Below are 72,089 nucleotides of genomic sequence, written 5' to 3'. Positions count from 1 at the left end.
ATATATATATATATATATATATATATATATATATATTATATATGTGTGTGTGTGTGTGTGTGTGTGTGTGTGTGTATAGAGAGAGATATATGTATATTTATATATATATATATATATATATATATTATATATATTATTTATATATATATATATATATATATATATATATATATGCACCACACACACACACACACACACACACACACACACATATATATATATATATATATATATATGTTTACTATTGAAAGTTCGAATCAGCTTCGGTGGACCAATAACAAAGGTCGACTCGAAATGCTGAATATGAAATTTCGAATGTAAACCCAAAGCAAAACCGAATACATCGACCACCGTGGTCTGATGTATTCAACATAGCAGGAGATGATATCACTTACTTCCTGCTATGCACATTAACATACCATTGAACTCTACATTCAATGGTACGTTACTTCTCGTATTTTGCAGGGGGGCTACACCCTCCTGCACCCCCTCCCATATCCCCGTACATTAAATATACCAACTACGAGATCGCACTACAGTGAGGAAATGGGCTAATTCCCTGTTCCTCACTGAAGCGTGACCTCTCTGCACAATGTCGAACCAAAAATGATCGACCCACACTACCTGTTCACTGTAGTGTAACTCGATCGATTTTGGTTCAATATAATGGCTACCTGGAAAACTGGCTTTCAACCATGTGCCAGTTGACCGAGACAGTTTCAACATTGCCGTAGCAAACCATATGTGTGTGTGTGTGTGTGTGTGTGTGTGTGTGTGTGTGTGTGTGTGTGTGTGTGTTTGTGAGTGTGAATCACAGAATGAAGCTCTCAGTTTATGAGTCAGTCTATTCCCCTATCCTCCCCTGTGTTCATAAGCTTTGGGTAGGGATCCAAAGAATGAGATCATGGATACAAGTTTCCAAAATCAAGTTCCTTCTTGACAGAGTGAGGAGCACAGCAATCCATGAATACTTTAGGGTAGGAAAACTGCTCCTCTGAACTGAGAGCAGTCAGAAGAGGTAGTCTGGGCACATAGCAGACTTAAGACATGTTGGATGGATTATATCTCTCAACCTGCTTGTGAATACCTTGGGATCCCACATTATGAACTCGGGACTATTTCTTGCGATATATAATTCTGGTTTTCCCTCCTCTTGCTCTGAAAGTGACCTTCATGAGGGTAAACAGTTTAGAAAATGGATAGGTATAGCATGGAACACTTTGCCTTACAGAATTATCATCACCAAACTGCACAGGTCTACATATGAGAAGGAGAAATCCACTGATTTTCTCCAACATCTTTGACAACAGTACACAACTATGCCTAAATTGACAGACAAGCTGTTAGTTTTTTATGGGAAGTGAAGATATTTCTCTAGTATATGTACAGAAAGATATTCACACTAGTAACAGACCAAAATCCTTTAATGAATATTTCATCCCCCAAGTACATAGTACAAAATATGGTGGTAGTGCTGATGGAGTGTCATGTTTATTTATCACACAAGAAGAAAGTTAAATGTTGCTTATCTATTACAACCAGTGGCAAATTACCTTATCGAGGAATAATCAAATGTTATCCAAAATGCATGAGTATTGTAAAAGCACTAGCATTCTGCAGTTAAAAAAGGAAAAAAAGACTCTTAGGACATCAAGGAAATCTACTATGTTCTTCCATTGGAAGTTCTTTTCAAGCTACATACCATACACTATCCATAGGGGCATTTGACAAAGAGAAACTTAAACTCCTGGCCACGCCTTTTGTGTATTGTGCAGTGACAGGCAAAACAACTGAAAATTTGGAAAGAACCTGTACTGAATGGCAAACTGTCTGAGGCATATCACCACCAGCACCCATGTACCCTTAGCCATAGCCCTCAAAGGATGGTAGTAGATTCACTTGGACCTTTCAGGACCATTCAAGTGCAGCGAATTTCTAATTGTTTAAATATACATTCCAGTTGGCCAGCTATTGTTTGTATGTCTCTCATCTCAGAAGATGAATGCAGTGTTACAGACAATGTTTTCATTAACATCCAGACTGAACAGATCTGTAGTCATAATAGTCCACAATTTATGTCTTGAGTAATTTAAAACTTTTGCAAAGAAAATCATATTAAACATTTCATATCTGGTCCCCTTCATCAGGTTACATAGTGCTATCAGGAAGTTATTTAGAACTACTTCAGAAATCTATTAAAACATGAGTCCTGATCAAAGCCACTACAATACAAGGTGGATAGTTTACTTTTAGTATAGCAAATTGCAGTACATGTAGGAATTAACAGGTCAATGGCACTGCTATTTCTAATTTGGAATTTGAGGTCCCACCTTCCAGATAACATAATAAGAATGACCACAGTGCAAAGCAAAGCATGCAAAGCAGGAAGAATGAACAAAGCCATATTCAAAGAAGTACAGATAATCAGAGTCATATCCAAGGGAAGATGGATGACCTGAGCCACAGCCCAGAAAGGATGGACATCCAAAAACATACCACAAGATGAATAAGCAAAGCCATACCTTAACCATAATGCCTGGCCAAGACTGTGACTTTGGAAGGACCAATGACCAAATTTCTACACAAGTCATGATTGATCTGTCCGTAACCCCATTCTTATTTTTGCACATGGGTTTGCGATATCACTTCAACTAAATATCAATCAACGAATCTAATCATGATTGATCACCTCATGCAAACTCAAACTGGGTTCAAGCATCATACCAACACTGATTGATAATCAGTGTCTCCACTAGGATTCCCTTGACCCCCAGATGGAAGACACCTTTACATTATCAGACTTTTATGAATGCTATGGTTTCAACACAAATGGACCCCAGGGAATATTGTCTGGTTCACCTGAGGCAACTCTCATAAAGGTTGAGTTGGAGGTTCTGGCAAATAGTATTATAAACTAAACAAAGTCATGATACCTATTATTAGATGTGTATAATGGATATTATGCCCTTATACAGTGGAAATACTTTGAAAAGTAAGTAAATAAAGTGCGTTCCACAGCATGACAGATGATAACATCAATAATTCCATCAATGGCATTGATTCTGATTTAATGATAGCTAATTTGTAGTGCATGGAGCACCATGATTACACTCCAAAATAAGAAAAAGATAAACCCATTAAGTGGTACTGCAATGTGAGACCTGACTGTAATAGCACTTTCAAAGGTGTGTAAAAAATTTTTCACAGCTCCTAAGTGTTGTTACAATTTAGTAGAAGGGAAGGAACATTCCTTCACTCTCAACAGTCTCCAAATATCTTTCCTTCTATGTCCATGTAAGCAACTTATTTAAGTTTGGACAGTATTTAAAAACTGTCCCTAATTACCTTCCTCACTAGCTGTCTATGTGTCAGCCAACACTCGCTAAGTGCTTTACTGGCTTTCAAAGCGAGTAAAACATTTTGACTTTTTTTTTGCAGCAGCAGGTGGTACATGGAGTAGATAAAACTCCATTAACTGCAAAGAGTTATGGTTGGGCCTCACTGATCAGAACCAGTTATTATGCATGCTTAACATGGATGCCAAGATTCACTATCGAGATGAATTTCTTGGCATCCATGTTGAGCATATGTAATAACATGGTTGCGATTTAAGGCCTGATCATAATCCTCTGTACCGAGCACTGATATTACAACTGCAGCAATTTTGCATTATAATAACTATCATTAACACTGTAGCATTAATTCACAGTGAAAATAACACCTAAGTATTATTACCAAGGTACAGTGAGATAGGTACTCTACCCCTGGTTAACAAATTTAAAACAAAAATAAAGTAAAATAAATCTTACATTCAGTTTTTATCTGTATCTTTTTGCTGCAAGCATTATCATGTAAACACACTACATATTTGACACCCAGGTTTGTATCGAAAACAGAAAATATGTAAAGTGCTGACATGACTCTGCTTATTTCTGTTTGTATGTACAGGTCTAGCTAGGAATTGCAGTTAAAATGTTTTTATGTTAAATGTCTCCAGGCTGAGACTGAAATGGCTCCAGTGGCATAAGCATTCTACCTTGGTTAACAAATTCAAAATAAGTACAGCAGCCATTATCACTTATTATTCCTGATCGTATTTTTTAATATTGTTTGCAATGTAGATGCAATTTAGATTATGTATAACAAGTCTGGCATCTCCAGTGAAGGTGCTTACCATAAGGATCCATAGAGATACTAACAAGCTTTTAAGAACTGTCTTCAGACTGACTTTCAACATGGGTTTAGTGCAAAAATGTTATGACAAGCTTATCTGATACAAGCCTGTCTGGATTACTAATGAGATGGACAAGGGGAATCTGGTGAATGTACAGTAACTGGATTTCAGTAAGACCTTTGACATTATGTCAACTAATGTACCACTAGAAAAGCTGAATGAAATGAGTGTGTGTTAAGCATTTGTAAGATCACAGAGAATTAAATGGAGAAGAAAACAAGGCATAATGCTGAGAAGGATCCTAACCAAGGAGTAGAAGGTGATTAGTGCAGTTCCTCTTAGGCCTGTTTTTAGACTTGAATTGTTTAATGTGTCCAGGTTTAATATTACCTTAGGGAAAGAGGGTAAAACAATTCAGATATCATACTAAACTGGGTGCTATGGAGACAAATAGTGGTATTAGTTCTAAAAGATCTAGAGAGGCTGGAAGTTGGACCTGTAGATGGCAGCTAAAATGAGTATAGGAAGGATGCTGCAGATCAAATATAGCAATCAATAAGGGTTATGACTGTCAGTGTTAACATTTATATTACATACACAGAAAATGAGTTGGATGTTTTCTTGCTTGAGACACTGAGTCCTCAGGAGCAGTGTGAGAATCTGAGAGTTAAAGCAAACAAAATAATTCATTACGGGGATTAATTCTTGGAATACAGAACTAATTATACTACTGCACAGGGAAATGCTTAGACCACAGCTTTAATACTGAGTACAGTTCTGGATACTATATAAAGAGGGGGTAGTAAACTAGAGGAAGGGGGTGCAGAAAACTTTAAATATGATGTATAATGTGTTGAGCTGTAGTAAGTGTTTTGAAAAGATGAGAAGTTCAGAATTATATCTATGGAAAAGGCAGGATATGATATGAGTGGACTTTGCAGTGAGGGGACATAAGAGGCTACTGCTGAGAAAAAAAGATTAGGAATTTTAGAAACCATTTTCTTCATAAGGAAGAAATCAATTTCAGGTTGGGCATGAAGAACTCCTGTCATATTTCCTTCAGCCTGGCTTTATGACCCCTTTCACCAATTTGCCTTTTCTTTTAATCACTCATAACCTTAAAATGTTCCAAATATCTCAGTGGTCAGAAAATTCTCTCATTAAATCTCCTTGCCCACCTCTGTTAAATTCACACAAGGTAAATGCAATCAAATTACAGTCATATATCCTACCTTTAATAAGCAAACAGCCTACATTTTCCTCCAGATAGCCCTGTTTTACCTTTATTCACAAAAAATATGATTTTCTTTTTTGAATCATCCTTAACTTACTATTAAAATCAATCCATTATGTTCCAGCATTAATCATACCTCTCAACTGTCCAGATTTTCACAGAATGTCCAGATTTTTTGCCTCATATTTTGGCCTATTTCTCATAAAACTGTTGTTTTTCTGGCAAATCGCTGGAATATCATTGAGGACTGAAGTCAGAAAATAATGGCAGGCATTTGAGTTTGACTTCATATCCTTCAGAAAATTCATGCTAATACAAAACCTGTTAGTCTATCAACTTTCTAATTTTGTAAGAGCAATATTTAAAAAGTGCCCCTATTTTTTGGGCCTTTGTTCCCCCATTATTTGTGGCTTTGTCCAGATTTCTTGCCCTAAGAGGTTGAGTGGTATGGTATGCATTAAATATTTTTTCCTTTCATTATTTACAACATGTCCATAAACTACACTCAGCCTCATAAGATGGTTCTATCCAAATATCACAAATAACTGTTTTCCAAGTATTCACCACTGTCACATTTAACGTCCTAATGTTCCATAACCTTTTTTAAACATTGTAAGATCCCAGAGAATTCATCCTGGTCAGATAACATTGTTACTCATCCTCCTCCACATCTTTTCAAAATCTTTCAGTTCCATTGATGAATCATATATCCTGAAGACATATAATATATAACTGTTTGTCTCTTATCTATCCTAGTTCTGTCCATTTTTTACCTTTGCTGTGTGACGTAAGCGCCTACTGTCAGCACCTTAATGTTTTCTTTCTCATGTTTTCCATGCCTTTTCTTTTGCTTATATTTTTTTCTTTCTTTTACTCACATTCATCTCTACTGTTTTCCTTCATTTTTTCTCTAGATCCACAATCCCCTGAATTGTCCTCTTCTTTTTGAGTTATAACATCGTAGGCTTTATTAACATTGATTTCTTCCGAGTTATTGCTAACAAAACTTCCTTACATTTCACACAAGTACTGATTTCCACTTTAGTCCCTTTGTTAGTGACATTGGTGACATTTATTATTTAGTTATTTATTTATTTGCAGTTGGTTAACCAGGATAGTCCACTGGGCCAATAAGAACCTGTTTTCAATGGAGTCCTGGGGAGAAAAGCTCCAATACAAAGGTTACAAAAAGATGACAGCAGTTTACAATTTAAATCATTTGTCGGTTCAAAGACAAAAAAAAGAGCTCTGCAGAGCTGCTGCTACTGCTGCTGTTCTGCTATTACTGTAGTATCATCATCTCCTTTTGTTTTTGGAGATTCCTCTCTTGTACAGTCTATGCACAGTGACACACATTTGCTTACTATGACATCGCACTATGCATTTTTCACACTATGTTTTGGGTCACTTCTTTGATAAATGTACAAATTCCCCACAACAGTAGTATTTTTTTCACTGGACAACATGACAAAACTCCCCTTAAATCTCTGTTTGCATGAAAATTTGCTAAATGCACAGTATTCATAGTTTCAGTTTCCAGCATTAACATAACTTTCCATCTTCCTGTCCATAAACTTTCTGTGCCCGCAGTCCTTTTCATCTCAATATTTTTATCCCAGTAACTCTGTAATAGCCCTCTTATACAAACATCAGGACTTATATCACTTCTAACTTGCAGAAAGATGTTCTTCCTTTGGAAAATAGCATGTTTAACAGAGCAGATTCAGCTCATAATGTAGTTCCCGCCTTCTCTTGAACAGCCTTAACAAAACCTCCCAGCCTTCAAAAATGTTCAGATAAAATGCTATAGTAAGTTCACTCCCCAAATGTGGAAGGGAATGGACCTCTTGAGTAGTTACCCCCAATCATTGAGTGCACTCCTTCTCAGAATTCTCAAAATACGCAGAGCTCCACTTTTCAGTCACTTGTCATCAGTTTGGCTTGCTGTGCAGTACCTATGCACGCAAGTGGCTTCTCCCTAATTTAGTTAATCAGTTAGTTACTGCTATTGATAATTGGGATAGTCCACTGGGCTCCTTTTTGGTGGTGTTCTAGAGACAGAGAAAGAGAGAGAGAAAAAGAAGCTATGTCACCGATTCAGATAAAGACACAATGCAATTGTGTACTGCTTCAGGAACATTTGAGATTATATAGTTTACTAGAAATTATAATGGAGGTATACTTATTTCGTACAGTTATCACAATGCAAATATATCTGAAACTCAATCAACACATTCCCTTACTGGCATTAAGGTAATAGTGCCTTGCTATCCCTCCTCTGGCAGTATACCAAAGCTCAGAGTCCCTCCCTCTGCCTATCTCTGGCTGTGATGGTCCAATGGCTCCGCTGGAGATTGAACCCAAGGCCTTCTGTATGTGAAGGAAATGTGATAACCACTACAGTACAAAATCTGGCAGTACAGGCACACCCTTTTAGACCCACAGACAGGACTATCCCAGTTTTCAACTGTTACAGTAAGAGAAGGATCTCTTGGAAGGCTGCTTCTTAGTCTGAATCTCTTCAGCTGCTGAGTTCAGATAAAAAAACAAAATATGGGTTTATTTCTTCCCTCTGTTTTTTCTATCACTGCTTGAATAGTGTGGTTTGCTTGTTTTTTTCTGATATGGAAGTTGTATGTGGTTGGGGTTTTATTTATCTGCAGTATAAAATTTATACTGTTTATTGGTTTCTGTGAGTTTTTAATCATTGTAAAGTGTATAACTACTAGTGTTTTATGTGGAAGTTTGTGTTGAAGTGTGTATATAGTTTAGATGAGTCTGCTGCATCATTACCTGCTGAGCAAAAAGTCTTTGTCAAAGATATTATTTCCAATATTTCTCAAGTGATAAATCATGTTTTAAAGAGTGCCTCAGAGGGGTCCGATACTGTTTCTATAAATGCAGCAATGTCGGTGGTGATAAGGAGGTATGCCTGGTTGTACAGTCAAAACTTATCTAATGAGTTAAAATGATAGTATGAATGCTCCACTTGGTTCTGATTTTGTATTTGGTACAGCAGCTAATCGGATCCTTAAACTCTGGGATGGCAGTGGTAAACTGAAGGGGTGTCAAAAATGTACCATATTCCTAGGTTTCCCTCCAATAAGCAGGATAGTTTTTGATGGCCCAACAAACTGATACCCAGCTGAACAAACAAAAAAGACATGAAAAGGATATAACAGGATGAGAACTCTGCCAAACTTAACAACAGGGGTTTCTTTCCCAAAAAGGATAACCCCCTTTCCAACCTATGACTATGCCAAATTGAGGCACCCATCTTTCTCAAGTCCCCCTCTAGGTGCATTATCTAAAATGTTAGTTCTTAACAAGGCAGCCTGGCAATCAGTGGTTTCCAACAAATTGGTGCTTAACATCATTAGCAGAGTTTACAAGTGGCAATGGAAGGAACATCTGCCTCTATTCAAGAGGGCTCCCCCTCAACCACTGGTCCTGACTTTGGTATTCACTCCTATACTCCAGCAATCCAGCAAATGCTGGACTCAGGAGTCCTTGAACAAGGCCCTCTTTCAGACAGAGAATGAAAGTTTTTTAAACCAGAGTTTTCCTGATTCCCCCGCCCCAAAAAAAAGATGTCATGGAGACTCGTGTTAGATCTATCCTTTCTGAATACTTTTGTCAAGGTCCCCAAGTTCAAGATGCTCACCCCACAGGTAGTGCTTCCTCTTTTGCCAGACTGCTGCTTTATGGTGACCCTGGACTTGAAGGATGCATACCATCATATTTCCATTGCTCATTGCTTCAGGAGATAGTGTAAGCTAGGCACAACAGATCACAGGTATCAGTTTTCTGCATTGCCCTTTGGCATATCCATTGCACCTTGAGTGTTTACCAAATGCCTTTCTCCTGTAGAGACCCACTGTCAGACTCCTTGCATTCACATATTTCCTTATTTGGATGGCTTGCTGATCTGTGCAGAATCTGTTTCTAGGTGTTGGGAATTGCTTGAGAAGGTCCTGAACTTACTATCCCAGTTAGGGTTCAAGTTAAATATTCAGATGTCATGCCTTACAGCATCATAAACACTTGTCTTCTTGGGGTGCTTAATCAACACCAACAAAAGAATGTCCATTCTTCCTAAAGAAAAGGTCCTGTCTTACTAGACGGTGTTTCAGAAATTCCCCAAGAGAAACTGTCCCATTGGCAAGAGAATTCCTAAACAATTCTAGGACTGATGGTGTCCATAATACTCATGATACCACTGAGCTGTCTCCACATTAGGAAAATGCAATGGTACTTCCAAAATTGTTGGACCCAGCACCTACATTCCCTGGAATCCCAGTTGCTGGTGCTGACCATCAGACGAGAGTTACAGTAGTGAAAGGCACAGTTGAGTATCATTCCAGGGCTTTATTTCTTCACACTTGTTCTGAGGCAATTTGTCCTTCTTTGCCTGGTGAGCTGTGTCAATGGGAATGCATATTCAGGTCACTTGGGGGCCCAAGGATGCACAGGAGCACACCAATATAAAAGAAATGTTGGTAGTGATCAACGGCTTCAAGTTCTTCATGACCTATGGACTCTAGGTTCTCTTCTTGTGGTTGCAGACAACACTACAGTCATGTGGTACCTCAACAAACAAGGGGTACAAGGTCATAACCTCTATGCCAGTTGGCAATGATGGCCTGAGAGCTGACTTTATAGCATTCTCTGACTTTTCAGGCATCATACATCCTTTCAGAGCAAAATGAGTCAGACAAAATAAGCAGCTCCTGGGCAGATCCACATGAGTGGCAGCTCAAGGCAGTGGTGTTCTAGGACCTATGTGGGGAACACCTCAAAAAAGATATGTTCACATAGTTTAAAAACAGACAGCTGGAGAAATTATGTTCCAAGAAAAATTATGTTCCAAACATCCTTGAAGCCATGCTTGGATGATAGATGCATTCTCATTCCCTTGGATGGGAATGTTCCAGCATATCTTTATACCCTTTCCACTTATTCACATGGTACTTCTAAAGGTTCAGAAAATCCCCTATTGGCCCAGGCGATCTGCGTTCTCCCATCTAATGATATTGGTCAAGGCCAGTTACTACAGACTTCTTCACACTATGGATTTGCTCATATGGTCTCAGGGGTGACTGGTGCACCCCATTTTGGAGCAACTACAACTGACAGCCTGGACTATTCAGTCTTGATGGTGGTTAGATACTTGTTTCATAAGGATATGCAGCAGATACTAAAGAAGGCCAGAAAGCTATCTACTAGAGAATGAAAGGTTTTTAATCCAGAATTAAAAATTACAAATGAATGAGGTTTTCCTATGTTTACAAATGGATCAGGATTTCCAAGTGGTGCCTGAATGAGAACTGAGGGTGCCATGAGATAAAATCCCACTGGTCTTGAAATATTTGTGTGAGCTACTTCAGGATAGATTATCATATGCATCCATTAAGTTGTATTTAGTGGCCAGTTTTGCTTGTTTGCCAAAGTATCCCTCTTTTTCTTATTCTCTCTTGGTAAAACATTTCATGAAAGGAGTATAGCATATGAGATCCCCTTGTAGATAAATTCTTCTTTCATGGGATCTCCACTATGTTCTGGAACAATCAACCTTACCACCTTTCCAACCAGCTGCTCAGACTGATCTGAAGTTCTTACATTTACCAGGTGAGTCTCTGAGCTTTCAAGCTCTCATGGTGAGACAGTCTAGACATCCACATTCCTCCCCCACCCCCCATTAGGGAAACCACCGTAAAAAATTTCTCCAAAGCCAACTTTCTCGCTTCTTAAGACAGAAGTGGCAAATGTCACGACACCCATGCGGACGGACAATAGAGATACGACTGCTGAATCCTACACAAATGTACTTTATCAGCACTTACACGAGTGTATGTATCATGCTATCCCTAACAGAATCAAGGTGCTATCCTCCAAAAAAAGGAAACCAATCTGGTGGTCCCCTGCCATAAACAAACTCTACAACAGAAGAAAGAAACTGTTGCAAAAAAGAATAAAATCCCACGATTGCAGGACCTCCCTGGTCAGCCTCAGTAAGAAGCTGAGATCCCTCACAAAATCCTCCAAAGCTAGTTACAAAAACAAAATTGCCACTGATTCTAAAGACAACCACAAAGCATTCTATAGCTATGTTAAGAATCTCAATGGCAACACTCAGATCTGCTCTGAGTTACAGCACAATGGCAGTAAATATACAGAACCAACTGATATTGCCAACATTCTGGCAGGTAGGTTCAGTGCTAACTTTACCCCCCTCTCACCCCCTAAAGGGCCCATCTCTATACCGGAAGAATGCAAAGTTCCTGTAATCATGCCTGCACAGGTAAAAACCACACTCTCCAAAGCCAAGAACATAACATCCATGGGACCTGACAACATACCAGGTTGCGTTCTACATGAACTACAGAATGAACTGGCACCCCACCTAAGCACCATGTTCAATCATAGCCTCACCTCAGGGTTTGTGCCCATCCAATGGTGCACAGTGATGGTTATCCCACTCCACAAAAGGGGAGCCACCACAGACTCTGGGAACTACTGCCCCATTAGCCTAACGAGCCTGGTCTGCAAGGCTATGGAATGTATCCTCATGGAGCATATAAACAAAGACATTGGTAACCTCCAAACTCTGGACCCACCCAGTTTGGGTTTGTAAAAGTCAGATCATGTCTCCTAAACCTGACAGACTTCTTTGAAGCAGTCACCAAAGCCATAGATGAGGGTAAGGTGGCTCACACACCCTATCTAGATCTTGCAAAGGCTTTTGACACCATCCCCCACTCTGGAATTATAGATAAACTCACTAAACTAGGTATAAATCCCTTTGTCACAAGATGGGTTGCCAACTGGCTCACTGACAGAACCCACACTGTGAAAGTAGCAGACTCCAAATGCGACTTCAGACCAGTGACAAGTGGAGAACCACAGGGTTCAGTCCTGGGTCCTCTCATGTTTGGTATCTACTTTTCTGACGTACAGGCTAACACAGAAGGTCTTTGGCTAATGAAGTTTTCAGATGACTGCAAACTAGGAGCCATAATCGACACCCCTAATGATGTGAACATCCTACAAAAGGGCCTCACTGAGATAGATGCCTGGGGTCAAAGCCATGACCTCGGGCTCAATGCCAAAAAGTGCATTGTCATCCCCTTTGTTAAAAACTTTGTACCCATGAGCTACCACATAGGTCGTTGTCTACTTAACACTGAAAGTGTGATAAGAGACCTTGGGACACAGGTGGACAGTAGTCTCTCCTTTGATAATCACATCACCACAGTAGTCAGGAAATACTTCTACATGGCACACCTCATCACAAAAGGTTTCTCATCCAGGAAAAAAAGAGGTCATTGTTCCCCATCACTCATCAGCCATTAGACCCATTATAGAGTACAACGCCCCTTTTGGTATGTACCTCACAAGACATCTGCAACAACTGGAAAGGCTGCATAAATACCTCACAAAGGGGATTACCAGCCTCAAACAGATGCCCTACACAGATCGTCTCAAAAAACTCCTGTTTTACTCCGTCGCATATCGCCTACTCAGAGGTGATCTCTGCCTAATGTACAAAGCTATGTCAAACCCAGAGCTGTTAGACATGCTCCACTTAAAGAAATCCCAATCCCTCCAAGCTACATGCTCTAGGGACCTAAACCTTGTTACCACAATAAACAGAACATGCTGGAGGGATTGATTCCTGTCCCAGAGACTTCCTATACTTTGGAATAAACTACCTATCTATATCAAACAAAGCTCCTCATTAGCACTCTTCAAGAAAAATCCTGATGATTGGATGGGAAATAGGAAATTCTCCCAGGGGATCACCTCTGTGGCTCTGCTCGACAGGGGCATAGGAAAATAATTTCCTTGGGTGGTGAAAGCCAGGGTACCTTTTTGGCTAGGCTTATATAGGCCCTAGGGCCAATAGCCTAGTACCTACCTATGAATTTTCTACCGGGATAGGGTTGTGTTAAGCACTAATATCTCTTTTATGCCAAATGTGGTCTCAGATCTCACCCTCAGTCAGTCTCTTAACCTCCCTGTGTTCTTCCTAGACCCTAAGAATAAGACATAGAGGATAGTTTATACCTTGGATGTGTACTAGCAGCTAAGGTACTACCTCGATAGAACAAAAACTTCAAGAAGGTTGAAGGGCTTTTTATTTCTTACACAGAGCTAAAGAAGGGTTAATCTGTCTGCAAGTAAATATTGCTTTTGCTTGCTGATTGTCCTCTGGTATTTTTTTTATTGTTATATCCACCATGGCAAGGAGAATCCAGGGAAGGTAAAGATGCATTCCACCAGGGCCTTTTCCCATTTAAGTGTTGTATTGGAGAGCAGTGGACTCTAAAAGTATTCTAGAAGCAGCAACTTGGTCTTCTGTCCATATCTTTGTGAAGCACTGCAAGCTGGACGGTTTTCTAAATCCAGAGAAGGTTTCACTAGGACCATTCTCCAGAGGCCCGTGGACCCTCATCCTTTCTCCTACCAGGTTGGGGAAGCTTTGGGAATCTTCCTGAATACCAGTAAGGTAGTGTGTTTGTTGAGCATAGTACAGTTGCATAAGTCCTACTATTTACAACAGTAGATTTTCATAGAACACACTACCTAACTGTCAGTATCCACCCACCATCCTCCTTTTTTGGATGCACATAGTTTGGTGTTAGGGTTGCCGTTGAGTTATGCGCAATGGCCTTTATTGTTGTCTGTGTCTTTGATGTTTTGTTGGGAAAAGTAGATGTTTACAAAGCTTGCATTTTCATCTTCTCTTCTTGCTGGACCCTAGATAACTGAAAGGGTCCTGTCTGTGAATCTGAAAGACAGTCCCTGTACTGCCATTTGATTGGTCCATCACATCCACAAACAAGCAGTGGGTGGGACTCTGAGCTTTGGTAGACTACCAGAAGAGGGTAGCAGGGCACTATTACCCGAATGCCAGTAAGACAATGTTTTCTATGAATATCTGGTGTTAAAGGTAAATAAGGCTTACACAACTGTACTTTTATTTATGTGTGATTAAAGACATATAAATAATAGTCAGTGAAGCTCAGTAAAGTCTCAGTTGTGATCCACTTGCTTCCAAGAAAATATTTTTTTGATAGAAGGGCTTTCATTACTCATCTTCTCAGCTTCCTTTATAATGGATCATGTCTTTTGTCAGCAGTATACAATTCCTGAAGCAAATATTGAATTACTTTGGTAATGTTATTGATATTTGAAAGACAATAGACACAGAACACATGAAAAGGAGGATGGAAAGCTGTAATAAGTTATGAACACTGAAAACAGGAATGCCGTGTAGCTATGCAGTTTCCATCTCACCAAACACACCATCTCTATCTTCTACTGTCAATCTCCTGCAGAAAATGGCAAATGTACTTTCAAAAGAGAACAGATTTGTTTATTAAAACAAACAAAACAAACAATAAAATAAAACCAAGTTAATGCATTCAAAATGATACAATAGCCATTATCATATAAAATGCCACTATTTACAATAAATAAATCTTAGCATGACTGTAACTTCGTATTGAAGTTTTTACATATACATTTCAACTTAGATTTATATCATATAACCTATATTGTTCTTTTACTTTTAAGTAAAAAAGTTTTATACTGTGCAAAGCTATTTTTAAATCTCTTACAATACCTCATTGATCCAATTTTATTGCATAACTTTCAACCTTCAACTCACAATATCCAAGCAATAAAAACAACTATTTCATTTGTTTCTAATAACACTTTTATATATTATCTGTAGCAAATACTTTCTTTATTGATGTTGCTCACACCTTTCTCGTGTTTTTGTTTAAACTACAGCAGACTTTCTTTGTCCACTCTTACTACAAGAAGTAATGTTCTGCAGTTGTAGCCATAGAATTGTATATTTCATAATTATGTGTTCTTTATTTGTGTACTTTACATTTTATAGATATTGCAACAGGTATAATTCTTTGTGACATCTCTAGAAAAGACAATTTAATTTATTCTGATCACAGGTAATTTAACTTAAAATAATCCAATCATCTTCTATAAAGTTACTTCTGACTGTATCTCATAACATATTTTTGTATTTTCTGCTTTCCTGTCCTATGTTATGGTCCATTTATTTATTTTCTTAGTCAATTCACTTATATTAGCTGTTAATCCTCTATTCCTTATTTTTTTTTCAGTTTTCTATTTCTCCCATACTTTATATTTTTCTTTAAAATATGCCCATATTATTTTCTTCTTGTTAGAATACTTTAATGAAAAAGGCACCCATAATGCGGTATAATGTGCTACTGTCTGGACCATTTCTAAGCCTCCTTCCCTTGTCTTCTTATATAAATCCCCCTTTCCAAAAGTGCTTTGAAACGGACTTTTAATTAACTTTTCTTTAAACATTCAGGAGCTGTATAACTTCAGCAACATCTTAATTAAAATACTGTTTTAAGAAACATGCATTTATGTTTTTAAACAAATCTACTGTGCTCCTCTGTTTCTGCTGCACTTCTCTAGATATTTTAAATATTAATATTTACATTGCTCCATTATTCAATACCTAAAACCTGAATGTTATTTATATTAAAAATTAATCATAGGTATACTACTTTCTTTGCCAAACCCATTACTTTTCTGAAATTCAGATTTATCCCTGCTTTGTTACACACCTGCTTGCTCTTTGAAATAATTTCTTACTTTCTTTGCCAACCCCATAGCTTTTCTGGAATTCAGCTTAATTCCTGTTTTGTTACACACCTCACCTGCTTATTCTTTGAAATATTTTTCAGTTCCAGCTTTCCTTTTTGTCATGGAAACCATGTTATCGACATATGTTTTCTTGTTCCTTACTGCTGTATCTTTGCGGCTTGCAAATAAAAAACGGGCTTTACTGAACATTCCTTATAACTCCTTTTACCAAACAACCTTGGCTTAGCCATTCATTTCTCAACATCTTTATAAAAAATAAATTATATACCTTTCTGATGAAGTTTCTATAGACTTTCTGTATCTCCAGTTTCCTTAATGCAATAAGTAAATCATGGTGATTTATTGGAAAGCATGTTTTTCCCTAAATCCATACTTATTTCTTATCCTCTCTAAAAACAGTTATTTATCAGATAATGTTTCTTATAGCATTTTATATGTCTCTTCTTCACTGTGACACCTACTTATTCTTAAAAATATTCTACATTATTCTTAATAAACCTTTCTTGTACTACTACAGCTAGTAATTTATAATATGTATTTATCAAAGCAAAAAGTCCCCAGTTTTATTATCTCTACAGTCACCCTTTTCTTAAGTTGAAAAGACCCACATATAACTTATTCCTACTATAAAGCTCTTTGGATCAACCATTTGTTAAGTATTTCCAATACCACAACAAACTTGTATTATCTAGATTGTCATAAAAAGCATCTTCAAACCCATTGCTACTTGGCATTCTAATTTTACTTTCAGTTTAAGTTTATCTTTTCTGCCTTCTTCATCCTCTATTATTTTATCATGTCTGATGTCTCCAACCTTCATAATTAACTATCTGTCCGCAAAAGCTAACATTTTCTTTTATGCCCTATCACTTTCCTATCTTTATTTCTGGATGCCTTATATACCTGAATAAGGTCTCCTGGCGAACATCTGTATGAGACACTGTACAAGTTCACATATTTTAATCTTTCATAATAACTGAAACTATCAAATCCATGGATGTCCTTGATATAGTTTTGCTTTACTCTTTCTAAATTATTCGTCTCATTTTCTTGTAAGGTTTTAATTTTATTATTTCATACTCTAGTCTAGGGCTAACATAGCTTACAAACAATCATTTCATCCTTTCTGATTTCTCGACTTCTTTTTGTACAGCCTATAGCTTTATAACTAATTCATTGATATGATCAGGAAAACACAAAGCCTGACATACCTTTTCTACCTCTCTAACCTTATACATCCCTCTGCTTCCAGATGCTAACTGAAACTTTTCTGGCTTTCCTATCATAACTGATTGCCTTTCTGATCCCGTTTTCCTCTCAGATGTCTTCCCTTCCATATTACCCCTACATCATTCTTCACTTCCCCAGTTTTGCACCACACTTCATTTATTATGTATCCTAATTCCCAAATTTATCTTGGTGTGTTATACAATTTCTTGCATAGTCTTCAGTAATTCCACATTCTCACGTGCTTTAACGAGATCCCAGTCCCAACAATTTGTACATCCTACTGCCTGCTATCACCCCTTTACCTTCCATTCCTCACATTTTACCTTTCTTAGATTATCTGATGTAATGGTCTCTTTGTTACACCCCATGCTAACCTGAGATGGATGTTGCATATTTACATAATACTGAGTGGGGCATCCAGTCACATAGCCTTGTTCACTGCTGCCTGACCACCCCTTCAGAAAGACTGACATAGCATACAGGCACTATTTGTTCCTTTGCAAATGTATTAAAAAGCACACTGTTTGGTCTTTTGGATATCAGAGCTTAAAATGTTATGCTAGGTTTATTTGGTTTAAGAGTACAATTTGTCTTTTTGCCATAGTGCTTTTAGGAGCCGATGGCCATTTTTGATGACAGAACTTAAAAATCACTGTTTATTTGTTACTTTTGATTAGGCCATTCTCTACTAGTAGTACTACTAACTCTTCTACTGTTCCCTGAGATATCATTTCTCTTCTCTGCTATATGTGTATAGAAACATAAGATTTTAAGAGATGCTTTTTAAGAGATAATATTGTAGAGCACTGAACTGGAGCCCCAGCTTTGCCTGTGAGACTGAAAATGCCTTTAAGAGACATTGGAATAACAGGAATATGGGATGAGATTGGAATACAGCTCTTTTCAGATCATTTGGGACAGCATTTGAAGTACTACTTCACAGTGGTTGGTGCAATGGATGCATATGTCTGAATCCCATCACTTTCTGCACTGATTCTGAGTGATGCTTTCTAAGTCACATAATTTTGCTCTGTTCCCAAGTATCTCCTCTAAAAAACACTAACCCTGAGGTTCATAAAAGCTTACTGTGGGCATGAAGCCATTTTGTGATCATTTTTCCACTTTGGTAAGCCTTTCCGGTTCTTAAATTGCTGTCTGCTAGGCTCATTTGCCATAGGAGAACACTAGGCTATCATCTCTAGTGAGACATTTCAAACCTAGCCAATTTTCACCTAGCTATATTGTCCCATAGATGATTAACTAATCTTACCATAATTTCATTAAGTAATTATCAACATGTTTGGATCACACCTTCAGTGTAATTGGAATCCTACTGATGATATGGCAATTAGGACCTGCATCTGTCCAGTAGGAGAATATGGTTTAGTCCAGGTATAAATCTCCCATTTGCCATCTATTGATCTAAGTTACATTTGCATAGGGATGTGAAAAGCTTTGTTTTATGTAGATGGACAGTCTGTTCCACAGTAGTGGTACCCTCTGGGATATGTACCTGTCCAGGGATATGTACCTGTCCCTCCACACCATTCTGTTGATGTTGCAGAAGAGGTTGAGGTTCCTGGACTGGGTTTTCCTAGTGCAGTTTGACTTGCACATGTTCAGTAGTTCTATTAAGATTGGGTCAGAGGATGCCTTGTAAGCCAGGAATAAGTTAGCTCTTAGTAGTTTGTAAAGGACTTAGTATAGGTTTGGACATTGAGGTGGTTTGTGTAGGTCATGTACCCTAGGCCTACTATTCTGTTTATAAGGAACCTCTGTTGTCACTCCAGTTGCTACAAATGCCTAGACAGATACATTCCAAAGGGGGCATTGTACTCAGTGATGGTCCTAATAATGGCTGAGAAAAGTGGGACAGTGTCTTGTCTGGACTTAAATGGTATCCCCTCAATCCCCTCACTTATAAGCTACACATTATAGAAGGACTTCCTTACATGAATAGACAAATGTTGGCTGAATGCTAGGTCATTGTCTACATACATTTACAATCCGTAACTACTTGTTCTACTCTTAGGATTGTGCCATCAATGTGATAGTTTCTAGGTGCAGTCAGTTTTTCAAAGGACACAAAATTGCACTTCTTGACATTCAGATTTAGTCCATGACTCTTGACTCTTGATGCCAGTTATTAGTTTGAGATAAGCCTTTTTGGAGGATTGCTAAGTTTTGGGGGAATTCATTGACTGCTCCCAACTTGCACTCATTTGCAAGCTTGGTCAACCAAACATTCCCTGACGTTTGCTTTGAATTTTGAGAAATAATCGCCAAATAGAAGTGGCCCAGAAAAGAGCGCTGTGGAACCCCACTGTGACAGGTGTTTCTCTGGAGGTGGCTTCACCCATCTTGACTTTCTGTGACCTTTCAGTGAAACAGTTTGCAACCCATCCAGTAATATAAGAATTTATTCCTAATTTAACAAGCTTTATCAACAATGCCTGCATGGTGTACTGTGTTAAAAGCCTTGGTCAAGTGAAGGTCACCAGTGTATGTTGACTTCCCTTCATCCATAGCTTTTGGCGACTTTTTCAAAAAAGTCCACCAAGTTGAGTAAGCATGACCTGCCTTTGATAAAACCAAATTGCAATGGATCCAGTTTATGGAAGTTTCCTGTTCTTACTATGATGCTGGTCAGACTAATGGGTCAGTAGTTACCAGGGTCAATAGACATCCCTCCATTATAAAGGGGTATGACTGTTACTGTCCTCTATTCACTTGATAGAAAGCCTGTGTGGAGGCTGAGGTTGAACAGTGTTAGTGGCACAGCGATATCTTGCTTTGTGCTCTTCAAGAAGCACCCTGGGATGCTGTCAGGGCCCAGAGATGGTGTATTTTTGACCTATGAGTGTGCCTCCAGGACTTAGTTCTGTGTGGTGGTTGGGGGGTTATATAGATTTCTGGTATTTCTTTTGAAGTTTGAGCTGAATTTCTCAGCCAATAGGTTTGCTATATTCTCAGCTATGTTGCAGGTGATGCCATTTACAGTAAGCTCAGCACACTTCTCAGTACAGTTCGTGAGATTGAGATCAAGAAGAATTTGTAGTTGTCCTTGGCTTGGGTGGCTATTTTTCTTCAGATTTTGCCTTTGCAGTTTTAATTTGATTTCTAAGTTGCTTATTTAATTTTAGTGGCCAAACTCCTATGTTACTGGGAGTCGCACTTTGTATTTTGGGTATAATCTTTCTGCTTGTTTCAAGTTTACTGATGGTATGGTTCCACTTTGCAATTTGCTTTCAGGGCTTGCTTTGCACTAGCTTCTTCTGGGCACATTTGATTAATGCAGTTGTGTACATGTTGATATAAGTCAGTGGTGTACATTTTCACATAAATAGTAGAGCATTCAGGTCTGGGGGATTTAAAACTTGCCAGGTGTATCACGGAGAAGTAGGGAGTTTGCCTTGGAGACATTCCTAACAGTACCAAGGGTAGGAAAGATCTCAGGTTTTCATTTTATTTCAAAGGAGATGGTTTTGTGGTCAGACCTGACAAGCAAGGATGTTACACTGGGGTTGAAGGACAGTTTACCCATATTAAAGAGTACAAAGTCAAGGATGTTGTTTCTTCTACTGGATACTCTAACCGGTTGCTCCTGGGCATCAGTGTTGATAAAATCCAGTAATCTGTGAGCTTGCACACTACAGGGTTGATATATATTTCCCAGTCTGTAGCTATAGCTGGTTAGTTGAAGTCTTCTAGGAAAATGCTGTTGGGTTTATTTCAAAGTGAATCTAGTTCATTTAACTGGGCAAAGAGGCATTCCTCCATCCTAGAGGGAGATCTATATCTCAAAGATATGATAGGCGACCTTGCTGATGGTGAACTGGACATAAAAATGATGAAGGGCATCATGCTGCTTAATTAACCTGCCTTGATGAGTCTTTCCTGGATGCAGATTGAAACACTTCCATCTATCTTCCCTTCCTGTGTAGTAGCTAGTCTAAATGTGTGGAGAGCATTGTATCCTGGCACTGCCACAACGCACTGCACTGATTTAACCCATGTCTCAGTCACTACACAGACTTCAATGTTTTCCAGTATGAGGAGGGTTGCAGCACATTGAGTTTTTTGGTTTAAGCTCCTCACATTGATCAGTAGTACCTTTACATTTTCCTTAGTTTGTTTGGTTATGTTGGTAGGTTAGTCTGGTTGGCATTGCCTAAAAAAGGCACTACGAGGGCGAGCAATATTTTAGCCAATATGCAAATGCCTAGAGGGGACAGGTGCAGAGCATAGCCAGTAATGTAGCATGGTCTGCTGATCATACCCTCCCAGGCTAACAGATATTGTACCACACTTTGAATGACACCAGAAGCTAAGACAATTACTGAAGTGACATATTTTTGCTCGTACTGAAGTAGCATCCCTGGAAAAGGTATAATGCTGCTCAATGTCACGCTCATACTTCCTGGAGCACATAGTCAGTGATCTCCATCATAATCTGTCTTCATACAGCCCAAGCAGATAAATCTCAAGTCATTGACACCCACTTGCACTATGACAGAGTCATAGTGATACTTGTTGTTCAAAGACTTGAGTAACTGTGTAATGCAGCTTATCCTGGCACCTGTGAAGAAACTGACCATAGCTCTTTGCCTACTCAGCCTAGTGATTTTGCATCAGTATGTCTTACTACAGAGTCACCTATGATGAGAATATATGGTTAGGTGGATGGCTGCCTTACGGGCTTCACATCTGAGACCTTGTGACCCTGGTTAATATGTGAAGTGGTAGGCGTAGCCATTTTCAGGTATGGAATGTTTCTGTGGGTTCCTACTGCCCTAGCAGGGTTCAAGACATTTTTGCAGTTTGGGCAAGTTAAGCTGAAGAACCTAGGTATATGATGAACTAAGTGATTTATGTGAGTTATGAGAAGGTGCATTGTCAGGACAGGAGCTGACAATCTTGACATCAAGGGTGACTGTGTGAGAGCTTTTAGTCTCCAGTGATATTATATACATATATCTCTCACATATTGGGTTATGCTTAAGGAATGATTGTCAGACAGTATGAGACAATTCTTACATTGTCTCAAGATACCCATTTTAATCAGGCTGATGACAGAAATTTCTGGAGAAGTGCCTGTCCATAGTGTTACAGTTCAGAGTGCTAAAGTCTGTTTGATTTAGCAAGGCTTTTTAGGAAAAATGTTCTTGCAAACACTATCCACTGTTCATGCTCAGTGCAGTTTGTTGGAAATGAGATGAGACAGTCTTCTTCTTCTTTCAGCTGTTCCCATTAGGGGTCGCCACAGTGGATCATCTGTTTCCATTTCTTCCTGTCCTCTGCATCTTGATCTGTCACACCAACCACCTGCATGTCCTCTATCACCACATCCATAAACCTTATCTTAGGCCTTCCTCTTTTCCTGTTACCTGGTAGCTTCATCTTTAGCATCTTTTTCCCAATATACTAAGCATCCCTCCTCAGCACATGTCCAAACCAACGTAATCTTGCCTCTCTGGCTTTGTTTCCAAACCTTCCAACCTGGGCTGACCCTCTAATATACTTATTCTTAATCCTGTCCACCCTCGTCACTCCCAGTGCAAATCTTATCATCTTTAACTCTGCCATGTTCAGCTCTGACTCCTGCCTTTTTGTCAGTGCCACTGTCTCCAACCCATATAACATAGCTGGTCTCACTACCCTCTTGTAGACCTTCCCTTTCACTCTTACTGGTACTCGTCTGTCACAAATGACTCCTGACACTCTTTTCCACCCACTCCATCCTGCCTGTACTCTCTTCTTCACCTCTCTTCCACACTCACCATTACTCTGAACTGTTGATCCCAAGTATTTATACTCATCCACCTTCGCCACCTCTACTTCCTGCATCCTCACCATTCCTCTATCCTCCCTCTCATTCATGCACATATATTCTGTCTTAGTCCAACTAACCTTCATTCCTCTTCTCTCTAGAGCATATCTCCACCTCTCCAGGGTCCCCTCCACCTGTTCCCTATTTTCACTACAGATCACAATGTCATCTGCAAACATCATAGTTCACGGGGACTCCTGTCTGATCTCGTCTGTCAACCTGTCCATCACTATTGCAAATAAGAAAGGGCTCAGAGCTAATCCTTGATGTAATCCCACCTCCACCTTAAACGCATCATTCACTCCCACCGCAGACCTCACCACTGTCAAACTACCCTCGTACATATCCTGTACCACTCTTACATACTTCTCTGACACTCCCGACTTCCTCCTACAATACTATAACTCCTCTCTAGGCACCCTGTGATATGCTTTCTCTAAGTCCACAAAGACACAATGCATCTCCTTCTGACCTTATCTGTACTTCTCCATCAACACTCAGAGCAAACATCGCATCTGGTGTGCTCTTTCCTGGCATGACACCATACTGCTGATCACTAATCATCACCTCCCTTCTTAACCTAGTTTCCACTACTCTTTCCCAAACTTCATGCTGTGACTGATCAATTTAATCCCTCTGTAGTTACTACAGCTCTGCACATCACCCTTATTCTTAAAAATCGGTACCAAAACACTTTTTCTCCATTCCTCAGGCATCCTCTCACTTTCCAAGATTTTATTAAACAATCTGGTTAAAAACTCCACTGCCATTTCACCTAAACACCTTCATGCTTCCACAGGTATGTCATCTGGACCAACAGCCTTGACATTCTTCATCCTCTTCATAGCTATCCTTACTTCTTCCTTGCTAATCCACTGCACTTCATGATTCACTATCCGCACATAATTCAGCCTTCTCTCCCTCTCATTCACTTCATTCATCAACCCCTCAAAGTACTCTTTCCATCTGCTCAACACACTCTCCTCACTTGTGAGTATGTTTCCCTCATTATCCTTTATCACCCTTACCTGCTGCACATCTTTACTAGCTCGGTCCCTTTGTCTAGCCAAACAGTACAGGTCCTTTTCTCCCTCCTTAGTGTCCAACCTTTCATACAACTCTTCATACGCCTTATCCTTAGCTTTCACCACCTCTCTCTTTGCCATGCACCTCATCTCCTTATACTCCTGTCTACTTTCTTCATATCTCTGACAATCCCACTTCTTCTTCGCCAGCCTCTTTCTCTGTATACTCTCCTGTACTTCCTCATTCCACCACCATGTCTCCTTGTCCTCCTTCCTCTTTACAGATGTCACACCAAGCACCTTTCTAGCCATCTCCCTTACTAGATCTGCTGTAGTTACCCAGCTATTCGGTAACTCTGCACTGGCACCCATTGTTTGTCTTAACTCTTCCCTGAACTCCACCTCACAATCACCCTTTTTCAATTTCCACCATTTGAACCTTGGTGCTGCCTTCACACTCCTCTTCCTTCTCCTTTTGATCACCAACGTCATCCTACAAACCACCATCCTATGCTGCCTAACTGCACTTTCCCCTGCCACCACTTTACAGTCTCCAATCTCCTTCACACTGGCCCTTCTACATAAGATATAATCCACCTGTGTGCATCTTCCTCCACTCTTGTATGTCACCCTATGCTCTTCCATTTTCTTTAAATACATATTCAGCACAGCCATGTCCATCCTTGTTGCAAAATCCACTACCATCTGACCTTCTGCATTGTTTTGCTTAACACCATACCTACCCATCACTTCCTCATCCCCTCTGTTCCCTTCACCAATATGCCCTGTGGTGTGATCTCAGAGTTGGTATATTTAAGTAGGGGGGTGTGAGGGGTGAAGCCCCTCACTATATTTTGTGGGGGGGGGGGGTTTGTTTGTTTGTAGACCAGCGATTTTTTTCCCTAGGAAATAAATAGCTATTCTGTCTGTTCGGGATTTGGATGTTTCAACATTTAGTTGTCGATAAAGCAGCATTCGAAATTTCGAACGTTTGTTTATGTAATAGGGAAGCATAACAAATGGAAAAAGCAGAAATCAAGGTTCATGCAGTTTATGCAGATAATAAAAAGAAATAAAAGTTTCCATCTATACTTTAGATATGTAGGGTTATGCGTATCACAATTCTTCCAGTACATCACAATACTGTCAGTATTGTGAGTCAGCTACAACTCTGTGGCTCCAGACCAGGCAGGAAACACGATATACATTTAGCTGGAAGAAGACAAAAATAGCAGAAGTGCAGAATAAATAGGTGTATGGTTCAGAGAACCTGCAGTAATTCACATTGCTCTCACCATTGTAAGCTACAGCATGCTCTATGACACCAGACCAGGCAGAAATACAAGCAAATTACGTTTGGGTGAAAAATGAGCAAAATAGAACCAAAATGCAGAATAAGTATATCATTACAAAGGCGACTTTAAGTGCAGCACAAATATGCAATCAAAATAAATAAATGCTTTTTCCTTCCCTTTTTGATACAAAATGCTGTTTGGAATGCCTGGGTATGCCAAAAATCAGCGCAGCTCTATCCTCAATGCTCAGGACTTACACACTGTTCGGAGTCTTGATCGTATTTCAACTAACAGGAGCCTCAACACACAGGGTGGTCCTGCTGGCAGAGCTACATGCTAATGTGGCAATCCAGGGAAGTGGCTAATACTAATGAGCCTTGTGATCTTCCCACAAAATGCCAGGAGTTCCCAATTTACACTGATGACCAATTCAGAGAATCACTCTGCTGCATAAATTACCACTTTTGGAGGAAAAGTGAACATTATCAAAAGATGGCAATCACTCTTGTCACTATTATGAATGCAGTCACATGGGTGTGTGTGTGTGTGTGTGTGTGTGTGTGTGTGTGTGTGTGTGTGTGTGTGTGTGTGTGTGTGTGTGAACAGGTGTATACATGTTTGTAGGGGCATCAATGATGTCGGGTAAATGTGTATGTATATCTTATGCCTATAAGTGTGTGCCTGCCTGGGTTAGGCAGTGAATCAAGAGTCTGGATGTATGTGTGTTGGAGCATGTATGTGGGTGTACGGATGATTGTTTTGGTGACTATGATTGACTGTAGTGGGGCTTGCTTATTCTTGGGTGGGTGTGAGTGTGTGGATGTGTGGGAATATCTGTGAGTATGAGTGCATTTGTGTGTGTGTGTGTGTGTGTGTGTGTGTGTGTGTGTGTGTGTGTGTGTGATATATATGTATATATATATGGGTCTCCTTCTAATGACCGAAACGCCGATTCGCCGACAGTGAAATCACCGACACGAAACGACCGACAACGCAGTTGACCGACACGCTCGAATCCCGACAGACGGAAGACCGACAAGGGGAATGTGTAAGCGCGACCTGGTAAGTATGCGATAGTGAGGGATTTAGGAGTAGGGAGCGGACAGGTAAGTGTGCAATACTCAGGGATGTAGGGTTAGGGTGTGTGATAGGTGAGTGTGCGGTAGTGTCGGAGCTTGGGGTTCGGGGTGTGTAAGTGAGTTAGGGTTAGGGTGCAGGTAGGGAGAGTGTGCGGTAGTGTCGGACCTTAGGGTTAGGGTTTGGGTTAGGGCTAGTGGATATGTGTTGTAGTGTACTGTGTTGTTTACGTGTAGTGTGTCGGTGTTATGGTGTTCGGTGTTTCGCGTTGTCGGGTTTGTGTGTTGTCGGGTTTCTGGCGTCGGTGATTTCACTGTCGGCGAATCGGCGTTTCGGTCATTAGAAGTAGACCCATATATATATATATATATATATTATGGGTCTACCTGATAATATCGAAATCCCGCATGATCGAAGACGAGAACATCGAGACGAAAACAGCAAATCTTTACCTCATTGACTCTTTGTAACACAGAGAATTTACCCAGGGAAAGTAACTGGCCGACCAAAAAGCACAACAAACCTCAGGAAATCAATTCAAACCCACAGAAGTGGAGGGCTACGTCACCCACACTCCCCCAATGTGCGGGGGCTGTGCCCCCCCACCCCCCTAACTGATTATACCAACTCCAAAATCGCACTATAGTGGAGAAGAGGGCAAACTCCCATATATTGGCCAACCGGTTACTTTCACTGGGTAAATTGTTGTTGTTGAAGTGAAGATTTCTTTTTGTCTCAGTGTTGTCATCTTTAATTATGTGGGATTTTGATATTATCAGGTAGATCCATATATATATATATATATATATATATATATATATATATATATACATATTTTTTTTATGTGTGTGTGTGTGTGTGTGTGTGTGTGTGTGTGTGTGTGTGTGTGTGTGTACAGGTCTGTATGTGTCTGAATATGTTTGTGAGTGTAGGGGGGGCCTTTACCACACAATGCATGGGCTGGTAGGAAAACACTACTACCATGAACTCTGACAATAATAGTGTTAAGGGTAGTTTAGAGATATGCTAACAGGCCAATAATGTGGCCTTTCTCACTGTAGCCACAGCTGTTTATTTAATGCATTTTCTCACTACTGCATAAAATGACCTGCCTGCAGTATGCAACCTATGCAACTAGTGAGGATCTTTCTGCATTCTGTATTTTTTTTTTAATGGAACTACCTACTTATACAAATGTTAACAATTATCCTTTTCTCCCATTGTTGGCCATGGTGCTTTTTTACCTGTTATCCTTACATCTCCAGCCATACCTCTCAAACTCTTAGAGTAAGAAATCTGGACAAAGCCATAAATAATGATGGGGCAAAGGCTCAAGAATACGGTGATTTTTTAAATATTTCTCTTACAAATATAGAGAGTTGATAGAATAACAGGTTTTGCCTTGGCATGAATTTTCTGACAGGGATGAAGTCTGAAACGAATCATTGTTTTCAGACTTCAATCCTCATAAATTTGGCAATGATTTGTCAGAAATTCAGAATTTTATGAGGAACAGACCAAAACTATGAGGCAAAAATCTGGACAGTTGAGAAGTATGTCTCCAGCACATAGCAAATATATATATTTTATGAACACAAAAACTGTTTCCAACTCACCCTTTCAGATACAACTTCAAGTTCCACTTCATCAATACTTTCCAGTTGGCTTTCTTCTTCAAAGGTAAATAAACCTGTATTCTTCATGAAAAACTATTATTAAAAAGAGACATAAGGAAATATTTAATTCTTTTTAATAGTTCAGTTTACATGAAAACAGTGGTATTTCTAGGTATTCTACACAGTGAACATAGCATTTTTATTTTAATCTAATCCAGCACAAGTTTCTAATATGCACATTCTGTTTTCAGAGTGTCAGTTCCCCTTACACAAAACTGAAAAAGTACATACTCAGAAAAAAAAATAACATACAAAAAAATCTCCACCAGCCAACTCTGAGGTAACATCAAAACCAAATGTATAAGTGGCACAGACTACATTATGCATGAGTAGGGGACTTTCCATTCTTCCTGCATATGTAATGTTTGACTTCTGATGTGGCATATTGATAAATAGTTCTTATATGTGCACTTAAGGCAGATACCCTTATGTGCTACACAATGCTCAAGTAGCATGCAGTACAAACTTCCCTGCTATATTTCCACATACCAGTATGAAGGCTACTCATTAAGGTGATCATAAAGGAAAGGCTAATAACAAATAATATGTCATTTTTTTAAGTGGTCTCTCTTTTTTGGCCATGTTACAGGAAATATATTTATATTTATATTTATATGTGTATATATATATATATATATATATATATATATATATATATATATATATATATATATATATATATATATGTGTGTATATATATATATATATATACACACACACACACACACACACACACACACACACACACACACACACACACACACACACACACACACATTAGTTTTTTAAACATTTTTCAATCTGTGGCATTATTTTATACCAAATACCCTGGTAGGTACATTTGTTTTCATTGGTATGCTAATGGAAAATATTATTTATACAGAAGATGTGCAAAAATACTAAAATACAAATAGTTACAAATCTTTGAGCATACAGTCTATCAAGAGTTCATTCTAGAGTGAAAATGGTAATGCTAAAATTATTGTCTGGTTACTCAGTAAAATGATATGTTTTAAAGTGAAATACATATTGTGAGAATATTAGATATTGCTATCCATGCTAGCATGGCTGGCTGAAGTTTTATAAACAATTACAAATTACCCTGTGTTGCATATGATAGCATGTCTAGCTATAATTTTGTAAATAAGTTTATATCTTTTGATTATCACTCTGATTTATGCAAGATGTTTGAATGTCAAGCAGTGTTCTTCTGGCTGACCAAATGTACATATCTTTGTAAAGAGAATTCTGAATGTATGTTATGCCAGAGTCAGCTGACCTAGATATGATGTCATTGAGTGCCAAAGCCGAGAGAATAGAATCTTCACAACAGCTGTTTATTTACTTTTCAAAGACTGATATGAGAGAGTAAAATTCTCATAGTAGCTCCTGTTACTTTTAAAAAATCTGCTATAAAAGCAGCTTCTGTATCAGTTAATATTCAGTAGTTGTGTAGTAGTAGTTCAGTTGTTTCCAGAGTAGTTGTTCCATTCATTTGAGGGCATACAACAGCTTGGAATGTGGACATAATTCCTAATCTTGCCTTGCAGAAGTAAGAATATAACATTGCTTTGCTGAGTTATTTAGATTAGATAGGGACTGTTAATCTTCAGATGGTCAGGGAACTACAGCTAGTTAGATAGAGGTTTTCTAAAATCAATGTGAGATTTATCCTATGGTATTATTTTCATATTTCCTGTGTACGAAACTCTGCTGTTTATAGAATCAGTTATTCAGTATTTATTTATTAATAAATATCTTACTACTTCTCGTGGGTGATTATTTAGTGAATACTTTTAATAACATGAGAGTGTTTATGCCTATTGTGATAACACTAGGGCCACTGCAAAAAGCCTTACTGCTTGGGTTACATGCTGCCATTTGCATCAATATCTATTTTACCCAATTTAATTGAACACCCCTTTTGAAGGGTATTGTGGTATTTGATTGGTGGCAACCATTACCTTGTAATTTGGACAAAGGAACACAGCAGGTAAATCTGTGTCAGTCTTTCCCAAGAGTGTGTATGTGTGAATATCAGATATTTAAAAGTGACTGTATCAGATACTTAGAAATGGGACACAGTGCTCTGCAGTGGTTAGTGTGGAGACTCATTTGGTGACCTGGAGTGAAGCATATAGTCCAGTCCCAGGTTTGGAACCTGTTTCTGGTATATTCTTAGGGGAAATTGTGTATTTCTATCCCTGCTTTTAGTGACACCCCTTACCTCCCCAATGGTTAGGGTTGAAACTCCTTAGTTACTGCCCTGGGTTAAAGAGAGCTCTTCACACATATTATTGCTGTTAACTGGCTTTGCAGTATATGGGTTTTGCTCCTGTCTATGCTCAGGATGGCCTTGGTTCAACTAACAGCCTAAATGCTGGTGGGGGTGGCAGGGGAGAGTTGGGAGTGAGTGCCTAATGCTGACACCCCCATCCCTGATAGGTGGTGCCAGCTCATCCCTACCTTAGGACCACCCACTGAAGGAAGTGCCAGAAGTGCAGCTCCTGCAGTAAGGGCTCTGGACAGCATGAGTAAACTAAGCAATGCAAGCTACTACAGCTAAGCATTGCAGGAGTATGGGAACATGCACCCACACTGGCTCAGGGTAGTGCTATTGCACTGTAATGCACTGTCCAGGCAACAAATAGGGTTGTTAACAAGTATCCAAAAATATCTTAACCCTCAGCAGTACGGCAATCATGATCTCTACCACTCATAGTATCCTTGCAGCCATATGCATAACAGAATAGGCCAGCAAGGGACAGTACTTGAGGAGGCATGTACAAAACAATTACTTAGAAAATTATTTCTCGGGGGGGGGGTGCATTACATTTATGAAGATATTAAAATGCACCAAATCATTGCCACTATCCATTGCCTTAAAAAGTCAAGGACAAGGGCCTAAACCCAGGAATACATTTTCAAGATTGCTCAGACTGTGAACACTTGTTGTCTTTGTGTTAGGATGCATGCTTTTGAGTTTTAAAAGTACATTCCTCCATGGCTGATTTTAATTTGTGCCTTTAAGCTCTCACTCTTCAGTCACAGAAATATTACTTTTACAAAGGACAGCAAAATATTCAAGACACAGTTGAAGTGATTCAATTATTAATGGAAAAATGCTAGCAGCATTTCAAATAAAAAATACATTTGTAAAAAATATTACAATTCAAGCATGCCTCTCAACTGTCCATATTTTCACAGAATATATGGATTTTTAACTCATATTTTTGGTCTTTTCTTCATAAAATGTGTGGTTTTCTGGAAAATCAAGGAGAACTGAAGTGACTACATAGCGGCAGACATGTCAGACTTTGTAACATTCAGAAAATGTGCGCTAATACAAAAGTTGCTATCCTATCAACTTTCTAAGTTTATAAGGGCGATATTTAAAAATTGTCTCTATTTTTTGTGATGTTGATCCTGCAATTATGTTTTTCTTTGTCCAGAATTCTTGTGTTAACATGTTGAGAGGTACGAATCCATGCATTATAACACAGTTACACTTCTATCAGTGTTTGGTAAAGTGATTTCTTCAGAGTTGTGCTGTTTGCAAGTGGAGATTTAGAGGTTCAAACCCAACACTGCAGATAAGTTAGACTTTGCACACAAGAAAATATGCATATCAGCTTGCTGAAAGGTTTGACCAAGCTTTTATGACAGGCTTTAATGCAACTGTGCAATTCAAAGTGAAAAGTATTAAACTATTAAACAAAGTGGGTCAGTGAGGCGTGGTCTCCAGCAACATGGCATTTTACTGATGCCAGGCATGAATTCATGACTGGCAAGATGCAGGGTAAAGAAATGCCAAATTTATTTTTTAATAATAAAAAAAATTGCCAGTCATGCTGATATTTAATGCAGAAGCATTAGTCAACCACAAAGCCAAGATGCATCTCTCAACAGTGTAGTTACATGCGCACAAGTCAGAAGGTAGGCTGAATAATTTGGTATGCAATGGCAAGCTGCAGGGTTACCTGCTTATGGCTCTTGACAGATAAAATCCATATGTGAATCAGACAAGGGGGCTCCTAGCAATTTTTTAAATTACACAATGTTCACTGCACCCTACTATTAGATGCATCTACTCTTTACAAACTAACATATGGTTTTCTAAATCAGGCCCTGATTTTAGTAGAACCTTATCAAACATTTATCAAGCACCTAAATGCACACAAGTTTTTGGTATTCCTGTAAACAGATATTTCAAGTAAAAAAGGTAAATATATGTTAGTGGACTAAAAGCTGTTAAAAGGGTGCCTAGTGTTTTTAATCATAAAAGATCTTCCTCTAGAGGTAAAAAAAAAGTTGCTCTGAAAGAAAACAGTGCTCATATAACCATGATAAAAAGTATACTATATTATTCCATTTGATTATATGTACTTGGACAGAATCAAGCAATGCTTTTCAGTGAGGAGACAGCTCGACAGGAGCACATCAAAACAAAATCTGCGTGAATGGTAATATCATCAGTACACCATGGCAGGGAGTAAGTTATGCATTTTATCCAAGGTAAGGAGGGGTATTGCTTGATCATAAGAACGGAGCCCAAGTAGCCAAACAGTCCCCACTCTCACCCTGGTAAGATATGAATTACACACAATCATGCCATGGAGTATTAATTATTATGATTACTATTATTATTTAGGATTTTTTAAAGAAATGGCATACACTTTAAAATAATGTCAAGGCATAACAGGCATGGAATTCCTTCTGTGTGTCTGTGTGATGATTTAAGTCATATAACATGGCTTTTCAGGGGGCTATGCATGCATACACACAACACATCTGCAACAGTTTTTCTGACAGAAAACACATAAGTAATGAAAACGTTTGCAAAACACTGAAATGGTACTTTTATCATTCCAGGAAGCATACAGGTGCTTTAAATCATTACATACATTTAATTGGAGGCAGCTTTTAAAATTAAAATGACCTACATATATTTTGCCTCTTAACAGTGACAAAAATAATGTCTGCATTTTAAATGTTTCCTAAAGATACATTGATCTGTTATCCATAGCGGTTACCAACTGCTTAGTGGGATGCATTGTGTTTCATCTCTTGAATGGAGTACAATGTAGTTGGAAGAAAAAGTACCACTGCTTAGTGCATCAATATTCAGCTTGAGAACAATGAAAATCAGACACCAAACACACCCTGAAATTAGGGTCTGCAAAATATAGCCCTGCTAGTCTTTAAACCAGTCAGATCAGTTTTATGTTTTGAACCTGTCATCAAAAAAGTCACGGTGCAAAGGCTAATATGAATCTTTTATACACGCACAGTGAATCATCCAGTAACATTTCAGACTTTGCTTACTTTATTATTATTCTAATAGCCATGCTATAGCACTAAGGAGCAAGAATGAAATGGTTGTGTGGCTTGTTATATCAAAGCCATTTTAAGGGTTTGGCTGTTAAGAAAATGTATGGTAGTGATCTCTCAATATATTGCTTTGCATAAATCAGACTCACAAATACATGATGGATACCAGATTATCAAGGTATTAGTGACAGACTAAGATACATTTTTCTGTAACTGAAAATCAGCTGCAAAAGGAATGGGCCTAAAAACATGCACAATCATAGAAACTGTAGATGGTATTCTTTTTATTAATATTTCAGTGCAGTAATGCATAAAACACAGTGTAATAACTTAAACATTTATCATGCTAACAGCAGAAATTACAGAGGCAAGATACCAACCTTAGGACTTAGAGAGCATGTGTTTCTGCTGAAGGACTTTAGAAGGAACCATGTACTCCCAGATACTTCACTGGGAATGCCACAGCCTTGGCTGGTATGGCACTGCAAAATGGATATCTCTAATTGCCTCTAAGGTGCAGTGGCCTTAGCATATATTGCATTACTCATTGGGATGAAAGTGATACACATCTGCCCAGGGGTATGGGGACATAATTTGTCTATGGAAAAATATGGCATTTCATAAGTTAAAGCCGAAATTTGAGTGTTATACTGCTGAATCAGTACATCCATTTTGCTAGAAAGTAAAGTAAATTTTTCAATATATTTGAACCCAAGAAGGAAGAACGGGATTTGACTAAAGCACATTGAAACTTTTGAATACAATATAGCATCTCAGTAGTGTACATATTTTTTATAAAGTACTTAAATAAGTTAAAGTATTTTTAAATATTCTGATAATTTTGATAATCATCATGTTAAAGAGTGTTACACAATTCTGGGATATAGACACTTGTAGTTTAAAAATTAATTCAGAGCTTTTGTTAGAGCTATAAAATATGTGTGTGTCTTTAGCATGGTAAACAGCTATGTGTATTGATTTACCTTTTGTATTACAGTTTAATATGGTAAGAGGACCTGTCATCTATAAGTTTACAGATGCCTTTATTTCTTCAGGTCCCAACCTTTTTTACTTATTTAGAGATTTAGTTATAATAATGTTGAATAAGTAAATAATGTAGGAATATTTAATGGCTAATTTATACTATTACATACATATACAAAGATGTAAATCCACACAGAAGAACGCTGATGTACGATACAAACACCAAGTAAAAGATCAGAAAAAGTATACTTCCAGCAGCTCACGGAAGTTAAATCCAAAATAAGGCCAACGTCAAGTTAGAATCCAGTAAAACATTTTAATGTAGCAAAGAACAGGTAGAATTGGTAAGTGCTTTCACAAACATTAAGTTTGCTTCATCAGACCTTCATATTTAAAAGCACAAATAACTCTATTTCAATATACCAGTTCTTTTCAAAAAGCCCAATCACATAATTCTTTCCCATCATATGACGCTCAATCTCAATTTAACCCTATAACTGCTGTAACAAAATAAACTAGTGTAAAGTATATGTAAAAAACACACAATTCACACAAGATATATATTAATCAATAAATACTCATACATCCATAAATATATACATGTATATTCTATCAACAGCGAAAATGCATCAAAAACAATAATCATAAGAAATATATAGTAAATAATTATTTAGCAGGTCAGCTAAGTTCATCATTTCCAAAGTTTCCTGTCCTTTAATTTTAAAGTGATGTCTATATGGTCATTTAGTTTCTTACCCAGGTGTGCCATAAGTCTAATGATCCACCTAAGTTCTCTCTCTTCATTCCTATTAGATATATTACCCAATCTAACATCATCTCTCACTAATTCTAGTACACTAAATCTAAAATGATGCTCAGTGCCCCCTCAATGCCCAACTCCATAATGTGTTTTGCTATGGCACTGTATGTGTGTCCCTTTCTTAAGCAATACATGTGGTCTCTTATATGTTCCCTCAACCTCCTGTTGGTCTTTCTTATGTAAAACGAACCACAGGTAATGTATCGGGCAAGGTATATCAGGTTCTTGGAGTTACAATTAGCATTCACCTTCACATCATACCTCACACCAGTATCTGGATGATTAAAGTCTGTTCCCTCTTATATATATATATATATATATATATATATATATATATATATATATATATATATATATATATATATATTCACAAAAGTTACATTCCCTACATTTAACTGTTCCTTCACCACTTGGTGTTTGGATCAGTTGTCCAGCCATCTTTGAGTAGCATAATCTCTGTTTCAAATTTCTGGTGTTCTTATAAACCATCCATGGTCTATTCCCTACTAATTCTGCTATTCGATTATCCACCTGAAGAATGTTCCAATTCTTCCGGAATATTTCTCTTAAAGCTTTATTATCTTTTGTATAAGTGAAAGAAAAAGGAACTCTCTTCCTTTCTTTCTGTCTTTCTACATTATGTACCTCAAGTTCAGAATAGAAGGGTTTAGCTCTATCTTTCCTAAGACCTATGGATGCATGACAAATCTCTTGTACTTTGTACTTCCTGTAGCCTCTGTTCATAAAATCACATTCTAATTTACTTAATTCCTTCTCAAAGTTGATCTCTCTGTCAGCTAACCTTGAGTATCTCATTGATTGACCCTTGGCAATATTGTCAAGCATACATGGAGGGTGCATACTTGTCCTATGAAGATATGCCACACGCTGGCATTCTTTCCTATACCTATCAGAATGAATGTATCACCTATCATCTATGCTTAGCTCAAAATCTAAATATTCTATAGTATTATTGGAGTACTTCCCAGAGAAGTTCAAAAAGTCATTACTATTATTCAAATAATCAACAAACCTTTGTAAGTGTGCTACGTCTCCTCTCTATAATATGAAAAGATCATCAGCAAAACATTGATAGAATTTCATATGTGATGTAGCTAGTGTATGTGATAGCATGGTCACTAGCTCCCATTCTGCCATCACCATGCTGGCGTAGCTATTGGCACACGGAGTGCCCATAGCTATGCCGGATGTCTGAATATAGTAACACCCATCAAATACAAGGATGTTACTATCCAAGATCTACTCAATTAAATAACAGATGAAATCAACATGCGTTTCAGAATATGCTCTTTTCCTTAATAGGAAATTGACCATTGCTATTCCATCTGAACTGGGTATTACAATAAAGAGGGCTGTCACGTCAAGGGTTACCATTAACATGCCTTCATCAGAACAAATAGGTCTGCCTTTAGTGTATTTCTATAACACCTGTAAAAACTGTTTACTGTTGCGTAGTATACACTCATGACTTTGTAGAATTGGCTTTAACTATTTATCAACATAGATGGATAATGGCTCTGTGAGCCAGTCCCCACCTGCCACAATTGATCTAAAAGGGGGTGAATACAGTCACTGTGGATTTTGGGCAATCCTTCCAGAGTTGGAACTAATAGTTGGTCCACCAAAAAGTATCTAAACAACTTCTTAGGGATAATAGAGCTTTTCACAGAATCAATTAAGCCATTCAGTACTCTATCTTTAGTTATGTCTATAATGCTATTATCTGTCTTCTTGTATGTGTCATGATCTTGGAGCATTTCACTCATTCTATTAAAATAGAAAGACCTATCCATTGAACTCTAAACAACTTCTTAGGGATAATAGAGCTTTTCACAGAATCAATTAAGCCATTCAGTACTCTATCTTTAGTTATGTCTATAATGCTATTATCTGTCTTCTTGTATGTGTCATGATCTTGGAGCATTTCACTCATTCTATTAAAATAGAAAGACCTATCCATTATCATGATCAGACCCCCCTTGTCTGCTGGGCGTATAACAATGGATGTATCAGCCTCTAGTTGTCTCAGAGCTATTTTCTCATTTAAAGTAAACTTTTCAAAATTTCTCTTGCCTCTCAATCTGTTTTGTGCAAATTATGCATACACTTCCTTTTCACACAATTTGTAAAATACCTCAAGTGTCGGATGATATTGAGAGGTATAAACACTTGGTTTTCGAAAAATAAATTCACTTTCAGACACATTATCATCAATAAACATCACTTTCAGTTGCACATTATGTCAGAACAATTTACAATCAATTAGTACATCTGTTATCTCAGCAAACTGAGCAGGGATAAATGATAACCCCTTATTTAATACAAAGCATTCATTTACAGTCAGATACCTTTGTGAAATGTTCCAGATTATATCTTTCCCATTACATTCCACTTTTTTTATATTATGTTGACTTCCTGTCCATCGTTCCGCCTCTTGTTCTGCCCTCGCTGGTTTGGGGCATCCATCGACTGCTTCCTTTTTGACCTGATAGGAAATGGAAGAGAAAAAAATGGATGCTTGGTTAGTGTGGAAACATTCGGTCTAACTACCAAGTCCGAGGAGACACTCCCTTCACTCATAGGTTGATGGATCTCTCTAGTCACCTCTGTCATTGGTGTTTTATAAATCGAGGTTTCATCATTGGTTGGTGACTGTATGCTGGCTTCCATGTTCGGTAAAGATCGAATTTTAACTGTATTGTCCCATACAGTCTTATTACCAGTACTACCAGCATTTCCCAGATTTGGATGAAGCTTAGATGGTTCATGTTGTATAGTTCTGGATTTTGGCCATGTAAATACATAGCCCTTCTCAAAATCCATGGAATCATGCTGCATTTTGGATTTCTTTTGCTGCAGCAACTTCCGTTCGTATAGCCTAACATGCTCCATTAAATCACTTGTGTGTGCCTTTGCTCCTTTCAAGCCCAGTACTTGGCCAATCACATCATGCTACAGTTGCACTTCAATAATTAGTTTCTTCTCAGTGGGTCGAAAATAGTCTATGAGCAACTGCATATAGGCATGAGTAGTCTCTAGATTAATCTGTTGCCATTTGGCTAACAGATCTGGGTGTAAGTCCCCATATGTGGGCATAGTTAACACCCTTAGTCCCCAAGGCACTATCCTCATCGCACAGCATGCCTCAAAATATAACCTTTGGTATTGTAATTGTTTCAGCTGAAATAAATTATTCTCCATCGTAGATATAACCTCACGCACACGTTGCAATTAATCAGCATTCAGTTCATTTTCACTGTTGTATGTCAGTGCCGCATCACTCAAAAAAGGATTGTTATTTATTTTTAAGAGTTTATTAAGGGATTCTTTACCTACTTCATGCCCACAGATGAAATGGTCATTGTTGCAATATTGAACCGGGTAAATCCCTCTGCCATGCTTCCATAATGGAGTCAAACAATACGAAAAAGTAACGAAGATGTAAATCCATGCAGAAGAACCCTGCTGTACAATACAAACACCAAGTAAAAGATCAGAAAAAGTATACTTCCAGCAGCTCATGGCAGTTAAATCCAAAATAAAGCCAACGCCAACTTAGAATCCAGTAAAATCTTTTAATATAGCAAAGAACAGGTAGAATTGGTAAGCACTTTCACAATCATTAAGTTTGCTTCATCAGATCTTCATATTTAAAAACACACAACTCTAAATATACCAGCTCTTTTTAAAAAGCACAATCACATAATTCTTTCCAATTATATGATGCTCAAGCGAAATTTAACCCTATATCTGCTGTAACAAAATAAACTAATGTAAAGTATATGTAAAAACACACAACAATTCACACAAGATATATATTAATCAATAAATACTCAGACATCCATATATACATGTATATTCTAACAGCGACAATGCATAAAAACAATAATCACGAGAAATATATAGCAAATAATTATTTGGCAGGTCAACTAAGTCTATCATTTCCTAAGTTTCCTGTTCTTTAATTTCGAACTAATGGCTATATGGTCATGGAAGGTGAATTCTAATTGTAACTCCAAGAACCTGATATACCTTGCCTGATGCATTACCTGTGGTTTGTTTTACGTAGGAAACACCAACAGGATGTTGAGGGAATGTATAAGGGACCACATGTATTGCTTGAGAAAGGGACACACCTACAGTGCCATAGCAAAACACATTATGGAGTTGGGCACTGAGAGGGCACTGAGCATAATTTTAGATTTAGTGTACTAGAATTAGTGAGAGATGATGTTAGATTGGGTAATATATCTAACAGGACTGAAGAGAGAGAGAACTTATGTGTATCATTAGACTTAGGGCACACCTGGGTAAGGGACTCAATGACCATATAGCCATTACATCAAAATTAAAGAACAGGAAACTTAGGAAATGATAGACTTAATTGACCTGCCAAATAATTATTTGCTATATATTTCTTATGATTATTGTTTTTATGCATTTTTACTGTTGTTAGAATATACATGTATATATTTATGGATGTATGAGTATTTACTGATTAATATATATCTTATGTGAATTGTGTGTTTTTTACATATACTTTACATTAGTTTATTTTGTTACAGCAGATTTAGGGTTAAAATGAGATTGAGCATCATATGATGGGAAATAATTATGTGATTGGGCTTTCTAAAAAGAACTGATATATTTAAACAGTGTTATGTGTACTTTTAAATATGAATGGCTGATGAAGCAAACTTAATGTTTGTGAAAGCGCTTACCGATTCTACCTGTTCTTTGCTACATTAAAACTTTTTACTGGATTCTAACTTGGCATTGGCTTTATTTTGGATTTAACTCCCGTGAGCTGCTGGAAGTGTACTTTTTCTGATCTATTACATAAATATGTATACAATACACTATTTGTTGGATTATTTAGTATTTGTGATTAATGGAAGAAGATTATTAAACTTTTATGTAGTAATGAGTGGAATAGTTCTAAATGGAGAAATATATAAATAAAGTATTAGCCTCATTATTTTTGACTTATATTTAATATTACATGGATTATTTGTAAGTCACAGTAACTTTTGGCTAGTTCTTTGATTACTTTTAGGTATTGGTAGGTACAGAGATAGTATGGTAGTTTGTCTACTTGAAAGGCAAACTAGGAACTTTGATATTCATGGTAGGTTGTGTTTTATTAGCAATACATACAGTTACAGTTGTGGACTTCTCTTTGTTATTTAGTGTTGGAGGAATTAATTAGACCAGTCTTGTATATAATTAAATTAATGTGGTGGATAAATGTGCCCTATTATCTTTTAAAATAAATCTTTTCAAATACACAGTATGGATAGTTTTAATCTATTATCTATTAATGCAAATGGATTAAATAATGGCAGCAAACGAAATCATTAATGAGATATCTAAAATTAAATAGAGAAGACATATTCTTGCAAGAGACTCACTTGATAGATACAGATATACAATATTTAAATAACTTAGGTTACAAAATGTTATCATCTGCTTCCCTTAACAAAATGAAGAGAGGAACTGCTATACTTTGAAGAAAATCTACTGCAATGCGTAAGGTCATGAAATCCATTAATGATTCCAAAGGAATATGTACATTTGTAATAATTAAGTATAATATAATGGCAAACTCTGTACACTCAGTCCTGTGGGGCAACAGAAGAAATCCAACCAGGTGTAAAACATGACTGCACTTTATTTACCAAAAGTATTGAAAAAAAATAATATAGTACCAGAGTTAAACGCTTCCATCACTAAGACTCTGGTATTATATTGTATTTTTTTTGATACTTTTGATTAATAAAGTGCAGTTGTTTTTTTACACCTGGTTGGATTGCTTCTGTTGCCTACATAACTGTGTGTCTTTGCTGGTTTTCTTTGTCCCTGTTACCAGTTTGTTTTTTTGAAACTCTGTATACTAGCTAATTTTTACTTGATCCATGAAATAGGTGCAAGAGTGGCTAAAGATCACTTAAACTTACTATAAAGCCATTGGAAGGATAGCTTAATTTTAGCAGGGGATTTTAACTGCATATCTAGTATAGAAGAAAACAAGTGAACAGAAGAAAGCTAAAATACTAGCATCAGCTAAAGCACTAAACAGCTGAATTAGTAAAAATAATTTAGTTGATTTACTAGTAAAAGCAGAAGCTAGGTCATTGTTCTTCACTTATTATTCTCATGCACATGGGATGCAAACTAGAACTGAAAGGATTTACTGGGTTTAGATTTACTTAATAAAGTGAATTATTTTAAAACCATTCCTTGTCCTTTATCTGATCACAATGCATTGAGTATTAGTATATTAATGGTTATAAGGAAATTTCAGATTATTTATAGAATTCCAGTATGTATGATGAAATTAAAAGAATTTAAGAGTTACCTTAAGGCACAAATTGATAATTTTTTATCTTTGAATGATAATGGTCAGGTTAGTAAAGTCATAGTATGGGACGCCTTAAAAATGCATATTAAAGATAGAATGGGAAGATAGGTTAGTAATAAAATGAAAGAGTGAGATAAAGAGTTGTTAGAAATATATAAGATGCAATACATAAAGTGAGGTTTGAACAACAAACAAAGAAATTAGATAATGCTGAAATCATTAAAAAATGACAAAATATCAAACAATTTTAATGTATAAAGTAGTGATAGCTTTAGAAAAAATAAAATTGCACAGTTATGCAATGCTTTCAAAAAAATCTACATAGACTGGCTAATAGAAGTAACATTTTAAGCAAAAATCAATAATCCTCACACTAATACGCTTAATCAGACATATATGAAATGCTTAATATTAAAAAAATCCACAGATATGTTAATAAAGGTAAAAATAATAATCCTGATGATTACAAAATTGACAAATATTTTAAGAAAAATGCTACTAATAGACTTCATGGCCAACACATATCTCTGTTGAATAAGCCTATTACCCTGACAGAATTTAAAGAAGCCCTAATGAGAGGGGAAAATGGCACAGCTCCAGGATTAGATGGTTTAAGTATGGAATTATGTAATCTGTTTCTGTTAAATATTTTAAAATTACTGAATGATGTTTTCTGGATAATTCATTGTGACAAAATAATTCCTCCATCATAGAAATTTTCTGTAATCTCACCTATTCTTAAATGAGGATAAGATGATAATTTCGTTTCCTCATATATACCTATTTCATTATTAAACATAGACTATAAAAAATTACTTTCAATTTCACTACACTACAACATACAGTAGATAAATTAATAAAAATCAAACAGGATTTATAATCAATAGATTAAAATTTGATAATATAAAAATGAGAGTAACTATCTTTGATTTAGCAAAAAGAATGAACAGGAAAATGGCCCTAATTAGTTAGATATTGATAGAGCTTTTGATTCTGTAGACTGGAACTACTTGTTAAAAACTTTAGAAGCATTTGTATTTCCAAAAAAAGTTTATTGAAATATTAAAAAATATGTACAGAGACTCCAAAGCATACGTTTAAATTGGGTCTTACATTTCTCAAGGACTCACTTTAAACAAAGGCACAAGGCAAGTGTATCCCTTGTCCCACATACTATATGCATTAGTTATCCAACCCTTAGCTAACAGTATAAGAAGCAATGAAAAAACTGATGGATTCTCAGTTAACAGATATTGTCAATCTAAAATACAGCTTTTTGCAGATATTTTACTAAATATAGGACATTTAAATTATTCAGTCAAAGAAATGGATGAGGAAATTGAAAAGTTTCAAGAAGTATCATTGCTAAAATGTAATAATTATAAAACTGAAATTTTAGTGTTAAATCAGTGGTAAATCAATTACTAGATAGTAAGTTTAAAGATAAATATAAATATAATAGGTAAGGAAAAGAACTAAAATAGAAATAAAAACCTAACAAGATGTGAGTAAGACTATTAATTATAATTTTCAGAAAATAATTGAAGTGTTATGTCTTATTAAAAATACAATGATTTGTTTTTACTTTTGAGGCTAGGTTAGTACTTATTAAAATGATTATATTACCCAAGATTATATATATATATATATATATATATATATATATATATATATATATATATATATATATATATATATATATTGCATTCAATAGATTTAATACCTGACAACACATAAAAATGGAAAAAGTGTTAACGTCATTCTTATGGTATCCTAAAAAGCTAAGAATTACTTATAGAAATCATATAGGATTATGGGAGCATGGTGGTATTAGCTTCCCAGATGGAGAACTTATTCTATTGCTGCAGATTGTAACTCTATTATACTCTGGATAGACTCAACTTACATTAGTCAATGAAAACCACTCAGAAGCAGATTGTATTAAATTTTTGTAAGTCTATTAAATATGATAAATTAGAAATTTGTAACAATCCCTGCATCTGGTTAACAAAACTTACCTTAGAATAAAATTTCAATCTTTAGACTCTGCGTATATGAAATAAATTCTTAAAACAGTAAAGAAATATGTTTTTAAAATTCCATTAATATAAAAAAAATGGAAATTTTTGTGCTTTCCCATTGCACACACCTCTAGATTTAAGGAAACTTAGAACAATGTTAAAATTAATTTACTAAAAAGGAATTTATTAGTATTATGGTCTGATTGATTTAAAAAAAGAAAAGCTAAGACACCAGAATATGTAATGAAATAATATAAGTTGGATGAATCTGCTAACCAGTTAATATTGTCCATCAGTAAGAAATTAAATGAATGTGTAGATATGAGTGAAGAGGAACAGAACACTATTCCCCCATGATATGAACATATGAATATTATTACTGAAGGTAGACTGAACTACAAAGGAAACTTGTTCAAAAGTTATATAAGTTAATTATAAATGATAATACAATTGTTGATGCAAAATTCTGGAACTTTTTAGATAGTAGTGGAATGAGTGACTCAATTGATGGTAGGATTAAAACTTTGTTACTTAAACCAGTTAGTCAAATTTCTTCACTTTTTTACTGGAAAGTTTTTGTGTGGAAATATATATATATATATATATATATATATATATATATATATATATATATATATATATATATATATATATATATAATGTTTTTTACTCCCAATAAAATCTCTAAGTTTAGTAAAAGCTGATTGGACACACATGTTTATGGATTGTGAAAAATTAAATACATGTTGGGAAGAGATATGTATGTTTTTGAGGGGTTATGGTCTGATAATTGTTCTTTAACTTGAACAATAATATTAATGAATGTTCCACTTCCTGTAGCTGTAAAAGTCAATAAAAAATGTTTTGGGGTCTCTTAGCTGTTGCTAGAAAAGTTATTACAAAAAATGGAAATCAGACTCTGTTCTTATGTTTAAAAATGTTTAAATTTAACAGCAATACTGTGTAAAGCTGAAAAGAAGTGATCAGAATAAGATATATAAATCATGCTAAAACTTTTAGTGGTTGGGATAACTTTGAAATGTTGCTATTGAAATACAAGATTTTCAATGTGTTAATTGTATAAGATTACATTGATTCAATGTATTCCTTATCATTGTATAATAATATGTGATGTTAAAGTTCTTTCTTTCTATGTATATATTGTAAATATGTTGAATTAATAAAACATTTCTTATTAAAAATATAGTGTTTTGCCATATTTGGCTAAAATTATTTTAGATCAATATTTTCAGCTGAAATTCCACTCAACCAAATATATATCAGTAAAATATCTTAGGGCTTAGATGTATATAAATGTAGGGTTAATTAGGGCCAATAGAAAGCTAGTTAAGGGTAAAGGATAATAGGATAAGTTGATGTGGCCTCCTCAGACCAAAGCAAGGCTTGTACCTTGCTAAATGCAGAAAAATATAAACATCTCAACTCTAGGACCTCCAATCCAATCAGTCAGCCAATTATTTTCAGTACAAATTTTTTATACTTTATGGTCATAGGGAGCCAGAATCCATTCTTAAAAGCAATGAGTATAAGATAGGGAACAATACTGGATGGGACTCACAATTCAGATACTTATACACAAATATTTACAGATGAAACGATATCCCTGGAAAAGCCCACATGGACATGGCAAGAAAGGCACACTCTGCATAGAATGCATCGTATACAGAAAGTGAACCGAACAACAAAGCAATGCAAGGCAGCAGTGTTCCATTTTTCTGTTTTTTTCTAACAGTATCACATCTAAAAAAAATTCTAGATGATTAATGGTGGCACAGTGCTGCAGTGGTTAGCATTATTGCCTTACATCATGAGCTTAAAAACCTCAGCTTTGGCCGGCTAACAACTTGTTATATTCAACTGGACGTATAAGAGAATTTAAGTACCTTTATCTGCTTTTTTCAAAAATACAGTATTTAAATTGATTTTAACTGTGTGGAAAGAATATTTAGCTGAACTGGAACTTTTCACTCTGCTCTTCAGTGTGGAAGAAATATTAGCTGAACTGGTAGTTAGTCAGTGTTTGCTGAATTTTGTTATTTGCTAGTAATTACAGGTGTGGGGGTAGTCACATTCTTTGATTTCCTGTCCTTGCCTATTTAAGTGGTACAGTGTGAAATATTTTCTGCTTAAAAACCTCAGCTTTGGCCGGCTAACAACTTGTTATATTCAAATGGACGTATAAGAGAATTTAAGTACCTTTATCTGCTTTTTTTTCAAAAAAATACAATATTTAAATTGATTTTAACTGTGTGGAAAGAATATTTAGCTGAACTGGAACTTTTCACTCTGCTCTTCAGTGTGGAAGAAATATTAGCTGAACTGGTAGTTAGTCAGTGTTTGCTGAATTTTGTTATTTGCTAGTAATTACAGGTGTGGGGTAGTCACATTCTTTGATTTCCTGTCCTTGCCTATTTAAGTGGTACAGTGTGAAATATTTTCTGCTTAAAAACCTCAGCTTTGGCCGGCGAACAACTTGTTATGTTCAACTGGACGTATAAGAGAATTTAAGTACCTTTATCTGCTTTTTTTTCAAAAATACAGTATTTAAATTGATTTTAACTGTGTGGAAAGAATATTTAGCTGAACTGGAACTTTTCACTCTGCTCTTCAGTGTGGAAGAAATATTAGCTGAACTGGTAGTTAGTCAGTGTTTGCTGAATTTTGTTATTTGCTAGTAATTACAGGTGTGGGGTAGTCACATTCTTTGATTTCCTGTCCTTGCCTATTTAAGTGGTACAGTGTGAAATATTTTCTGCTTAAAACCTCAGCTTTGGCCGGCTAACAACTTGTTATATTCAACTGGACGATAAGAAATTTAAGTACCTTTATCTGCTTTTTTTTTCAAAAAAATACAGTATTTAAATTGATTTTAACTGTGTGGAAAGAATATTTAGCTGAACTGGAACTTTTCACTCTGCTCTTCAGTTTGTCCCACCCACCCTCCCTGTTTTTGTTTTGGTGTTAATCTTAGTGGCCTTGCAGCTGCCCGCCCCTCTTGTAAATTTGTGTTTGGATACTCCTTCTGGGCCCATCTCATTTGCTCACTCAACTGAGTGCAGTGAGATCATATTCTGATTTCATGTACTCCTACTGTGTACAAAGAGAGCATCTGGGAAACAGAAAAAAAAAAAAAAAAAAAATTTAAGCTTGTTTCCTGCCTTTCCTGTTAAGTGGTATAGACTATTTGTAGGCTTTTGAGCCCCCAAGCCCTTCTGTGTTGGAGGGAAGCCTTCTAGCTTAGTTTTTTTCCCTATAACTAGCCAGTTTTCTAGTTTCAACACTCAAATCTGTTTCTTTGATCTCAGCACTTGTTCAGAAAAAAAAAAAAAAAAAAAATTTAATCTGCTTTTACTGTACTTGTGTTTCTACCTACTTTTTTACTTTTGCATCATCTTAAAAGTACTCAATTGTATTTATTACTGCTTGGTGTAACTCATTCTAGGCCTTCTGGTTTAAACACTTGGGCTTCGGACCAGTTGTTTTGCATTGAGAGGGTTTGTGGTCTGCACTGTAGTGGCAGAACAGGTAGCTTACATCCTTCTAGGTTGGGAACTGCTGATTGAGGGCTCAGTGTCTGTTATTCTAAAAGTGTATTAATTCTGGTTTAAGCACTTAGGCTTTCAGGCCAGTTATTTTACATTAAGAGGGTTCGTGGTCTGCACTCTTGTGGGAGGAGAGGCTGGACTCTGCCCTTCTGAGCTGGGAATTTCTGATTGAAGGCTTATAGTGCATGCATATCTGAACTGCTTCTTACTGAAGTTGGTGCACCTTGTTTGCTGTGGCATAGACTGGATTCGGGCCTGCTGGATCTAGCTTTGTTTGTGTAACTTGAGCACTAATCCAGGCATTCTCTAAAGTATTCAATTGTATTTATTACTGCTTGGTAGTAACTTGATTAAAGTTTAGCTGTCATTCTAAGTCTTTTGGATTAAGCACTTGGGCTTCAGACCAGTTGTTTTACATTAGGAAGGTTTGTGGCATGCACTGTGGTGGCAGGACAGGTAGCTTTCATCCTTCTAAGTTGGGAACTGCTGATTGAGAGCCCAGTGTCTGTTATTCTTAAAGTGTATTAGTTCTGGTTTAGGCACTTGGGCTTCAGGCCAGTTATTTTACATTAAGAAGGTTTGTGGTCTGCACTCTTGTGGGAGAAGAGGCTGGACTCTGCCCTTCTGAGCTGGGAATTTCTGGTTAAAGGTTTATAGTGCCTGAATATTTGAACTGTATCTTAATGAAATTGGTACACCTTGTTTGCTGTAGCATAGACTAGATCCAGGCCTGCTGAATATAGCTTTGTTTATATGCTTGTTGTTTGTTTGCTTGTTATTTCCCTGGAACGCTAATTCCACCTAATACGCGGCTTCTCAGCTTCTGTGGCTCACTAGTGATATCTGCATTGCTTACTGTACTTATTTCCTTGTTTCACTTGAAAGAAAGTTACTGTTTCTCGTTTTGCATTTAAGTTACCTGTAACACATTGCACTTAAGTTACCTGGCACTTGCTCACTAAAGCAATTATATAAGTCAGCACTAAAAATTAAAAGCACTACACCCTCACTCCCCACTGGCCCTGGTTTTCAATTATTAAGGAATTCCCAATATTATTCTAGCATGTCCAAAGGTCAGTTGTCAATCTCCTCTCCGGTCCAGCTGGTGAATCTGGGAATCTTGAGGCAATGTTACAACTGCCTCATGTACACAGACAACCCTCTCCTCCTCCCAACAAATTCCAACACATGTGAGAGATGCAACCATATAGCCAAACTGGAGGCTAAGCTCTCTCAACTCAGTACTGGCATAACCAGTCAGGAGGAGAAGGAAACCATACTCACTACAATTCCAGTCTCACATAGACCTACCACGACAGCAAACCAAACACATAATCACACAAAAACATACTCGAGGCTCTAAATAAAGATCTGCGAAGCAGCAGAGACCTCCAAAGCAGACACCCAAGCAGCCGCTACCCCAAAACAAAACACGTGCAACACATATCTCACAAAGCCAGTGTGCCAAACAGTCACAGCCCTTAAGACTAAACAACACACCTGATACACTTGTAATAGGTGACTCTATCGTCAGGCACACTGGCGTCCCGCTCACCAGGCTGAACAAGGAGAGGGTCACGGTGAGCAGCCTGTTGGGTGCTAGGATCCGCCACATAACACAAGCACTCAGGTCACTCCAAGGCAAGTACAAATATGACTCAGTCATTGTCCATGCTGGTGTGAATGACCTGAGACGTACCTCCCTGGACTACATGAAAAGAGACATAAAGGAGCTCTCTGAGCATGTAGCTCAGGCCGGTATGACCCTGACCTTGAGTAGCATCTTACCCTCACCAAGAATGATGCCACAATATGAAGACAAGATGATCAATTTCAACAATTGGCTTAAGTACTGGTGTCATTCAAAGGGGATCCAATACCTGTCAGCTTGGGATGATATGCTCGACAAGCCACGATGCTTCGCTAGGGACGGCTTGCACCTGTCAACCCTGGGCTTTCGGATATTGGCAAAGGCTCTTGCTACCCCCATAGTGCCTTTTTTAGGCAAGGCTCAAAAGACAAACCCACCTCCATAGGTATCACAAGGGATAAGAAACTAAGAGTAATGCTACTCAACGCCAGAAGTCTAAACCTCAAGATGAACGCACTCGAAACTCTCCTTAGCATGGAGAACATCGATATCTGTGCAGTAACAGAAACCTGGTTCAGGGCTCCCGAGAGCACCCCAGCACTACCAGGTTATACCTCATACCATGCTTTTCAGCCCCAAAACTTGGACCAAACCACAAAAGGAGGGGGAGTATCGATATTCATCAAAGATACCCACACCTCCAGGTTGGTGGCAAAGCACGAAGCATCACAGACTATCCATGTGCAACTAACAGTGGGTAAAACTGCCTTCCAGTTTATAGCCTGCTACAGACCACCCTCCCAAAACCAGGAACCCCACTCGGCCTTCCTGAGAACACTGGAAAATATGAAGGTCTCTCCAAACACCATTATATTGGGCGACTTCAACTACCCAAACATAGACTGGGAGCATTACTCTAGCTCCAACACCCTAGCCCAAAGGTTCCTAGAATTTATAAACACAAATGCTATGGAACAACTTGTTACCACTCCCACAAGAGGGGAAACATACTGGACCTGATCATCACCAACATGGGGACTCTATGCTCCAGACCAGAAGTGTATCCCTCACTGGTAAGATCAGACCATAAACTAATCTCACTGGATATTCACATCCCGACCCCACCCCTGCCCAGAAAACCACAGTGAAAAACTTCTCTAAAGCAAATTTTACACTCCTCAAAACTGAGGTGGAATCCTTCAAAGCCCCGGCCTGTGGAAAATACAGCCCAGACCGCAGAATCCTTTATAAACGCATTCTATGAACACCTTCAGGAATGCATGGATCATCGATCCCAAATAAAACCAAGACCCAATCCTCCAAAGGCAGGCGTCCTGTCTGGTGGACCCCAGCCATAAACAAACTATACAATAGAAGGAGGAAGCTACTAAATGATAAAGCAAAATCCCAAAAGGGAAGGCATCACTGATCAGTATTAGCAAAAACTACGGGCACACATAAAATTGTCTAAGGCCAGCTTTGAGAGAAAAATTGCACAGGACACTAAGGATAATCACAAGGCTTTCTTTAGTTATGTTAGGAACCTGGGTGGTAATTCCCAGATATGCTCAAAATTAGTCCAAAATGACAAAAATACACGAACCCACAGACATTGCCAACATCCTAGCTGACAGGTTCAGCAAACTTCCCCCTCCCACCAAAAGGGCAAATATCTATCCCAGCAGAGTGCTGCCCCCCTGACATCTCAGATGCTCAGGTAAGAGCCGCCCTCTCCAAAGCAAAAAACACAGCATCAATGGGACCAGATGGTGTCCCGGCCTGCGTCCTACATGAACTCAAAGAAGAGCTAAACCCAAACATAAAACTACTGTTCAATCTCAGCCTTACTACAGGATATGTGCCCAAAGAGTGGCGTACAGCAACAGTGGTCCCTCTCCATAAAGGTGGTGCCTCAACGGATCCTGGAAACTATCGCCCCATAAGCCTGACTAGCTTGGTCTGCAAAGCTATGGAAAGGATCATCATGGACCTCATAAATAAAGATATTGGGGACCTACAAACACTGGATCCTACCCAGTTCGGCTTTGTTAAGGGCAGATCCTGCCTCTTAAACCTGGTTGATTTCTTTGAAACAGTAACCAAGGCCATTGACGAGGGGAAGGTGGTCCACACAGCCTACCTGGACCTCAAAAGCCTTCGATACAATACCCCACTCGGGCATTATAGATAAGCTCACCAGCTTAAATATAAACCCCTATGTCACTAGATGGATTGCAAACTGGCTCAAGGACAGAACCCACATGGTTAGAATTGCTGGAGCCATGTCAGACTCCAAACCAGTTACAAGTGGTGTCCCACAAGGCTCAGTCCTGGGACCTCTCTTGTTCGGTATATATTTCTCGGAGGTACAGGCCAACACGGAAGGACTGTGGCTGACCAAGTTCGCAGATGACTGCAAACTGGGTGCCATAATCGACTCTCCAGCCGACACAAGCATCCTCCAAAAGGGCCTCATAGAAACAGACAACTGGTGCCAGAGCCATGGCCTCAAGCTAAATGCCAAAAGTGTATAGTCATCCCCTTTGGCAAAAACAAAGTACCCACAAATTACCACATAGGTGGAAATCCATTAAGTACAGAAGAAGTAATTAGGGACCTGGGGACCCAAGTTGATAGCAATCTCTCATTTGACAACCACGTGGCCAAAGTGGTTAGAAAAACATTTTATATAGCCCACCTAATCATGAAGGGATTCACATCTAGATCAGGGGAGGTCATTGTGCCTCTTTACTCATCCCTCATCAGGCCCATAATTGAGTACAATGCCCCTTTTGGGATGTACCTTACCAGACACCTGCAGCAACTGGAAAGACCCCAAAAGTACCTCACCAAGAGGATCAAAGGGCTCAAACAGATGCCATATGCTGCCCGGTTAAAGAAACTCCAGCTCTACTCAGTGGCATACCCCCTGTTCAGAGGAGATCTGTGCCTGACGTATAAAGCCATGTCCAACCCGGAATTAATGGACATGCTGCACCTCAGAAAATCCAAATCCCATCGAGCTACACTCGAGAGACTTGAACCTCAGCACTGAAATAAATAGGACATGCTGGAGGGACAGATTCATAACCCAGAGGCTCCCTTCACTCTGGAATAAAATCCCAGTCCAGGTTAGGCAGAGTCCCTCATTGACTCTCTTCAAGAAGAATCTTGATGAGTGGATGGGAGATCGTAGGTTTACCCCGGGTATCACTTCTGTGTCACTGTTAGATAGAGGCATAGTATACTAACCTCGAAAAAGGGCATAACAAAATAAATTTAAAATGGGTGGCGAAAGCCAAACACATTCTGGCTAGGCTTAAAAATGCCCTAGGGCAGATAGCCTAGTATGAACCTATGAACCTATGAACCTATGAACCTATGAGGTTCTCTGGTTTGATTTGTGGTTGGGGTATCTTCTGTATGGAGTCTGCATGCCCTCCCTGCATTTACATGGGTTTCCTTCAGGTGCTCTGGTTTCCTCCCACATTCCAAAGACATGCATCTGGAGCACTTATCCCTGAGCATCCACTGAAAATGAGCTCTGTCACAGTCAGAATTTCCTGGTAAACAAATGTAAGAATAAATGAATAAATAGCTGACATTCTTCACAGTAAATTCAATAAAAAGTAGTCTACATACTTATGCTACATATTTAGAGTTCTGCCAGCTGATAAGGAGCTAACGTGTGTGTGCATGTGAGTGTGTGTGTGTGTGTGTGTGTGTGTGTGTGTGTGTGTGTGTGTGTGTGTGTGTGTGTGTGGATATATATATATATATATATATATATATATATATATATATATATATATATATATATATACATATACATACAGAAGCACAGTTAGCTCAACCAGTGTCTGGTGCCAGATCTATATCATATGAGCAAATGTTAAAAATATCGAACGCTCTAAAGAGCAAAAATGCTGGACCTCAAACTCTTTATTGTTGGAGGCTGCACCCCCCACATCCCCCGCAAAATATATATTCCAACTCTGGGATTATACTACAGTGAGGAAAGGGCAAATATTCTGACCTTCACTGTACTGCGATCCCACAAGAAGCACTTCGAGGTCCGGCATTTTCGGTCTTTAGAGTGTTCGACATTCTTAACATTCGCTCATATGATATAGACCCCTGGTGCCAGTACTATGAACCATCGCCCAACACCCTCAGCTTTTCAATTGAAGAGCAAAAGAAAAACAAATGTTCCTTCCACTGGCATACCAATCAGGGGGGCAGATGCACAGTACACCTCCCCAGCCATTCAGGGCCTGTTTCCATACCCTGCCACCTAACCTCTCCATTTTATTGCAGGATACTCATGTTTCACTAAAAAAAAAAAAAGTCTTCTAATAAACTGTAACAAACTACTTGCTACAAATGCAGAAAACAGTTGTTTCAGTTTATAACCTCCCTGCATGGAGTGCTGCACCTCTCAGGTTTTAGTTAAAAATATATATATTTTTTTACTTTTATACTGTAGGAAACTGCTTGCAATAATATAGAAATCAGTTGCTACAGTTTAGACAATACACTGAGCAATGTAGCACTTAGGCTTGATTGCATCCCAAGCACTCTGCACCCGGGGCAGTTGCCTGTCTTACCCCACCTAGCTACACTACAGTGTTTGTGTGTGTGTGTGTGTGTGTGTGTGTGTGTGTGTGTGTGTGTGTGTGTGTGTGCGCATGCGCACGCACACACACACACACATGCATGCCCTCACTCATTCACACATATTTGCATCATGCAGGCGTTTCTCTGTATAGATTTATAAGAAAAATAAATAGATACAACTATCATAGCAATTCTAATAGTCAAGTTGTTTGTTGTTGAGTGCTGTGATACCAGTCACAAATCATTGAGTCATGCTGCATCACATGCTAGTACTGGATTAGGTGAACATGCACCCTACACCCCACCACCCCAAGAACCCATGTTAAAGAAGCATTTCCAAAATGGCTGTACACTGATCAACAGCTTAACTTCAGCTCTCCCATTATGGAAAAAGAAACTGAAAGACAAGAGGCAGGAACTCTGCCACTGTTAATAAATTCAGTTACCAGCTAATAAGTAATTGTCCTGGGTGCCAACAAACAAGAAATTTAGAGATCTTGAAAGAAAATCAACTAGAAAAGGTGAAGAGAAAACACTAATGGGAAAGAATCCTGAAGCTATTCAGCAAAAAGCAGTTCAAGCTCCAGCTTTGTTGCAAGAGATAGCTTCCAGTAACCTAGAAGAAAAAATAATTCAAATGTGCTCAGAGATTATTAAAATAGACAAAACACTGAAGACATATATAAACTCAAATAACAAAGCTTTAAACAGATGTTCAGAAGAACAGATAAAAACTGCAAAAATCAGAGGCTGAAATGAAAAAAAGGCTGGCTGATTATGAGACTGCTCAAGAAAGATATTTCAACAAAATGGTAGAATTAGAGGACTGTGGTCAGTGAGAAAACCTGATATTTTCTGCTGTACCAGAGAAAATAGAAGAAACATATTGTATTAATTTTATGAAGGCATACATAGGCAATTGGACTGGTATTCCACAGCAGAATTTATTAATTGAAAGGGCAAAAAGCATGTTTGCTCTGAGCCTGGCCATAAGAAAGCAGCCAAGACCTCCATTAGTAAAGATGCAATCATACCAGCAGAAAGAGTTGATACTGACAAAACTGGCAGAAAGGCAAAGTATTAAAAGTTGGAGACAGTAGAGTGTTTAGAGAAAATGATTATTCACATGACACCAGGCTTGCAAATTTATTCCAGCAAACAGAGAATGTCAAGAGGCAGGTGTGGAATTCAAGCTGCTGTAGCCAACTGTCTTCAGAATATGTTTTTTTTTTTGTTTTGTTTTTTTGTTTAACAGGTGGATCAAATTTATTTTTTGATGCAGAACAGGCTAAGGAAGAAATACAAAGGTGTATCCAACAAAAAGAGAGCCATCAAACAGAAGGGACTCTTGCTTCTCATTCTTCTGATAATTAATCTCATTAGTGACTTTCCCAGTAAAACCTTTTCCAGTATTCCAAAGGAAAAATGCTTGAGAGACAGAGATAAACACAGGAGTTGACTACAAGAATTTAGAGTACCTTGGAATTGAAACAGAGTTTGGAGTTGGGAGATGGAGATGAACAGGAAGAACAGCAACACGGAATTAGTGAATAAATTGGGGATTACAAAACATCAATTGTATTTGTGAAATATGGCTGTAAAGAAATTGAAAGAATGGACTTCTGCTGATTTTATTAAACTTGTGAGAGACTGAAAGGCATTTGCCTAACTTCATGTCATTAATGTTTAGAAGGACACTAAGGAGAAGGGGAAAATATAACTGTAAGTAAAACAGTTTATGTTCTTAACAATATTATTGTTGTATGTGATAAAGATATTTAAGTAAAGAAATTCCTTTTCATTTTTTTGACTTCATTTCTATTTTTAGCATTAAGAAATGGAGACATTACAATACAAAAAGAGGAAAAAAGGCTGGAAAAGGCATGTTAAGCTAATAGGCTGTAATCTTTGGGTTGCTGAAGTGGGGTTGTAAATGGGGATGTAAAACTGCACAGATCATAATACATGCAGAGTGATATGTTTTCTCTTACTCTTGTATAGGTGAATGCCTGGATTAAGACCCTTGGCTTAAGCTAATAACAAGTTTTAAGTCAAAACAGGCAAATAAGAGAACATTGAATGTAATAAAAAGTTTTTCTTTAGCAACAAATGCTCTGCATGCCTTTGGGAGCCTGCAGCTGACAGCTACATTTTTTTCTTTTTCACTTTTGTTTTCATGGAAACAAACTGATTATAAGGCAAGAAAGACAGAATACTCATTTATTTAAGGCTAATTGTTAATGTCTTCTGAAAGCATGCAAGTTTTGTTTCTCACCTGGGAGGGGAATAAAGATAAAAAAGAAGCAGGCAGCAATTAGAGTAAATAGGCGCACAGGAAGTATCATGCAGCTTAACATGGATAACCTTAATTTTAAGTTAGGTTATGCCTGTGTTTGCAGCTGTCCATTTAAAACAATTGTTTTTACTGGGAGGGTTAAACTTCATTATATGAAGATGTGCGTAGTTTGTGTGTTTGTATTAAGTTAACAGATTATGGGGATGTTTTGAGAGTGTGTTTGTTTTTTATGTTTAATGGTTTTCATTAAAATAAAAAGCCTTATAAATGTGACATAGGTTCAAATGGTATGACAAGAAGCAACTGTATAAAAGATTGACCTGCCAAACATTAGTTGGTATGTGTATCACAAAAGCTGGACATAGGCATCTATAAAATCTGTTGTATATAACAGGTGAGAATACTAACTTCTTATCTTAATGGTAGCACCTTCCATATAATCATGTAATGTGAATGGTCTCACAGGTACAGACAAAAAGGAAAGAACATTTAATTAAGTTAAGATATTCAGAGTGCAAATAGCAATGTACAGAATACACATTTGGAAAGAAATGAGCATGCACATTTGTTAAAGAAAAAAATTTCAGGATGAATATAGCAGAATATCGGGGACAATGGAAAGGGGTGTACTTACATTAATTGTTGAAGAGCTTCAATAGTGATAAAATATACAAAAATAATTGTAGATTTGTAGTAGTAAGGGGCTTCTGGCAGGGAAATTTGAATTTGATTTGCAACAGTGAGGATGAATCAGAGGGGCTAGAAAAGAAAATATTAACAAAAGAGGATAGACTTCTAAAGAAATTTATGCAAATATTTGGTATGAAAAATATAAATTCAGTTGTCTGAACTTAGAGAGAATTTATGTATTATTTCCCAAGGCACAATAACTAGGCTAGACTAGACAGAAATTAAATTTCACAGAAACATGTGCATTTAATTGAAATGGCACACATCCATTAACTAGTTTAGATCATGTGCAAATAATAACTAAAATACAAATGCAGGGTAATGAAGTAAAGATGAGACACTGGCACTTCCCCTCTTACCTGCTAAAAAGACAGGAATTTCAGGAATGGGTAGTGGAAATTATTCGGAAGTTATTAGGGAAAATAGAAAATACTTCAGAAGTTACAGTTAGTGAGTAGCATAAAATGAAAGTGAAGTTTAAAAACAGGGCAGAAATAAAAAAAAAAGAAACATGGTTAAATAGTATCAAGAATTATTTAGAGGGACTGACAAAAGTTAAAGTACTGCAGAGTAATCACAGAACATGAAGGGGCACAAGTGCAGAATACTAAGGATAACATAAGGAAGAACTTGAATAATATGCACGAGTTTAGAAATATTGCTGTTAAACAACTCTTTTTGATAATAACTTCAGACCACAAAAAAATTTTACCACAATGATTTATGCAACAGAAAGTAGAAAGGATTGTTGCCAAATTTAAGAAGCCTATAATGAGAAAAAATAGTGATATTTCATAAATTTAATGAAAATTTGTATAAAGCAGAAAAATGTGGAAATCAAGAAAAAATGGAAATATTTATGAAAGACTTAAAATATGCCAAGGTAGATGTAGATGAAGTTCAAAAGTTAAGATAGGAGGAGATCAGATAAAAATGGTGATACATAACCAATCATCAGGAAAGTCTCCAGGAATAGATGCTATTCCTATAGAAGATTGGAAGCTAAGGGGAAGGAAGTCATAAAGATCTGGATGGTTTTGTTTAACAGTATTTTAAAAGGAGGGGAACAACCAACATCCTGGGAAAAAGGTGTGGTCACTGTAATAAATGAAGATAGTAAAAACCCATCAGATCCAGCATTATATAGGCTCATTTCAATTTTAAACCATGATTATAAAGTATTTATGTTTTTAATGACTAAAAGAATGGCAAAGGTGTTGCCAAAACTGATAAATCTAAATCAATGTGGTTTTGTGAAGAGGAGGTAAACATTTGATATTAATAAAACAAAGATGATCCAGAAGGAAGCAGGATGTAAGAAAGTACTTCTGTTGTTGGTGGGTCTTGTTGCAGAGAAAGCATTTGACACAGTAAGTGTGGATTTTATGAGTAGGGTAATGGAAGCATTTGCATTTTCTGATGCAATAATAAGATTACTTAAAATGATATATGAGGGAATCAGAGTCAAAAATTAAAGTGTGAGGGCTCTTCTCTGATAAGTTGTATCTGAATAGAGGAACCAGGGAGGGTGTCCTCTTTCTCCTTTGTTATTTGCATTATATTTAGAATCAGTGGCAAAAAACAAGGGACTCAAAAATTCAAGGATATAATTGGTATAGTAATCAAGAAAAGTTGGTTTTATTTGCAGATGATGTTATTTTGTACCTGATAAAACCAGAAAAGTACATGTCAGTGCTGTGGAGCATTCTGACACAGTTTCAAAAAAAATTTTTTTTCAAAATATAAAATTAATGAAGATAAAACAAAGCCTAAATTGTAAGCTATGTACCCAAAAAATTAATTAGTTTAGCAATACCCATACTTATGGGAATATGATAAAACAAGTCTTTAGGAGTATGGATTAAAAAGGATTCTGTTATGGCAGCCAAGGATATGTGGGAAGAGACTAAACAAAAGATAATGTAAAACAAAAGATAATGCAAAAACTGAAAAATGAGAAACTCTTGCTTATGGATATAGACAGCAAGATACAGCTTCTGAAGGCAATGCATGATATTATCAGAATTAGGGACAGACTCAAAGCTATCAGACACCAGTGTAACAATAGGACAGTATTCATAATCTCAGCCTATGCCCCACAGCAGGGTTGAGATAGTGAGAAAGAATGCATATAGACAGTAGGTAGAGGACCTACTAGATAAAGCAGGACAACATGAATTGGTGTTGATAATGGGTGACTTGAATGAACATATTGGGACAGACAGAACAGAACATGAGGACTGCTGGGGTCCATATGTGTGGGACAACAGAAATAAAGAAGGAGAGGACATTCTAGACTTCTGTCTGGTAAATGGCTTGATAATAGCCAACACATGGATCAGAAAGAGAGAGAGAGAGCCACAACATCACATACAAGAGTGGCCAACATGCAACTCGGGTAGACTTCCTCGTAGTAAGGAATGTGCACTGGAGTAGACTCAACAAACACAAAATTGTCCCCAGTGAAACAGTCGGCCCACAGGATAAATCACTGGTTGCCAAAATCAACTGCAAGCAGTGGTCAGAGAAGGCTCTAAGGTCAACAGAGACCAGGCTGAGGACTTAGAAGATGATTGGAGAAAAAAATGCAACAGTTCAAGGAATTATTCAGGGCTCTAGCACCCCAAGAAAAGGTAAAAATGGGTGGAGTTGAAGAAGAGTGGCAGCACCTCAAAACAGCATGTGTGAAGACTACAGAACTGATATGTGGCTGAGCCAGGTATGGAAATAAGATACATAAGGAAAGCTGGTGGTGCAATACCAAAGTCCAGGACATTATCAAAAGAAAGGCGTGCAGGGAAAAGTAGGAGATAGAAAAGACCAACCAGGCTAGGAAGGAATACTAGTTGACTAACAAAGAAGCCAAGAAAGGAGTTGCAATTGCAAAGAACAGGGCATCACAGGCACTCTACCAACTTCTGCAAGGTGACTCAGTAGGTGGCACAAAGAAACTATATCAGGTTGCAAGGCAAAAACAGAAAACTAAAGAAGATAGTCAGACACCCTTCATAAGGGATGCCAGCAACAACCTACTCACCAGCCCCCAGGACATCAAAAGCAGATGGAAAGAATACTTCCGGCAGCTTCTGAGTGAAGAAAATCTCACAGAAGCTGTAATGTCCCAGAAACAGCCTACAATGAGAGAAGAGGAGGAGTATACCCTAGAAAAAGTAAGAACAGCACTGAAGAAAATTATGTCAGGGAAAGCAGCAGGCTCATATGATGTCACAACAGATATGGTAAAGATGTTGGGTGAGATGGGGGATGAATGGCTTAAGATGTTTCTCCAACGGGCCAGTAATCAAAGAACCTCAATCTTCACCACTGAAACTGGTGAGGAACATTCACTTGGAACAAAAATGGATACACACAGTATTTTCAGATGCAGCTCTCTGTACCAAGCTCAATTTCCCTTAAGAGCACACAGAGAGAGTACATTTCTGACCTGGAGCTCCTTTCCAGTCCCCAGACATTTATTTATTTATTTACATTTGTTTACCGTGAAATTCCGACTGGATGCAGGTCCTTTTTCAGCTGATGCCCAGGGAGAAAAGCTCCACATCATGTACATGATAAATAGAGATACAAAGTTGCAGCAGTTGTAAACAACATTACAGGTTATTGGCTTTAATACAATAACAAGATATTGATTATCAACAGTATATACAGTAAATGTTGCAAGATAAGATTGTTTCTTGTTTATAATATTAGTAACAAAGTTGTCAGACAAGATGTTAAAGTATGTAAAGACAACTAGCTATTTTTGACTGTGGTTAGTAGTGGCGGTGGTATTCTTGGGTTAAGAGTCTAGGTGGGGGGTAAGGGTGGGGGTGTTAGTCTGTATTAGAACAACGACAAAGCCAGTGCACATTTAAGTGGAATTTGAGTGCAGTCTTGCAAAGGCTGCTGGAAGGTAGAGTAGTTATAGAGGGTGGAAGATTGCTCCAAAGTTTAGATACGGTACATGAAAATATGGCTTCTCCTGCTGAGTTTTTGAGTTTGATAACAGTGAGTTGATTTTTGTTGCTTGATCTTAGGGGCCTAGTGGGGTGATAGGGTTGGAGAAGGGTTTGAAAGGAAGGGATGTTAAGAAGGTAGTTAATAAGTTTATAAGCGAGGGTGAGTTGATTAAAGTGAAGGAGTTGTGGGAGTTCTAGCCAGTTTAGTTCTTTAAGGGAGATACAATGATGGCTGCAGTAGGAGGTTCCAGTGGCAAATTTAGCAATTTTGTTGTAACAAGCATCCAGCTTGTGTATGTCTGTCGGTCTAAGGTTGGTAAGTATGGGGGATGCATAGAGTAGGGTGGAGATTAGTTGGGAATTGGCTACGGAGATTCTAGCTGCCTTGGTTAGGAATTGGCGGCTTCAATATAATGCACCAAGTTTCTTGTGAACTTTATTTATTGTGAGAGATATGTGGTTGTCAAATCTAAGTTTATTGTCTATTTCCACACCGAGTAATTTTGTGTGCTCTGATAGAAAGATGATGTTATTGTCTTTGGCAAGAATGTTGAAGTGGGGGGTGTTTTGGGTGGCTTTGGAAGGTTGGAACAGGAGAAGTTTTGTCGTACTTGGGTTGAGTAGGAGCTGAGCATTAGATAGCCAGCTTTCTACAGAACAGAATGATTCCTGTGTGATTTGTTGTAGTTCTGGCAATGTGGGGGCAGAGCAGATGAGTGTAGAGTTGTCTGCGTACTGTATAAGAGATGCTTGTGTGGTGGCAGTATGTAGGTTGTTAGTGAAAAGTGAGAATAGCAGAGGGCCAAGGATAGACCCTTGGGGAACTCCGAGAGTAACTGGGAGGTGAGGTGATATGTTATCATCCCAGATTACTGATTGCTGGCATCCATGTAGATAGCTGTGGAACCAGTTGCAAGCTGATTGTGAGAAGGAGAGGTTGGGGAGAGTAGAGAGTAGTAGCTCATGAGATATCATGTCAAAGGCCTTTGAGAGATCTAGAAATATGGCAGTAGAGAAGAGGCCATTGTTTTTGTGATGGAGTATAGTGTTGGTGAAGGAGAGCAGAGCAGAAGTAGTGCTGTGATATAGCCTGAAACCATGTTGGGTTTTGGAGAGGATATTATTAGCTAGGAGGTAGTTGGAGACCTGGGTGTTGATGCATTTTTCAAGTATATTGGAGAGAGGGGAAAGGATAGCAATGGGACAGTAATTGGAGAGGTCTGTGGAGGGGGTGCCTTTGTGAAGGGGAATGATGTGGGATATTTTCCATATTGAGGGAACATAGCCTTCTGTTATGGAATGGTTGATTAGAATTGAAATTGGGTAGGCTAGTGTATCAGCTGCAATTCTCAAGTATTCAGAGGGAGGTTGTCAGCTGCGAGTTTGGTGGGTTTAAGTTTTGACAATAGTCTTTTTATGTTGGAGGTAGGTACTGAGGTGAAGAAGAAAAGTGGATTGGGGGGTTTAGGGTTAGGAGTTGGGGGGGTTGTTGTAGAGAAGTGTTGTTTGTTTAGAGATGTTATAGTTTCAGTGAAGTGTTTGTTGAAGGATTCAGCAATACTGCTGGAGGAGGGGGGAATGGACGGCTGGGGGATATCAACTTTCACTGGGTAGAGGATAGTGTTAATAGTGGACCAGAATTGCTTATGGTTGTGGTTGGTAGAGTTTAGGGTGGATTTATAGTAGAGGGATTTGTCTAATTTTATATGCTTTTTGGCTTTATTGCGCAGTTCAAGGAATGATTGCCTATCTGAGTTATTTTTGTTAGTCACCAGTGCTCCTAGGCCTTATCTCTGGATTTCATTAGGGTTCTGGTGGTCTTTTGTAACCATGGGGCACGCCTGGATCTGACTTTGGCATTTCTTACAAGAGCATGGGTGTTTAGGATGGAGAGGAAGGTACTGTTGAAGAAGTGGACAGCCTCATCTAGGTTGAGGTATTTTAGTGGTGACCAGTTAATTTTTTGCAGGGAGGAGATGAAGGAGTTGGAGTTGAAGTTGGACTTGTTCCGTATTTGCCTGTGGATAATGGGCTTCAGACTGTTTGTGTGGTGCCGAATTAGGAAAGTGGGGGAGTGGTCACTAAGACTGTCAGGTAAGCAGCCTGGTAGGTAAGAGTGAGGGGCTTTGTTGACTAGTATCCAGTCAAGTAAGGTATGATTGTTAGGGTTTTTGTTGATTCAGGTAGGGGATTGAATGAGTTGAGTGAACACATGGAGATTAAGGTGAATGGTTGGAAGACTGTTATCACAGGATAGCCAGTTGATGTTAAAGTCACCAAGAATGATGGTTTCCTGGGGTAGAGATAGAGTAGCCCAGCTCAGGAGATTTTCTAAAGGTGCAATATTTTGCCCTGGTGGGAAATAGCATCCTATGACATTGATTGTTTTGTTTGGGTTTAGTTTGAGATTGGCATAACGGATTTCTTCATTGTTGTGGTGAGGGGAAGATGAGTTCAGGACTTGAATATTGAGGTGGTGTTTAAATATCAATGCTACACCACCTCCTTTGTTGGACAATCTGTCAGGTGGAAGTATTTCCTCACTTTTGATGTGAGGTTTGAGCCAGGTTTCAGTTAGGAAGAGAATATCTGGGGAATATATGCTTATGCTGGCGTGTAATTCTTGGATTTTATTGCATATGCTTCTGATGTTTAGGGACATTATAAATAGGTCTGTTGTTTTCTTGTTGGCTAGGAGTTGAGTTGTGGGGGGTTGCTTGGACTAGGGTTTGTGGTTGGGTTGGATTTGGGAGGACCAGGGTTTGGATGGATGTCTCTAGCGAGGGCTAGTTTATAGAGGGTGTTTAGGATATGTTTTATATACATAGTAAATTGCTTATGGTATCTTATGGATATATTTTTTTAGTGTGTTAGGTGTTTGGTAATGGAGTGTATGTATTGGGAGGATGTTTTTGGTGGCAAGGGTTATGTAGTTATAGTGTAAATATTTGAGGGAGGGTGTTGAGAGAGTACAGTGGAAGTTGTTGGGGCATGTTACTGTGGAGCCTTGGTATAAGACTTCACCTTTCTCTCTGCTGAAACCAGGGATCTGTGTCCCTTTTCCAAGTAGCTGACACACACACACTAAGATTTGATTTTCACACCCCCCTCCCACACACACACACACACACACACACACACACACACACACACACACACACCTGGGAAAGGCTGGCACAGATTTACCAGCTATACCACCTCCACCCAGACTATAAGATAGAGTCACTGCCACCAGCCAGCTAGTTTAAGGCTCTTAACAGGATACTCAGTTACTCTCAATAAAATTAATACTTACATGAATGGCAATGTTTGGCCAAGTGCAAGACCTCCAGGAGCATGAAGCCCACAGTGCCACTAAATAACTGCAATTCCTCTCAAAGGTTAAACTATTTTCTAAAAGACCAGCCACAATGAAAAGTATAAATATATAAATTCAATTCCTCTCAAAGGTTAAACTGTTTTCTAAAAGACCAGCTACAATGAAAAGTTTAAACATATTTAATAATCATTAATAAAAGGAAAACAGGACAGTACTGAATACCTCTTCACAATAAACACAAGAGTTTCATCACAGGAAATATTAAAAATAACACAGATAGAAAGATTCATACATATGCAGAAAACACTATTTAACTAATCTCACTATATTTTCTGACTGATCTAAAGAATTACTGTTTCCTACTTACTTAATAGGCAAACCAACATGATGTGGGTGAGTTGTCTTTCTTGTCAGGTTCCCAAAAACAGACTTAGACTTCTGTCTCATCTAGTATTAAAGCATCATTTCAGTGCTGGATTACAGAATGAAATCACATCTTCTCACCTGACTGTATAGTTCCCACACTACCCCCTTTACTAGAAGATGAACCAGGATCTTGCACATATATGTCACAATACATACATATACAGCTTTGCTAAGATGTGTTACAGCATCTGGAAGCTATAAAAACATTTCAACATTTCTACCCTTCCAGAAAAGCAATTGGTTCACCACTAAAGACAATAGAGGAGGATTTCTAGTCCTTGTTTTCACAGATGTTGCATGTCTGGGTGAATTCAGACCTGTGAGCTACATTCTTTATGGCCTATACCAAGTCATTTAATTTCAAACTATTTTTCCTAAGCAAAGCCAGGCTGAGCTTAGCCCCTTCCCTTCCAGCACCATCTGTAAGCACACACACACACACACACACACACACACACACACATATATATATATATATATATATATATATATATATATATATATATATATATATATATATATATATATATATATATACATATATATATACACACACACACACACACACACACACACACATACACATTTCAGCAGTTACCACAATACAGCCTGACATAATGTGAATTTTTATTTCTGTCCAGCAGGATCCACTACTGATACATATTTTGACACAAGCATCTTTACAAATGCATTCTTAATACAAGCATCTGTGCAAATCAGTTTGATATACAAATGACATAAAATTCTTTACAAAACTCCAGCTAGCAATGCTGGCATATGGTACATATGCACTGCCCTGCTCTCTCTGGCATAGCTGGAACTATCTCACATCATCACATGGCTCCTAAGGGTACTCATAGCAGTGTGGAGAGCAAGGCACATCTCAGATGACTGGAAAATAAGAATACTAGTGCTGGTGTTCAAGAACAAAGCAGACATTCACAACTGTGGGCAGTGCAGAGGTAGCAAACCCCTGTCACATTGCATGAAAGTTCTGGAGAAGGTGATTGATAATCAGATATGCAGAGTAATAAAATGTAAGATGGGAAATGAGCAGTTTAGATTCAGATCAGGATGCAACACAACTGACCAGGTGTTTGCAGTGAGGTGGACAGATGAGAAGAAGTTAGAGATGAGGAAAGAGTCCAACTGGGCATTTCTAGACTTGGTAAAAGCATATGACAAGGTCACAAGAATGCTGATTTGGGTACCCTGTGATGGTTTGTATTCCCAGAAACACTCGTAGAATTAGTGTGGGCTATGTACCCGGACCCACTGACTCAAGTATAAACGGTGTTTGTTCTCACAGAACGGTTCCCAGTGGGAATGGATGTGCACTATGGTTCAGCTCTGAACCCACTGCTGTTCATACGAGTGATGGGCTACATTAACAAACAGGTCAGAGGGGACAGATCAACAAAGTTGATGTATGCAGATGATGTGGCATTACAGGCAGATTCTGAGCAAGAACTTCAGCAAATGATAGGGGATTGGAATGCAAAACTGAAGGCACATGGAATGAAACTAAGCACAGATAAGACAGTTGTAATGGCAGCAAATTGGGGACACCAGAAGAAGCTGAGAATTGAGATAAAAGGGAAGCTAGGGGAACAGGTTAATAGCTTCAAAAGTCAGAAAGGCGTGGTTGAGAAGGAGGTCTGAATAAAATGTCAAAGCCGGAAACATAGGGGCTGCAGCCAACTGGCATAGTGTCTCAGGTGTAGTCTATGACAGAAGAATGCCAAAGAAGCCAAAAGTAAGGTGTACAAGGCAATGGTGCAACTAGTACTACTGTATGGTACAGAAACCTGGGCAGTAAAGGCAGAACAGATGAGGACGCTAGAGGTGATGGAAATGAAGTCCCTGAAAAGGGTGTTAGGATGCACACTGTGGGACAGACAAAGAAATGAGGACATAAGAGCAGCCAAAGTAGCTCCAGTTATAGAAAAGATCAAAGAGAACAGATTACTGTAGTTCAGACATGTGCAGAAAGCCAGAAGACAATCTGGTGAAAAAAATTTGGGACAGACAGGAAGAAGGTAAGAGAAAGAGCAGATTTTAAATATTTCTTATATGTTTAGAAAATTGATAGATTAACAAGGTCTTCATTAGCAAGCATTTTCTGAAGGATACAAAGTCTGAGACTCACATGCCTTTCATTATTTATAGACTGCAATCCACATTAACTTGCCAGAAAGCAACACATGTTACAAGGCACAGGCCAAAATTCCTCTCAACTTCTTTACTCAAGAGTTCTGGACAAAGCCAAAAATAATGAGGCAATACATTTTAAATATTATGTTATCTGTTTTTAACCAGGTGTGACAAAGTGTTCCTCTTTATAGGTGATACGGGAATACCATCTGGTTAAGTGACATAGTCAAACTCATGAAGGCAAATGGAGGTATAAAGATTCAAACCTTGTACTTTTGATTAGAGGAAGCAATTTGTTAGCTCAGAGCCTTAAGCACTAGACAATACTAATTCATTTAAAAAGTTAACTGAACAGCAGGTGTCACATGGACATGCATTTTCTGAACAACAAGAACTATGTAACGCTAATCACCAGTATTAATGACTGAAATCCTGTGACTTACCAGAAAATAAAGAAGTTAACAAAGTTCTGGCAGTGAGTGCAGAGAATTAAGACTCGGAGCTCTTAACAAGCTGCTACTAGGAGTCAATGGAAAAAGGTTTGACTCGTTCTACTTACAGATGTCTACATTGTGACTTTGAGTAAGTCACTTAACCAGATAGTGCTTGTAAAGTGATACCTTGTCTAACAACTAGATTTAAAGAAAGAAACTGGGGTATATAAATCCATCCACAACCCCTTTTTCACATGCTTACACACGGGGCTGGGGTGCCACTTTAACAGTGGCAGTCATCTACAGCCAAGGTTCACATGAAGCAATCAGTGGAAAAAAGACTTTATGTGCTATGCATTTCGATGGAAAATGGCAAACTGATGACTGAAAGAAACATATTGATGGAAGGCACTAGCAACATACTGCTGTGTATCTCATTTGCAAAATGCTGACTGAAAGAATACATATTACTTGAAATACGGATTCCGGCGTGTAGCTCGCGAGACATATGCCTGCGAGCTACATCGCCGAAACCAAACGGCTGCATCAGCACTTCGCCGTAGTGCGAAATGACTGAAAAGCACAAACGATAAGCTATGGACGGGCAGCTGCAGCCGTACGGGCTGTGTAACGCATTCCTTCTTCTCGTGCAAGGAATGCATTTATTTAATTATTTATTTATTTTGTTGTCAACATGTCAAAAAATAATTAAATAAATGCATTCCTGCACGAGAAGAAGGAATGCGTTACACAGCCCGTACGGCTGCAGCTGCCCGTCCATAGCTTATCGTTGCAGCGGCTGTGCTTTTCAGTCACTTCGCACTACGGCGTTGATGCAGTTATTTCGGCGATGTAGCTCGCAGGCATATGTCTCGCGAGCTACACGCCGGAATCCCTTGAAATACATATTGGTGATGTAACATACAAGCACACACACACATGCATATGTTGTTCCCATTTATGAAATTCCACAGCTTTGGAATAACAAATAGGGGCATACTTAAATCAGTAATTTCATAATCAGTTGCATACTATTCAATGGCAGTACTTACAAATAAGTGGCAGATCAGAACAAATCAGAGGCAGAGAACTGAAGGGTAATCAAAAAACAGAAGAATAACATAAATAAGGGTAGATAGACTTAAATCAGTAGCTTAATGTACAATGGTACAAACCAACAGACCAAATCAGTGTGGCAGAATTAACAAAAGCATTCCCTCCAATTCAGCTCTAGAAGTTTGCTTTTTGATAGACTCAAATTATGTCCTCACATCTCAAATGATCATATCTCTGAAATCACAGAGGTTACTAAAGGTGTAAATATCAAATTCTTCAGAACAAGCTATTTTTATAGCGGAAGTATTCTTTGGGTTCTAGGTTTTAATCATTTTAAGATTTTATAAGTCAAAGTAAACACAGTAATTATTAACTTTGTAATATTTTGTAAACATTTTACAATACCTCAGCAACTACCCAATTTATGTACTTACTGCCATCAGCATTTTGTTCATCCAGCTGAGAGCTTTCATATGAGGCTAAGCAGTTCTGTCCGTGCTACTTGGTTGTTGAGATATTTAGGAAAACATTAAATTTATGACAATATAAATCAATATTATATAAGCGACAATGAGTATCTCTTTACCTGCACTAGACAGAGGTCAAATATCAATACAGTTATGCTTGGCATTATGTAAGCTTTAAGATTAAATTTTTAATACTTTGTATGTAGCAGGGATTTTGAAATTATTAATGCAAATATGAACAATCAATGTTTGGCACCTTGAGGCATCAGTTGAATGCAACTGCAGAAACACTTGGAGGCATCACCCGACTGTAATGAGTTAATCAGTAGCTTAATGTACAGTGACACAAATCAGAAGACCAAATCAATGGTGGCAGATTTAATGTACTTCACACAAATAAATAGGATCAGACAGACATATCAGCAGCTTCGTATGGCAGGCATAAGGTACTAAATCAGCAGAACAAATTAGCAACAGGGAAGTCAAAAATTGAAGACTAACTCAACTTACAAAATGGAAGTGAAGACATTCAATACTGCTTCAGCGTCCTTTTTGTGCCCTCCCTTTTGAAGTGTGACAGCAGGGAATCTCTGTTTCACCGGCTCTACACTCAAGCTAATGCAAGAGAGAGACTTCCTAGAGCTGTTATCACAAATCAAATACCAGTAGAGTGGACACAGGTAATCAGGGTTGAGGAACATGGTGATGAATGCTTTTTCTTTTTTATGTTTGGAGTCCCCCAGCCTAGGTAGTTGGCTAGGTCACTTTGTGCTGGATCTGGCCCTAAGCACCAGCTGTTTTCCATATTCAATGAGATCTTAGAAGTAATATTTGTTTCACTTGTTTTACTAACATTACCTAACAAATGTGTAAGTTCTATTTAAGCCACTGAGTGGACATAAAAATATACATTTTCATTTACCTCATAAAGTTGAGTCAGGAGCTGTTCTCTGTTTCCACATGTTTTCTGATATCCAACTATGAACACTGTCATTTCATTTAGATAACATTTTCTTCTTGTTGCATCCAGCAAATGCTCCTCCAGCTGTTTCTGAAACAAAGGTAGGTAGACATTAAAGATTTCCTCCATCATTAGTGAGTTTAAGGTAACAAGTTTATTTTGCTTCATTTTCTCCATACGTCATGCCATCCACAGAATTGCGGTCTGTCAGCCACACTGTCATTTAAGAATAATTTCAAGAAATCACAAAGGCATAAAAAATAAAAATCACTATAAAAAGTATTGTAAACAAACATCTATCTTATTATGGAATATCTATAACAATGTATCTGACAAGCTTCTTCAGGTTTACAAATTATGTCACTTCTAAGCTCGTTGTCAAAACTCAGCCAGAAAACATTGGCATGGTGGCAGAAGATAGTGATGTTTTGGAGACCACTATAGGTAGAGCCATTCTAACTGTTTAACTTTAAATAGAAATATAACATTTCTAGAAATATTTTCAAAGCAAAATTCTTAACATGAACTCCAGTCTCTCCTGTATCTTCAATTATTTTTAATGGGTAAATGTAAGGAAAGGCTCATGTTCTACATACAACATAAACAAGCAAATCTGAATTATTACCGATGGTATCTTAAGATTACAGCTTAATAGCTCTGACACATTTGCTTATAAACAATACCTTCCAACTATCTAAACAGTATGTTCACTCAACAAGCATAAATTATTGTCACACTTTCTGGCATCACGAAGTTCAGGATACAATTATGTATAGCCCTGGCACACAAGGTCACTAAATTACATTGTGTTATAAGCTGTTTTACTGTCCTAAATTTACCTTATTTTTAAGAATAGTTTCTATATAGCACCATTGATGAAAATACCAGTGCATAACTTTGTTGAATTTTTCTGACAGTCTGTAAGACCGGTTTGTCCACTATTTATTATAATTTGTTTCTGGTTCTAATGCGGTAGCTGTGCTTGATGTGGAGTATAATTTTGCTGTATACTGATATCAAGAAGGACCTGCTGTGTATGAGGACTTATGCTAGTTCTGAAAGACAGATTCCTCTTCATGTGGGAGTTGCAGTACAAGTGGTATCATCTTCTCCTCCACAGCCACACTGACCCAGCTGTGGTTTTCGTCATTATAAAGTGTACCCTGGCATCATTCCCAAAACAAAGCCAGTCTATTCGAGCTGCCATCTTCACTCTTAATTATATTCATTCAGCCATCCTGAATGAAACTATCATCATAACTCTTATTACTTATGTTACCATTCATTCTGCTCCATTACATCACTCCGTTCCACCTTAGCCCATCCTCTCAAACAACATGGCAATGCATGTAAAAGTTTTCTAAATGCCAGAAATGATCTTGCAAAGGTTAATAAAGAACTCAGGCCTTTGATCAAAACAACCAAAGCTAGATATGAGGTAGAGTAGCCATCCAGGCAAAAGAGAACCACAAAACCTTGTTTAACTATGTTAGAAACCTCAGAAACAATGCCCAGCACTCTGCTGATTTAACATTTAATGACATTACAGACTCCAGCCTAGAGGACATAGCCAGCCTACTAATAGATAAATATAAATAACCTCACACTCTTCTCCTCCTCTAGATTCCCATATCATATATCATCATTCCACACACCCTGAAATCTCCCATGAACAAGTCCTCAAAGCAGTATCCAAGAACACAGATACTGCTCCTATGGGACTACATAGGCCAGCCTGTAACAGGACATGTGAACCCCTCCTACAGGGGTTATTCAATATTAGGCTCGAAACAGGCTTTGTGCCAGATGAATGAAGGACAGTAGCAGTCATTTTCTTGTACATAAATAGATTGTCAACAGACCCAGGTAATTATAGAACCATAATTCTGAACAATCTCTTCTGCATGTTTATGGAAAGGATCATTCTGGAATTAATAAATAAGTGATCTAAAAACACTTGACACAAGCCAGTTCAGTTTTATTGAGGGCAGATCCTGCCTGCTTATCCTACTTAACCTGGTAGACTTCTTCAAGAATGTTACTGAAGCAATGGATGAGGGAAAAATCAGTATGCATAGCAAATTACACCATCCCACACACCAGTATAGTTGTTAATATCACCTATCTAAATGTAAATCCCTATGTAACTCATTGCATAACACACTGGCTCACTAACATAACTCAGGAAATTAAGGTAGGCATACCAGTGCACCCCAAGGATCAGTCCACAGGCCACTCCTCTTTGGCATTAACTTTTTGAAGATCAAAGCTAATGTTACGTATTTATGGCTGCCCAAGTGTGCAGATAACTGTAAACTTGGTGCCATCATAAACTCTCCAGAAGTCACCAAGATCCACCAAGACGGCCTTTCCTAAAATAAACAGCTGGTGTCAAAACCTTGGCCTAACACTAAAGCCAAAGAATGTTTAATAGTATCCTTTGACAAACATGACATCCCCTGTAACTATTACATTAACGACACACCTCTGAAAACTGATGCAGAAGCCATGGACCCAGAAAACAATGTAGATAATGAGCTATTCTTTTATCACTATGTATCAACTATTGTAAGAGAGTCATTTTTCACTGCACAGCTTATTAGCAAGAGTGTGGCATCCAGGTGAAGAGATGTGATCTTTCCACTGTATACAACATGTATTAGACCAAACATTGAGTATAGTGGCCTCATTGATATGTACTTGTCAAAACATTTCACACAACTTGAATGACCACAGTGCTTTCTCACTAAAAAAAATGAAAGGTCCAAATCATAAAAGTTACAGTAACCATCTCAACTCCCTG

Source organism: Protopterus annectens, chromosome 2.part0, assembly GCF_019279795.1.
Source record: "Protopterus annectens isolate FY-2018-M chromosome 2.part0, PAN1.0, whole genome shotgun sequence".
NCBI lineage: Eukaryota > Metazoa > Chordata > Ceratodontiformes > Protopteridae > Protopterus > Protopterus annectens.
Note: the sequence above shows the minus strand (reverse complement) of the source record.